Below are 72089 nucleotides of genomic sequence, written 5' to 3' on the forward strand. Positions count from 1 at the left end.
GTAGATCAAATAAATACCTTCATCAAAAATAAACAGTAAATGTTGCTGGAAATAATTTAATTTATACGGGAATTTCCACCCGCAATAATTTCATTAAGGAAAGGCCAAAGTTTGTACAAAAATTTCCAACGCTTAAGCGTAGGAGTTTAACTTTAAAGTTAAACTTTTGTCCTACTTATGTTCGCACTAAATTGCTGGTTGATGCCTTTTTAGGGTTCCGTAGACAACTAAATATAGAAACTTGTAGTTTCGCTATGTCCGTTTGTCAGCTTAGCTCAAAAGTAATAGAAAGTTGAACTTAGCCTATTTTGTACATAAAACACACATAAAATAAAATCTTAAGAAAATATTTCTTTCAGGGTACCTACCTCCCCTACATACCTATAGCTAAAGTTAAATTTTGAAGTGAAACTTCTTTAGGCACATGAGGGTAAAATTTTTACAGATATAACGTCGTCGTCGAACGTCGTATCATGCACAGTGCTATGGAGTGAGAGGTGGGAGAAAGCTCTAGTGAGAAAGATTGAACGAGAGAGAAATCGCGAAATGTAAATATTAAAGAAATAAATTGAAAAAAATAAACTTATAATTTACATTAATTTCAACCCTTTTTATATTAGGGGTTAAAGTATGAAATTGCCGATTTGTACTGAAAATCTAAATTGTTTATTTTTTAATTTTTAACAAATTTATTTAATCAAAATAGTTGCCGTTATTATCTATACATTGCTACCATCTAATGGGAAGGTCATTAATGCCTTTGCGATAGAACTCCGACGATCTAGACTGCACAAACTGTGTGAAAGCATTTTGTACTGCCTCCTGGGAAAAAAACTTCTTGTCACGTAGATTATTGTCTAAATCACGAAAAAAATGGTAGTCCGTTGGAGCAAGGTCTGGTGAATACGGAGGATGACGAATAGTTTCTATCTGCAGTTCCTGAAGGGTTAAAATGGTTTCTCGTGCTGTGTGAGGTCTCGCGTTGTCGTGGAGCAATAATGGTGAAGATCGATTCATTCGATATGAGTCGGGGCTGTTTAACTGCTAGTTTTGTCAACATGGTTCGGAGTTCGGCACAATAGACATCTGCCGTTATTGCTTGACCAGATCGGAGAAAACTATAGTGAATAACACCATGCTGAGACCACCAAACAGTTACCATTACCTTTTTATTGGTAAGTTTTGCTTTAGGACACTGTTGTGGCATTTGACCTGGGGTCAGCCATTGCATTTTTCTTTTCCGGTTATCATAAAGAATCCACTTTTCATCACATGTTACAATTCGATCCAATATTCCTTCATTTCTGTACCGGGTCAACAAGGCAACACAAGTTTCAACACGCGTTTCTTTCTGCAGATCAGTCAAATCATGAGGCACCCATTTTTCGTATTTTTTTATTTTATTGATTTGACGCAAGTAAGTCAATATTGTAGGTAAGGTAACGTTAAACCATGCCGCTAATTCCTGGGTAGTTTGACTAGGATCGGCTTCCACTAACCCTCTTAATTCATCGTTATTCACCTGTGTGGGCGGTCTTCCTCGTGGCTCATTCTTTAAGTCGAAATTTCCATCACGAAAGCGTTTAAACCAAAATCACACGGTGCGTTCATTAGTAGACCCCTCTCCAAACGCAGCATTGATATTGCGGGCTGTTTCTGCCGCGTTCCGCGTCGGAACTCGTATTCAAAAATCACTCGAATTTTCGCAGTATCCATCTTTCTCGTCTAAATTGAATAACAAAAACAATTGAAAGCCGATATTCAAATGTTTCACATTTTTTAAAAAAAGAACACCATAGAAACCATTTGAAAAAAGTTTCATTCGAAAACCTCAAACCATGAAGATTCTATGTCAATTCAAAAAACCTATTGCAATAAAACGGCAATTTCATACTTTAACCCCTATTATTTCAATGACAATTAAATTCCTAACCTATCTTCCTTTTTCTCTTCCTCTTAGTCACGGAAATCTAAAGTTTTAGATTTGTATAAATATAAACAAGATTTATAAATTAGTTCGCCAAAGAAGTTTCACTTCTGACATGTGTACTTTGTACGCACGCATTTTTTTTATTTTAATTTTATAGTGTGATCAGGAGAAAATCATTGCTAGTTCCGTAGAAAAAATAGAGAGCAATGCGTTAGCATTTAACGTTCGAGTAACTGAACCCTAAAGGACAACGTTCATCAATCGATGGCAGTAAAAAATCTTGTATATTAACGATTCATTTGGCTATTTGTAAAATTCGATTAAACGCCACTAAACTTTTTGTTGGAACTAATAAAAAAAAAATTGAACCGCGTTTCGGTAGTTGGCTGTCACGTATCTGCATTGATATTGTAAAATTAAGTACAATAGTACGAACTATGAAGTGGAATTAGATGTCTTCCTTTTTAAAAAGTGGTTGTAAATCTATTATAACCAGTTCCACCGTTTTTGTGTTACTAAAAACTTCCTTCTAGTACCTTTAAAAGGTAGATTGCAAATGTATTTTCGTCTAAATACATATAGATAGGTACATAACATTAATTACATTTAATCTGTGCCTCAAACGGTGAAGGACAAACATCGTGAGGAAACCTGCATGCCTGAAAATTTTCTTACTTCTCTGCGTATGTGAAGTCTGCCAATTCGCATTCGGTCAGCGTCGAGAGGACTCTGAGAGGAGACTCGACCTCAGCAGTGTGCCGAATACGGGTTGAATGATGATAATTACTTTTAATATAAACCATAATAATACTAATATTGCTTACGAGAATAATTGCTGCGTTATTTAGTAAGAAATTGCGCAACTGTGTTTTTTTTCTATTCATACTTCCATATGAATTTTTAGTCTCTCATTAGTTGTTTTTTTTTTAATTTTTAACAATGTTGATATAAAAATAAAATACAAAACACTATTAAAAATTAATAAAAAATGCAATTATAAATATACTATTACTAGCTGACGCCGCGCGGTTTCATCTACGTGGTTCCCATTCCTGTAGGAATACGGAGATAATAAGTAGCTTATAGCCTTCTTCGATAAATGGGCTATCTAACACTGAAAAAAAATTTTCAAATCAGACCAGTAGTTCCTGAGATTAGCGCGTTCAAACAAACAAACAAACTCTTCAGCTTTATAATATTAGTATAGATTAGTATAGATAAATGTAAGTCTCTCTGCATGTTTGTATATTTCTCTGTCTGTTACCTTTCCTAAGCCACTGAACTGATTTTGATAGGTATCTAAAGATGAATTGGATCTGATGATTCTGATTTCCGGGATGCATTTATCCCGGATGGATAAATTCATTGTTCTCGATAAATTCTTATAAAAACAGATTTTACGTGAATGGAGTTGCAGGCATCTGCTAGTTATTTATGTTTAATATTGGCTAGCAGAAGAATAGAATGCCTGGTAAACATGGATAAAATACACGGTGGAATGAGCTTGCCTTGAAGGTGCCTACTCACTTGAAAATACACACGATATAGGTGGGAGAGAAAACGGAAGCTGGAAGGGCATTCCATACCATCTCAGTGGTTAAATAAATATTCCGTTTAGGAATCAGTTATCTGCAAGATAAAAAGTCCGTGATAGCCCAGTGGATATGTCTCTGCCTCCGATTCCGGGGGGTATGGGTTCGAATTCAGTCCGGGGCATGCACCTCCAACTTTTCAGTTGTGTGCATTTTAAGAAATTAAATATCACTTGTCTCAAACGGTGAAGGAAAAATCGTGAGGAAACCTGCATACCAGAGATTTTTTTAATTCTCTGCGTGTATGAAGTCTGCCAATCCGCATTGGGGCATTGGACAAAGTGTGGGGGATTATTGGCCGAACCCTTCTCATTCTGAGAGGAGACTCGAGCTCAGCAGTGATCGGAATATGGGTTGATAATGAAACTACAAGATCCTGCTAGTACTGCCCCGCAAACTACTCCCTAGGGACCCGCTTCTTGAATGATTGAATGAAAATTCTTTACTGTACATTAAAAAATAAATTATGAAACTAGTAGCAAACCTACTTATCGCTAGAGCGATCTCTTTGATCACCATCAGAAAAGAGAAAATAAATACACGGAACAGGCTCAGAAGACACAATGTCGATCACTAGCGTTGACTCAAATATCGCTCTATCTTACGTTCCAACACAATGAAAAAGAGAACGATATTTTACATAGCTCTAATAGTCTAAGATCCGGCATTAGAAGTATATATTCTCATATGTTATTTCTTTAGTGATAAGAAACAAATGATAGTTAATATTATTCACAGTTACCTAGTTAAATTGCTGCAGATACATTTTTCATACAAAATCTAGGAAACCATGAATTTATTATAGTTAAATTCGGCATAAAATAAGCTTTCATATTTTTGACATATTAGACGACTAAATTACTGATGAGGGTATTTATATAACATTAATTAACTTTCTATATATGGCAACCCTACAGTTGCAGTTGCAGAGTAAAAGCAGGCAACTTTTACGTTTTCAATTCTGTTGGGTATATTCTTTTAATTAGTGTACAATTTTTTATTGTTTAAGCAAATAGGGAAGTAGGCAATATACATTTACTAAAAAAAACCATGTGTCAATGTGAATATTTTCTGTCATTTATTTCTTATCCCAAATTAATAACAGATGAGGGTATATATTCCTCACGCGGGATCTTGTACTATAATTACAAACCTCAATAAACGGTAAAGGGGCCGGAGTCATCACGAAAATTATCTTCTGAGCGTTGTGGCGTACAATGAAAAAAAAAATATTGCAACGCATGCCGAGCAACAACTATTTATTATTATAAACTTTGAGTCAAGAATTACTAATAATAATACTAATAATGAGTAATAATTCATTTTCGCATTTTTACATCTAGGTATAAGATAGGTGTTGTTATTATACAGGACAGGACAACAGTCAAACTAATATGGATACATAGTTTGTCTGTTTGTTACCTTTGTATACGCCTAAGCCGCTTAACAGAATTTGATATAGTAATAAATTGAACCTTGGACACTTTGGAACAGATGACTAATGTCGTAAAGAAGAAAGATTTGTATTTTAGTACAAATAAACTTAAAAACCGACAGAATTGAATTTTTTTTTCATCTATAGCAAGCATTACCTATCAGGGAGTAGGCTATATATTATTCCCGTATTTCCACGCAAATGGCAACTATGCCGGCGCCGCAGTGTATGGGTAAGTCCTTCATTTTTAAAATATAATTATGTAAAATGGTGCTAAAATCATTCGATAAAATATAAAATGTAACATGATTCAAGATTTTCTTAATTTAATCGCTAAAGGGTTGAAAATGTTTTTAAATTAATATAAAACAGGCATTTTTAAATTTACATAATTATAAAATGTGATGGGGTAAAAACGAGGATGTAAGTACACTGATTTCTCGCAGACAAAGTCACCTGACGTCTGCTAGTTGGTTAAGGTCGCCATTGACGGTCAATTATTCTCACGTTTATGAAAAGCAAACGGCAGTACCCACGCGGCATACTATACAAGTCATGTACGCAGTGACCAACACACGATCAATTATAGTCGTGGGTGCTACAGAAACGTGAGAATAACTGACCGTTTGTGGCTAGCATTACAAAGTATTGTTAATTGTTTAACTATTGGAATTTGTTGCACTTATTAAACAATGTCTAAGGGCACTGTAATTGGCCAATTATACAAAAAAATGTTTATAAGTATTGAGACGCGTATATATGATCGGTATTATGTATACCTATTGTACATAAGTACATATTTACATAGTCATGTTTCCTCTTGAGTATCCGGCGTACATTGTAGATAATTAATTATTTAATTTGAAACTATACTAATATTATAAAGCTGAAGTGTTCGCTTATACAAATCGCTAAAAGTTCTATATAAAAGTCACAGTGTACGTCTCTTTTGTCAAGGGCTAAACAAAGCCTACTAGTCAAGGATCCGTGGAACATTTTTTACAACTGAATACTATCAAGTTAATTTTTCGTCATCTCGATGAGACGATCAACTTTTTTAGTTACGAATGAAAATTTGAAAATGAAAATTTCTGAGCGTCAGTACGAGATAATGTAAGACATTTAAGCAACAGTAAAGTAAACAGCTGATTAGTAACAACTTTTATTATAATAGCTGATTAGTAATAACCTCGTTATTGATACAAGTTGGGAGGAGGGTAGTTAACCAAAAGTATATAATGAACGTCCTTTTGTAGGGACTTCCAAACATCACGATACTGAACCACCTGCATCCAGCGAATCCTTACGACTCGCTTGATGTCGCCAGTCCACCTGGTGGGGACTTCTCTTCTCTTCGACTCTTCAGGGATTTAGGAATTTCGGACGAAAAGATGTCGCGAAGTTTCCCGAATGCAGCCCAGCCGAGTTGGATTCGACGGTTCACCTCTTTCTCGAAATTGGACCTACCTAACTGGATCATATGTCCTAGGTATATGTATTCATTTTCAATTTCGAGTACAGCGTTCTCAACTATAATTAGGCATTACACATTATTTTTGTTTTAGCCATGTTCATTTTCAGGCCCACCTGTTGAGAAACTCTGCTGAGGTAATTTAAAATGCAAGTCAAGTAGCAATTATATGTAATTAATTAGTAGTAAAGTATCTATCGTGGACAGATACAAAGGTATCTACGATCTATAAACTCTGCGTTTACGCATTTTGATGAGATCAGAGATGGCGGTGTTCTAGCAAAAACAAAGCTGTCGTCAATGAAAAATGCTCTACATAACATTGTTTCAGTAAACAACCTTAATATTTTTTTTAATTAAATAAGTAGGTTACATTAACATAGAGTCTTGATCATTATGGTTGTCGTGGTGAATTAATTCATATTAACTATAAAACTTATTCAAAGCTATAAAGTAATTGTTTATCATGACCGTTAATCACTTGATGGCGGCATGATGATTGTTTTATTTGCAACGATGAATTTATATCTTAGGGTGCTAACACACGACTCGACCACAACATCCGACCAGTGGCCACAACGTCCAGCTGGCCTATTCACTACTTGGTCTATATATTAACAACCAAATATAATTGACATCAACAATCAATAACATTTTCCGTAATTCATAGTTTAGGAAAATTACGCCATCACAACTGGGCAATAATCACTCAGCTGCCATTGTGATTTTCACTAACGACGGGCTCTACGGAATACGAAAAAATTCGGTTGTTATTGATTTGATGATATTTTTTTTAGATCGTTAATATTGACCACGCTAGAAAGACTTAGTTCATCAAGTAACGTCACGACGTCACAAAATGGACGGCATCGTTTTTGACGTTTGGAATATTTGAAATATACATAATTTTTAAAAATAAGTTTTATAAGAAATCCTTAACTTTTATTACCTAATTAATATATTTCGGACCCTTATTCTATGTACTACACAAAATTAATATTTTTTATATTAAATTGAATATGAGTCAACTACCATATTGAATAAAAAAGCCGAAGCCTTTACGACCACACACTAGTTTTGGTCGAGGTCGCGTAGTGCACGAGGACCCTTAGATATCAATATAACTTAGGCATACGTTGTCAATATGATTCCTACCAAGGTTGCAGCAGGAACTGAATACGTACTATAGGTATCGCTTTGTATTTAAATAGTAGTAGAGCGTTTTGTGCTCCGGGGAAGTACTACCATAATTCACCATGCTTATTTCTGCAGTCAAGCTACATCGCTCTGAAGAACGTGGTTGCCAAATGCCAATCTATTTATTTACAAGCAAATATTTTCTCTGACTGTGTAAGTGCCAAAGACATCGGGGACCTCGTCTTCGCCGGCGAAGACGCTATGTGCTTGTGTTTGCGTTGCCTGGGGCGTTGTCAGTCGTTATGTCATCGTCAGGATCACATAGTACGTTTTTCAGACGTTAAGATCTACAATGGGCGTAGGGATAGAGGGTGGACCATAAGACAGCTAAAACTACATAATCTCAGGATAATGGATACAGGGCGGCACTTTGTGTGTGTGCGTGCAGCAAGTTCTGCATACTTTAATAGATGTTTTTCCTAATATTTATTATATAAAAATGTTCCCATTTTCTCTAATTTTTCTTACTAGTGCATACCCTGATCAACAACCCTGTGCACGCCACTGAGCATACCCTACGAAACGTTGTTTTGTTTTTAGGCAATAATTTTCTCTTACCTACTGATTGGTCAATCAATTCCCTATTACTATAAAAAAAATCGTAAAAGCCATTATTGAAAAATTTGTGGTGACATTTAAGTTCAGTAGTTTGTATCATAAAATATGAATCCTTATAAATATAAAAAATTTGCTGATTTTTTTTTGGATTAATAATGAAGAATTTCAGTAAATAGAGAATAAGAGTTAATACTTAATAGTTTTGTCTCATACAGATGTAAGTATAATATAGTTATTATTAACATTTGACAGCCTCCGTGGCGCAGTGGTATGTGCGGTGGATATACAAGACGGACCACGGAGGTTCTGGGTTCGATCCTGCTGGGCTGATTGAGAAAGAAAGAAAAAATCTTTATTTCAGCATTGAGGTGGATTTTCATCCTCCTCTTAATAAGTTAACCCGCTTCCATCTTAGATTGCATCATCACTTACCATCAGGTGAGATCGTAGTCAAGGGCTAACTTGTAAAAAATAAAAATAACAAATTATTATATGAATTATACACATAAAATGTTTTATTTCTTCAGCGACCAAATGAAGCGTTAAAGAGAAAACACAATCACTTTTTTGGATGGCGATGGATTTAGAACTTCAAGGCGAGGCGCTGTGAAAAAACCCGCTCAGCAATTTACAACCTCTGTTCCCAGAAAAAATGTGTATGGGGGATTGAATAAATTTCTTCGTCACCAGACCTAATTAAACTCGATGAAGGCAAATTGAAACCTTCAAGGTTTGCAAGACCAACCCGTAAGTTAGTAGTCTACGCGCGGCTGAACTTATTGCACGCGCCAACAACCTAGTAGATACTATTTTAGTATTTTAGAGGTTGTTTATTAAGGGACAATTTATCGACTAAGTTGTCCGCTTTTCTAAATCGAAGTTCGAATTAATCGAAGTCGAGACGCGACATATTTTGAATTCCGCGCGCTTTTTCGGCGGTATTTAGTTGTGTTGCTAGAGTTGGTGATTTTATTGTGACTGGCAATCCTTGGGTAAGTTTATTTTTTTATTTCAGGATCGTTGTATAGATATTGAGAATCTGTGTTAGCCAGATCTTTGTGATTTTATAAAAGTCGAAAGTTTCATCATAGTACCATAATAAAGGTTGTAACTATGTATGGAGTTAGAACAATGGTGGTTTACTGAGGTTTTGATTCCATCACGGTCCATGAGGAAAGTATGGCTATCACAGGCTGTCTTATGAATAGGTACAGTATGATTCAAATATTAATTGAACTTTTTATTGTCACAATTAAATTGTTTTTAAGAAATTAATGGCATCATCTTTACTGCTATTCTTAATGATATTGTTATAACAAAATTACAGGCACATAATGCTTTGTTGCCTCAGGTTAATAAATTTTCGACTTAAGACTATAATAGTAATTATTTTATTAACATAAAGTTATAATTTTAAAATTAAATCAAAAAGAGTTACACACATTGCTGTATAGTAATTTTATAAGAGCTAATATTTCTGATAGCTATATGAATATAGCTACTATATCACCTGTACACTCACATAGAATAGTTGCGAGAATACTGATTTGACTAGATAGATAGATATGAGCCAGCCCTACAGCCGAGGGAAGTAACCGTGAAATACTTCGGTAAATTAAAAATTTGTTTACTCTGCGACTCCAAGACCCAAAAGTGTCCACCGTCCACGGAAAAAGCAGAGTAAAAAAAAACAAAAGTGTAACTCTCGTTGCATACTTGTGCCACACCGGTTTCAGCTGTTTCTGCTGCGTATCCCTTGAAGTTTTAAATTTTTAAACAAGTAGGATTAAGAATAACTATTGAATTTTTAGTTGCCACAGACGTCATCGTTATAAGCCTATATTAATAGAGAATGGTACCATTCGTTACCAGGACTCCTCTTATAAATTTGGAGTCTAGAACCACGACGCCGCTCTTATGTATGTTAGTGGGTTTAAGGTATACATAATTAACCGATGAGAAGAAACAATCTTATCAATGTTGATATTTTTTCTCATTTGTTTATTTACACTTTTTTTACTTTTAACAATGCTATAAGCATAAAATACAAAAAAATAATACAGAACAATAGTAACTAATAGTCTAGAGTAGAATACAGTGTATTGTTTTCATGACAATAATTAAACAATATGTAAAATGATAATATGATTGTATTTACTTAGGCATGCGTTGTGTTGTACGTAGGCATCTAATTAGACATAAAACTAAATTAACAGCAACTACTAAATATGCATAGAGACCTTGGTAAATAATACGTTAGCTTTAATATAATTAAACATACACATAATATTATTATAAAATACCTAAAGGCTGATTATTACGAAACAGAAAGTAGTTTGATAATAGCGTGAGAATAAATCACATAAGCACAAGTATAGCATAAGTTATGCATAAGTTTTGGCTGGTGGGAGGCTTCGGCCGTGGCTAGTTACCACCCTACCGACAAAGGGCTACCCCCAAGCGATTTAGCGTTCCGGTACGATGTCGTGTAGAAACCGAAAGGAGTGTGGATTTTCATCCTCCTCCCAACAAGTTCCATTCGCTTCCATCTTAGACTGCATCATCATTTACCATCAGATGAGATTGTAGTCAAGGGCTAACTTGTAAAGAATATAAAAAAAGCATATTTAAGACTAGCGGACGCCCGCGACATTTTCAAAATATCACATTTTGAAAAATCCAGCCAATCCATGGATTTTTTCTGGAGAAAACGTAGCATATATACGAGTATATTTTAGTTGTCAATAGCTTTTAGCGTCTATCTTCCAGTGAAAGTTCTGTTTAAATCGTTACGGCGAATTAGCCCGAACAGAGAGCCAAACAGCCAGGCAAAAAGTTTGAAAACGTTTGTTTATGTTTGCCATGCTATCGTGTAAATAACTATAACCGCATACTGTATTCGCATGAAAAAACACAGTTATTTTTAAATTACAAACATAAAACTTCAATTTTATTTATATGTAGTGAGTATTTAATATAGATAGTATATCTTATTGAAGACTAGCGGACACCTAGATATGTTCCTATTCCTATTAAAATTGGTTCAGTGATTCCAGAGCTAATCTCTGGACAAACAGAAACACACGCCAAACCAGGCAGAGTTACACGTAGGATTTAATATTCTCTATATTAGCTCTAAATTACCTATTATCTGTCTCGGTGTACCATTCAATTAATGAGTCACTAAATCGTTTTTCAGCGTACTTTCGTTTTAGTGATCATCTAAAATAGTTATTTCAACGAAATAACCTTAACTGCACAATTTAACATCAAATCATAATGTTTTTTAGGTTCTAGGATCATATAACATGGTTATTTCAACGGAATTACGTAAATACAATTTTCGTTAAAATAACATTACTATCGGCTATACTAATTGTACTTTATGTAAAATGAAAAAAATTATGGAATTTCGTTGAAAACACAATGTTAGATGATTGCAGAAACGAAAATACGACGAAAAGTAAAAAGTAATTAAACTTCAGGAAGTAAATAGCTCTAATAGAGCTGCCAACAATCCAAAAAAAATTTAATGTCTCATAATATATTATGAGTATTATAATAATTCATATTCTTGTTGCAGTATACATTCATCTCAGCATTGCTCGTAATAGTATATCTAAGTATCGTAACTGTCGACAGGTCGAAGGTCGAAGCCGGTTTTTTACGTGTCACGTATAATATCAGAAGCTATTCTAAGCACCGGAACAAATGACAATAGTAGGAAGTTACAATGACTCGTGCGTATAAGAAATTGTACGCCGCGCACGATAATTACAGAATAATTGCTAATCGCCTTAAAAGCAAAGTGTCATATCAATAAAACTGAAGTATCTGTCTGCGATTTCAAAATAAATGTGTTTTCTCAAATGCTTATTGTTTACATTATCATCATCATCAACCTCAGACCAATTATAGAAGGACCAGTACCGCACACAAATTCATGAACTGAATTGTCTGTCACTTTCTGAGGAAAACGAACTGAGATTTGGTATATGTCTTATACTAAACTAGAAGTTTTTGCCCGTTTTTTACACCACTCAACTACACATAAAGGTATTTTTACGGAGCTCTTTAATAGACGAACACGATTACAATTATAAAACATCGATACTATAGAAACAGTTTTTTATAATCGCATTAGATCGATGATCATATACATTGACAGAAAAGTAACGTCTAGCTAGGCAGGTCCTGTACAATAATTGGTCTGTTTTATCAACATATCAGACGATGGACGTCCACTGCAGGACATAGTCCTTTTATCATCAACAGCCTGTATTCGTCCACTGCTGGACATAGGCCTTTCCGAGAGCGCGCCACCACACACGATCCTCCGCCTTCCTCATCCAGCCACTTCCCACTACCTTCTTGATGTCGTCGGACCATCTAGCTGGAGGGCGTCCTACACTGCGTTTGCTAGTACGCGGTCTCCACTCCAGAACACGTCTGCCCCAGCGGCCATCTGTTCTACGACAGATATGGCCCGCCCACTGCCACTTCAGTTTGCTAATTCTTTGGGCTACATCAATTATTTAAGTCCTTTTATAGGGACTTCCAAACATCACGATTCTGAGCCGCCTGCATCCAGCGAATCGCTTGATGTCGTCAGTCCACCTGGTGGAGGGTCGACAAATACTTCGCTTTCTAGATTTACATTATACTACACACAAACAAACATGTCTGTCTGTCCGATTGCCCTAGCTAATGTTAGAAACAGCTGAACCGATTTTAATGGTATTTTCACTAAAACATAGAGGACCTCCTCTACTCACTACTTATTTACTTATTTGTAGTCTACTTTTTATCTAGGAAAATCCCTGGTACCAGCGGGATCTTTGAAAAACTGAATTTAAGTCAGACGAAATCGCGGAAGTCTGCTAATCTGTCTATATGTTAATGTTTACCTATAAACGAACAAAATGAATGATTATTCAGTCAAATCCTTTTTGTAGTTACAGCGAGAAATATTCCTACTATTTTTCTGAACAAATTTCATTAAAATTGGTTCTCCAAGGATTTGTAAAGCTAACTTTGCTATAAATTGACTTAATATGAGTTTATCTCGAGTAGAGTTATTTTCAATAATCAGATAAAAAAGAACAGAAATTAAAAACGTCGCTCGAAGCAATATTAAGTAGAGGTCTTTTAAAATTGCGTAATTTATTTTTTCGAAAAAACCCAGCGAGGCCGGCTGCCTTGCCACCTCGTTTACCCTGTTCTAATAGGATTTTTGAATTAAAAATAAATTAATCAAAAATTAAAGCAATCAACATACCTTGGCAATTAAAGTCATGTTTGCGGAAATGCCTCGCCCAAAAATATATATTATCGTTAATTTCACCAAAATATATTAAAACAAAATGTAAGAACTACATATCTATCCATACTTAATATAATAAATTTCGAAAATAAATCTCTCTGTTAAAGTAATAAACCTACTTAGATGAGTTTTGGTACAATAATAAATGGGACCTTTGAGCAGAAAATTGGCTACATTGGAACAGAAAATTCCACGTAGGCATGAAAATAGGTCGTAAACTATTTTTCATCCGCCCCTATTAAGTAATTTCTATAGTAATTTCAGTACTTTTGTATGATTGCTCTCTTAAAACTTCTATAAATTTAATAAACTAATAGCCGCAATCGTGGATGCCCGGGATAAGAAGCTTGCTCCAAGGTCCAATTTATCTATATAAAAAATTTCATCCAATTCGGTACAGAGGTTTAACCACAAAAAGCTAACAGACAGAGAAAATTACTTTCGCATTTATAACATTAGTATAGATAAGCTTGGCGTTTATGCACAGTGCATTCTATCTAAACAGGAAATAATTCAGGATCATATATACGCATTATATGCAAATCAAAACGATAAGGAAATTAGGTAATTGTGATATATTAAAGTATTTCAGCATTAGATGTTTCAATTTCCCTAATATTATACGGAAACAGGACACGAGATACTAAACAACCAAATTACACATTGTCACACTGTAGTAAATTAAAAAATAAAATATAAATCAAGTTATTAACACACAACACATATTCAATGACTTATAATAGTTTACCTTAATAAATACATACTAACTCAACGAGTTTAAACAATTATTTATTTATTTAAAAAATGCCAACAATGACAGCAGAAAAACATTAAACATAAATCAGTTACAAAATTCTTAGACTACTGTAGTCATCTTTTACAGCACTGGAGAGTCCGGTTAAAAACTTAAAATATAAGATTAAACTATACTTAAATCTAAGAAAATTTACGAAGAATTAACAATAAAGACTAAAATGTCAAAATCAAGAAAATTTACCAAACATTTACTACAATAATAATAAAAGTTAAAAAGTCAAAATCAAGAACATTTACAATTAAATTTTTGAGGTGATTTTGTAAATAACCGCAAAGCACACACACACATACATGAACACAAAACACCATCGCTCTATTATTTGTACCTGGCTGGTTATATAGGTATTTAATAAGGCATAAAAAAATAAATAAATTATGTCTGGCTGAATGCCGCGCACCCTTTGCTCCAGTGGAGGGAAAAAACCAATGAGCGTAGTCATGTGCACAAAGGACCTTGGCTTTTAAAAAATAATAGAGATGGTTTTTTCCTAGTCAGTTCTGGACTATAGTTTTTTTCTTTTAAATTGTCAGGCGATGATTGTGCTTTTTGTTATGAACGGCAGGCTGGTTTCAAGTTTATTATCAATCTTTGAACAGTATGCAATACATACAGTAGCTATTAGGTATGAGTATGACGATATATTTTATTTATAATCATACCTTTTTCTTTTTATGGTGTGGAAACAAGTTCGAGTACATATTATTACTATTACAACTTTTTGAATAGTTATCTCAAAAACGAAGACTCGTAAGAAAAAAAGTACAGATACATCTTTTGTAAATAATTTTTTCACTACTCTTGCTCAAAAACACTGTCATATTACCACTCCACAGCGGGGCTAAACAGCATTTTAGCCTCTAGGGGCTAAAGTAATTTTGTTTTTTTAATTCTTTTCTGTTACGAGTACTAGCCAAGTACTAGCCTACTATAAAACGGAGGAGGCTTTATTCGAAAATAGAAACATTATAGGTAAGGCCCTGATTGTTTTGAAAATTAAATAAAAAACTTTAAATTGGAATGAAATGCAGCGTTCTTGTTTGTGGAATGCGTTTATTTTTTTATTTAATTTATATTGAGTTGCGAATAGAGCGAGATTTGAAGACATGGGACATCCTTTACGGCGTAATACCTTTGCCTTTTTCTCATGTGAAAAAATAAAATTAAAAAGCGAGAATTTAAAAAACAATTGGCGTGAATAATACACACTTGATTTTTTTCAGAAATTCATTGTAAATTTGTGACCGTAACTTACGTATTTTTCAACAATAATTGTTATTGTTGTCTTCGTCTAGTGAGAATGGTGATCCTAATTTGGAGATGGATGAAATTTTCAATCTGTTATCATCAAAGTCGAGACGCATTTACTTAAATACTTACCTACGATACCTACGAATACCTACGAAAAAGTGGAGAAAACAACAACGAATGGATTCACTTACGAAAGGAGTTTTTAAAACTATTATCTCCCACGTTTACCTCACATACTCATTGTTCATCTTCAAATTATGTTACCGGGTAAAAACACCTCCCTTAATATCCAAAATTGTAGACTTTGAACATTTAATTTTCAATTCAAATAAATCATTGAATATTGTACTTATTTTCTCGCAATCGTAGTGAAAAACAGAGTGTAACACGTGGGGCTAAACCCATTATAAACTCGGTTTCTATTTAGGCGCATTTTTCTAAAATTACCTCGTATATAATGGGTCTTTTTAGCCCCTTGTATAACAATCTACTATATAATCTACAATTTTGTCAGTATTTTTACTTAAAATAAAACTTACCGTTTGCTGAAAATCGCGATAAACTCATATTTTGACCTTTGATGATGAATATTTTTTTTTCCTTAAAGGGGAAAAATGGCGAATTTTCAAATTTTATTTTTAATCATATTTTAATCAATCTTACTGTTTTATGTGGCTTTACTCTTATTTTTTGACCGGGTTATTAATAAAATTAAAAGAATAACACGCTGTAAAAAAAACAACATTGGCCTCACAAATCAGTGACAATAGTATCTACATCTGTCTACGATATCTACAATTTATCTACGATAATAATAATAATAATTGAAACATTAAACCTGCCCAATCTGACAACTTAGGTACATCCGGCCTGTCAAAAAAACCCGTTTATAAAACCTTATAAATAATCAATAAACAATAAAACACTTTCGTACTAAAACAAAGGGTTTTCTCAGTGTTATCTACATCTAAATATTATATCTATTGACTGGCATTGACGGGGTGAGAGGCGATTTGTTCGACTCGAGTAGGGTCAATATCCGTAACAATATTTGTACTGAATGACTGTATTATGCAACGTGGAATCAATCATACAAAATAATAAATAAACTATTCAAATTATTAATATGTGGAATATTAATAATTTGAATAGTTTCGTAACTTTCACATTCCTCGTAGCACTCTCGTAGCGTTGCGTAGCGTGTGCACAGTTATACTTCACTAGTAGACGTCCGCGACTTCGTACGCGTTTCCCACGAGTACGTGTTTCCATAAAACTGGGATATGAACGATGTGTTTTTGTTTCTAATGCTTTATTGTGTAGTTATTTATCACGGCCGTGGGATCGATTGCTACAATTGTAAAATATCTGTGTGATGAGCATTGATGTTTTCTAGTGTTTTTTTTTTATTTTATTATTGGGTTACCAAACGGAATTACGACCAGTATTACACAAGAATATTAGGCTAAATATTTTAGATCTTCGTATCCAACACCGTTAACCACAACTTACCATTAAATTATACATATATCAAGTGTACAATCGAATGTGTGATTTCTATTTTATTAAAATGCATAAAAAAGTTATTTTATGCATTTTAGATTATGTAACAATTGTTTTTTGAATTTACTAGGGCGGACATCAATAAAATCTAAATTAACAAAATTATCATTGTAGTTACGCGTTGACCTACATAATGGCGAACGCTTACCTGCATTAGTGCGACGTGAAACTCTGTAATACAGTTGATTGACAATTGGTATGCAATCATATCTCCCATGGCAAATGTCATAGAGAAACAAAGCCCTGGGCTGAAAGCGTCTTGTGTGTGTGTGTGTGTGTAATATATGATAAAATCCGCTAACTTAATACCAGCTATACACACAGGCTAGTAGTGATGTGTCTATTGTGTAAATATATTTATTTATATCATAATTATTACTACAATTTCACTTTATATCTAAATTATTACTACAGTTACACAAGGAAATCTCTAATGTTCAAACTACGTTCACACTGAACATTTTTTCCATGAGAACCTCACAGGTCAAGATCCATAGTATTAACAAACATCACGCAATCTTACAACACAATTACTTCTTCAAGTGATTCAATAGTTAGTTAATTATAGTAATCAATGTCATATTTTTATGTAATTATGATTATAAAATCAAAGCGTTGTTGTTTTACGGGCAGGAACTATGTCATGGCTTTCTCTTGTATACCTAGTGTTATAAATGAATATTTTTTATTCAGTTACCACCAAACATACTATTTAGAATGTTTTGCATTATAGTTTATGTATGTTATGTTGTTAAGAATATACGATTTTATAAGTAAAAAGTTTCAAAAAAATCTGTTAAAACACTCAAAACTTTCTTCAACTTTCAATGTCGAGTTTAATAAAGAACTTTTTTAAGAACAAAAAAACATGAAAGCTCTCGGCATTGCCTTCTTCTACACATAAGATTTGTTCACTAACAAACCATATTCGGCTCACTATTGAGCACGATTCTTCTCTCAGAATAAGAGGGGTTAGGCTAATAGTCTACCACGCTGGCCCATTGCGGAATAGCAGACTCTATTGACGTAGATAATTAATTTTCAGGTACGAAGATTTTGTCATTATGTTTTACCTTCACCGTTTGAGACACGTGATGTTTAATTTCTTAAAAATGCACACAACTGACAAGTTGGAGATGCGTGCCTCGGATTCAAACCTAACCCTCCGAATCGAAGGCAGAGGTCTTATCCATTAGGTTATTATTTATTTTTATTGACAAGACTTATTATTATTTTTTTTTATTTAACTGTTACGAGTTTTTAGAAACTTTAAAATAATCGCGTTTGCATACCGCCATCCATACCATTCACTTATTGGACCAGTCGTTGAAGTTCAGGGTCGCACGCAATAATATACTAGTTCGTGTATTGACCGCATATGTCTGGCGAGCTAAATTAAACATATGTATATCAGATTAATAATATGAATTATCATATACGGAATTCCGCCCACATAAAGTTAAATTATTCAGTAGCTATTCTCGAATCACCCGCGCTAAGTTTAAGAGTTTATAAATATATTTGCTAAAGCGATAGATATTTTTCGTATGTTAATTAAACGGGCTATCTAAAGAAAAAAGAAATTAAAAAATTTCATTTGCATTAGATGTTTGGGTTTCCACTAAGTGTATACCTATATTTTTTGCATTGCATTTTTTATGATTTATGAACAAATTTTTAAAACTGCAACTCTAAAAACGAAGGACTTTCCATACAAACTTTCAACCTTTATTTCACCCCCTTGTAATTAATTTTAGTTTAAGGTCAAAAAGTACCCTATGTTTTGCTCCAAGGTCCTGTTTACTATTATACCAAAATTCATGTTGATCGGTTCAGAAATGAAAAGGTAACAGACAGACAGACAAACTTACTTTCGCATTTATAATAATTATACAAATAATATGAAAAATGGTAACTACACGGAAGTCTTAGGCTAATCTATGTAGAGCGCGATCCGGTTTACTGCGACAACTGCTGAGTAAATTATCATAAATCTTTGTCTTAACTCATGCAAGGTCAAAACGGTGTGGGTACACTTAATTGGTGTCAAGTCTATGTCAAGCCGAACCCCATAAAAGCTTCCGTTCATACAGGTAAAACCTTAGACCCACTACCTGTGGACTTGTATCGCACTCAAATTCACCAACAAAGTTGTCAGTCGTTTTTGTAGGGGGACGAAGTAAACTCACACTTCGAAAATATTAAACACCAATTTCTTATTTCTTAGCTGTAGGTGTACTTTAATTAAATTAAATTAATTTCCAAACCATAAATACACAGTAGTTATATAATTACAGAGACAAGATAACTAAATATAAAAATAGGATAAAACAAAACAATGCGATATTACAAATTACATAGAATAAAATCTTACAGTAATAAATTAAATATTTAACAGTTTACATTTAAATATTTATATATTTATTTTTAATTAAAAGTTACAATATTATTACGTCAAACTAAGTGAAATATTAGATCTGAGGGGTGCTTTGACACCTACTCTAGGCTCTCTCTTTTCTAGACTCTACTCTACCAATAAATATTATTATATCCTGTGTTCTTACATAACTATAAATTTAAATCATAATACACACACGTGTACTTTTAACACAATAAAAAATTGATTATATAGACGCAATGTGTACGTTAAATCTAGGTCAAATACTTTTGACAAAGCGGTAACTTAGCGAGACAGGTCCTATGGTAGTTTGTCTGAGTTTAAAACAGATAGAAAATGTGACTTATCTACGTGTAATTTTTTAATTAAAATTAAATTTTAAAATCAAAGTAAATTGTTATTAATTGTAGATTACATGCATACATAAATGCGCACTTAGAAAAAGTGTAGTTTATACATATAACTACATTAATATTTTCGAATTGGATTTTTTTATATTTTACATATTTTTTAATTAAGTTACCACAAATTGTTCAATGTATTAGATATAAGTATATCATTTGGGAAATGCATTTTGGAATACTCTAATAGCTACTGTGAATAATCCTTTTATAAATAAGCCTTTTTGAATATTATATCTATGGAAGATTATTGCATATCTATATACTACTTACTTAATAAAATTGTTCTAGGTAGGTTGCATGTTCACAAATAAAACGTTTGTTAGTAACAAACCCAAGGCCATTTTTAAGTACAACTTATCCGCTCTTGTACTACAAATAAGGAACAGAACGTAGGTACATAAACGTACGTAATAAAATGTTTCAAAGTCTTTGTCAAAGCTCAAATTTTTTAAATTGAAGGTGCCTTGAATGTCGCATATCGATGTCTCAGATCAAAAATTACAAAGAACCCTTATCGATTTTATCAATAGATATCCTGTATTCGCAAAATTACGAGAACCAATCGTGAAACAATCGTGATTCAGCAATTAACGTATTTGTTAATTATTAATATAATGGCGGGCATTCATCCGTGATTTTGTAACAAAGCGCAAGAACCTTCGCACGTGGCTAACAATTTCGCAGATGTTTATCAACAGTTCAGATTGTTGACCTCGCGACGCGGAAGTAGTGCAGCGGGAAGTGTCATAGACGAAACTATAATTTTTAATTTAACTATTAAATGCATTTTATTATACTACGTCAACAAATATGCGTAGTTTCTATGTAATATATTTAGTCTTTTTTGCCAATTTTACTTGAAAATTGTACTAGCTTATTAGTGATGCGTGGGTCTTCACCGGCCCGTGTGAACGAGGAGGGGGTACGGGCCTCGAGGCAATGCCACCTTGCCCGGGCGTGTCGCGGGAGACCTTGCTCCCCCGGTGTTTTCTTCCAACCCCTCCCGGGGTTGAGGCTTTTCAGCCTAGGGGTTTGTTTTCTGGTTCTAAAATCCGATGGCCCCCTGCGGATCGCTATCCTGCGTCGGGGCAGAATCGGGTTCAGTTTGAAACGTGCCGAAGGAGGGCCTTCCCTGCTTGGATGGTTCTTGGCCCTGTAGATATATTGTGAGCCCGGCCATCAGCGCTTCCACGATCACCCAGACGACGACTGTCAAGTCCATGGTCCATATTAAACTTCGTAATAATTATTAATTTAAGCCGTCGGAGGGCAGTATAATGGAGTGGGTAGAATAAACTTGTACCTCTTCCAAGTAATCCTTCTTCCATCTTGGACTATATCGTCACTTAACATGAGATTTCAAATTCAAGGGCAAATTTGTCATAGAATAAAATAACCATAATACCACCTTAAATATAATAATACCAGGAGAAAGAAGAAAACCACATTTTCTTGTTCTTTGAAAATCAATTTGCCTCTCTCAACAGAGAGTTAAATATTTGTTCCTTTAGTAGTGACCTTTCAACCATGGAGTCGCAGTGCCACAAAAATGTCTCAATTGTTTCATCGCCTACAGTTGCGCAAAGATTCAGTCTGGGTGTCCAACCCGGAAATGCAGCCAGTATTCTTGCCACCATTCCACGTGGGCATGATTTATATATTTTTTGTATTAATAAAAATGTACTTAAGCAACAATAAAATTGATGGAGTGCTATTTAATATTTTTTGTAGTGCTTGGCATCTTACTCGTAAAGATATATATTTCTACATTAAAACCGAATTTTAATGATATACCCAGAAACAAAAGGCCGTTTAGATATTAGATACGACAGTCAGATTATAAATTCCTATGCACCGCCGCCCCGTCATGATATCACGATGTTGTTCAGGACTAGTGCGACCACATCACTGAGTGTTTTATACACTAACTTCTTCTACTGTACTTCTCCCACGAAGATCTCATTCCCGTAATAATTGTAGAATTCAAATGCAAGGATATTCCAGAGCAAAATCAATATCTGCCAATGCTTTTCTACGAGTATATGCGGTTAGCAATTCCGTAGTAAATGGTAAAATCGCGACCTTTTTTGTATTTTTGGGAAAAGAATATATGCCAGGCTTAACCAGATATTTCCATTTCTATATTAGCAAAAGGCTTGTACGGACAAATAATAAATAACACAATTTTTAATTCTCCTCAATTTGAAGACTATTTCTTGAACGACAGGCTTTAGTAGTATCAATGTTAACAAATCAAATTACAGTAATGTTTGTAATACTTTTTATTTGTTACTCATTTACTCGTTACCAAGAGACTAAAAAGTATAAAATGTATCATCCGCAGCTGTTATAAACATTTAAATAAATTTTGGTGAATGATGTTGATTGGCATTTGGTCGATATACACACTGGCCAGTTACCATCTTGCTCCATTTTATACTAAGTCTACTCCTTCTTCGCTCTCTATAATCTAATACAAAGGGAAAGAATTCAGGTTTAGTACCGTCAACTATGCAATCCTAGGAAACATAAAGATGTTAACACCTTTCCATTTCCAGCTGGTCTATTCACCAATTTGATCGTATAACAACCTATTAAAATGGACATAAAATCTACTGAGAAATTTTATTTAGCTACTATATGATATCCACGAAGGGATCCAGTCTTAGCGGTAGACGTTGTCACCATAGTGGTAAGCGTGACATAATCCGCTAACACTAGGAAACTAAAATATTTAAATTGCTATGACTATTTATGTTTTATATATGTAGTAAACAAAAGGTTTAAAATATTCATACGAATATAAGATTTAACTTATGAAAAACTTATTATATTGAACGTTGATCACTTTGATTACCTGTATGAGTAATGATTCTACAACGGAAGTATTGTGTATGATTAAAAACATGACATAAGCTAGTTTATGATTTTTGACAAATCGCTGTATAAAAATACGCATTAAACTTCATAGGCCGGAAATACTCGATTTTATTTTATTTTTATTTTTACCATATAAATAAATATACTTACAATACACATTTTACAGTTCGTTTCATGTAGGACGATACGGGTGACAGTTCGTTTCACTCTTGAAAGTTTGCCGCGATTCACGATAATAGTACGTATTATGAACGTCTTATAGGCGACTGTCACCGTATTCATGCTATCCGAAATACACTTTACTTAATATATATATAAATACATGCTTTTAATATTTTGTTCAAATATTTTCATCTATATCAACTCGGCTCACTGCTAAGCTCGAATCCCCTCTCAGAATGGGGTTAGGCCAATAGTCCCCCACGCTGGCCCAAAGCGTGACATTGACTTCATATACGCAGAGAATTAAGAAAATTCTCTGGTATGCAGGTTTCCTGACGATGTTTTTCCTTCATCGTTTGAGACACGTTATATTTAATTTCTTAAAATGCACACAATTGAAAAGTTGGAGGTGCATGCCCCGGACCGAATTCGAACACACACCCTCCGGAATCGGAGGCAGAGGCATATCCACGGGGCTATCAAATAAAATATTTTACCATAAACCACTTTTCAAACATAGTTATTGTATGTCACTAACGTCCAAAAATGTGTGACTGTGCATAATTCTACTTATAAACCTATAATATTGCTACTAGGTAGATACTATGTACGTATGTATATCGATTGCAAAGGTTTTCAGATGGCCAGCGACCATGGCCCACATTTCTGACACGTGAGTTATCTGCGTGATTATCTAATAATATTGTCATTGTCCGGTGACCGACAGACATGCCCCGCATTCATAATATAATTATACATTTACCTATTGACATGAACAAGCTGTACATTAACTGTAACTATGAATCACTTAAAGCGGGAGCACACGAGCGGTGCGGCGCCGCAACTTTGCTATGTCGCAGCGGTACCGTAGCAGAGTTGGACAGTCTGTTAATAAAATTGTGACGCATAAACAATTGAGCGGTGCCACTCCGATGTCGCAACGCATTCGCCCCTCCCCGCCTCGTCTCGGCGGATGCAAGTCCGGTGCGACGCTGGAGCGCATCGTGTGACATGTCACAGATAATTCAATGTAAGACGACGCAGCGACACCGCTCCGTCGCCGCACCTCAGCCGCAACGCCGCCGCAACGCATCGTGTGCCCCCGCTCTTAGGAACCAACATATTTGGTGCAGCGGTGAATGCATTGTCTCGTTATAACCGTCAAGGACTGGTTTTCAGAATACAAATTTGTCTAGATTTTGTATTCTCAGCCTTTTTAACGGCCAGCCCTCGCGACTTACGTGTGTTTATGAACATAATAGAATACCAACTAACTGTTGTTAGTAATTCTTATCGGTTGCTCGCGTAAAATTCAGTTTTTTTACAAATCCTGCGGATTACATGCGGATACCATGGATTTTGACGGGGTTAAAGTAACCTATGTTCTGCTCCAAGGGCCAAATTAGCATACTAAATTTCATCCAAATCTCTAAGTCATGAAAATGTGACAGGCAGACAGACATACTTCAGCATTTATAATATAGATTTCATAGCTCTCTCGAAATAGGTAGGGACTTACTAAGCTCGCTCTGAATGGCTGAAGTGTGCAACTTAGCGAATGACCTATTTGTGCCTGTTTACAGTGAAACGCTTGTCAGCTTTCCCGGTAGATAGCCACGCTAGGTAGTACGAACAAAACTAAAAACGGTTTTTATGTATACTTGTTTTTGATGTGCTTTATGACATGTTATTTCCGATTCAAATTTTTCCAAAGCTACCACATCTCCATAATTGGCTACTGTACCTATAATTTTAGGTTTTTTTATTCTTTACAACTTAGCCCTTGATTACAATCTCACCTGATGGTAAGTGAAGATGCACTCTAAGATGGAAGAGGGCTAATTTGTTAGGACTTGGATGTATATTATATCTACACTTCGGTTTCTACACGACATCGTAGCGGAACGCTAAATCGCTTGGCGGTACGTTTTTGTCGCTAGGGTGGTAACCAACCGAAATATGTTTGGAGCTTTTATTTTAAAACTACGATCTAATCCAGTTATGTGACTAATTAGTAATTTGTCTTTAACATAAAGTTAAGAATATATTGTTATTACACTAAGATAACGTTCAATAACTTAATGTTAGTCTTTTACTAGCTATCACTTTAAGCCACTTTGTTCACGTATCTTCAATATCACTTGATACATTAAAAAAAAATTCAACCGACTTCAAAAACATATTCACTAAACTAAAAAGCGATTAATAACATCATATTATGTTCTAATTGCTGACCAATTTGAAGGTGATGCCTCCTGTATATTGGAGAAGGATTTTTCCATTTAGAACTATAATTTCTACTTTCCTTCCTTTGTTAGGCATCTAAATGCGCTGCGTTTTCCGTTTTCCATTTGCGTTCTGTTGTGGGGGTCACCATTGCAACACCTTGGGGACCTCGTACTTCCAATGCTATGGAAATTATAAAAATTAATAATCTATCGGTTGTATAGAGAAGACAATTTGCATACCTGCCTATTGTATTAATTTACATTTTAGATCTCGTAATGCAGTAAAGCTTGTCCAAGTAACAACATACAAGGTCATGTTTGAACGTATAACATTTTATAAGTATGGAACAAGAGCCTGAGATAGTTAGACCTACCTACCTCATTTTCATTATCATCATCATCATCATCACATCAGCCGACGTCCACTCCAGGCCTTCTGTAGGGACTTCTAAACATCACGATCCTGAGCCTCCTGCATCCAGCGAACCCCCGCGACTCGTTTGATCTTGTCAGTCCACCTGGTGAGGGTCGACCAACACTGCGATTTCTAGTATAGTGTCATCATTCCAGCACCTTGGGACCCCTACGTCCATCGGCTCTCTGGCAAACCTTCCCTAAACATCCCTAAAGTTCTTTAGAAAAAAAGAATAAGTGTGTTTTTCGAAGGGTTGGGTTGGGTTGGTTGGGAGACATGATTCATCACACTGTGCCAAGCAAAATATTGAGAAAAATACGCTTTATACTTACAAAGTTGAGGGTGGACCCTGGTCATGGTCTTTTGAAACCTTCTACTTAAGCCACTACAGTCCAAACTTCATAATTGGCTACTATGGAGCATGGACAATGGACATACGTCACATAGCCGGCTCTAAATGAGGTATATCTAACTATTGCAGGCTCTCCGTGTATAAGAAACTGCAGGTATAATCACGGAGTGATTATTGTCTCCTGGATTTCGACCTTTAACAATAAACCTGTTAACACGTGCCACGGTCGACTGACTGGCGTGACACTTACATAGAGTAGTTACTTGGTTCCTTTAAAAAAACTATACAGAATAACAGATACGATCGACAACTTAATCACATGACCTGTCGATAGCAATGTCATTCCCATACATATTTAAATTTTCGAAGCGTCAGCTTTTGTAGAAAGAGAATCGACTAAGTACGTATAACCCGTGTCCATGAATTTGACACCTGGTTTCCAAACACATCCATACAAACACAGTACAAACATCATTTGAGCCGGGTGTCAAGTTAATTCGCTCGAGCTGTACTAACACAATGTAAATAGGCAGTTTATTGAACTCTTCATTGACTTACCTACTTTGGTGTAACCGGAAAAAGGAACTGTGCCATAAAAAGATCAACTACAAAATCTGTGAACACTTTTATTGCTATCCTACGACCGTAACCTCCGTACCATTACGTACAGACGTCGTATTATTTTAATTCAGGAAATACTAAATTTTTTTTGAGGTTAAATAAATAATTGTTCTACTTTTTGCCACAAACTTCGCCTAACAAGAAGGAAGAATGCACTGGTTTAATGGCATAGCGTGCGTGGACGTAATAGCCAGGTGGATATGATCTCTGCCTTCGATTCAGAGGGCGTAGGTTCGAAACCGGTCCGAGGCATGCACCTCCAATCATAAGGAAGGCAAGAATTTTTTTAAGTGTGTAAAGTCTGCCAATCCACATTTGGCCAGCGTGGTAGATAAATGCCCAACTCATTCTGACCACTGACTGACTGACTGACTGAAAAAAACATCTCAAAACAACACCATTGTGATGACAGTCATCGTATTTAAAGGGTGAATGCCCACCAACCCATACAACGTCGGCACAGGGAACCCAGTTATACCCCCTTATAAAAGTATATGGAGATGATAATATGATGTATAAATAAGGATCTGATTAAATAATTGGCTTAATAAAAGTATGTTTCTTGAAGAAAATCACAGTTTTTTATCACTCTTCTAGGGCAAAAATGTTCGCTGGTGTACCAAAGCGGCGAAGCAACGTTTTAAGCTGTATTGTTTTTTTTTTGCATTATTTTTGCCTGTTTCCAACAAGCTGCAACAACTGTTTTCTGTTAACAAACAAGAAACCGAGAAAAAAACCAATCATAAGTCTTATGATTGGCAGACTTTACACACTTAAAAAATTCTTGCCTTCCTTATGATTGGAGGTGCATGCCTCGGACCGGATTCAAACCTACGTCCTCCGAATCGAAGGCAGAGGTCCACTGGGCTATCACGTCCACGCACTTTGCCATTAAACCAGTGCATTCTTCCTTCTTGTTAGGCGAACTTTGTGGCAAAAAGTAGAACAATTATTTATTTAACCTCAAAAAAAATTTAGTATTTCCTGAATTAAAACAATACGACGTCTGTACGTAATGGTACGGAGGTTACGGTCGTAGGATAGCAATAAAAGTGTTCACAGATTTGTAGTAGATCTTTTGGTTCAGTTCCTTTTTCCGGTTACACCAAAGTAGGTAAGTCAATGAAGAGTTCAATAAACTGCCTATTTACGTTGTGTTAGTACAGCTCGAGCGAATTAACTTGACACCCGGCTCAAATGATGTTTATACTGTGTTTGTATGGATATGTTTGGAAACCAGGTGTCAAATTCATGGACACGGGTTATACGTACGTAGTCGATTCTCTTTGTACAAAAGCTGACGCTTCGAAAATTTAAAAAATATCGTAAAACCTAGGCTGTATGGTCAAAGATCTTCTTAGCTTGTTTCCATTGTGGACACATTAAAGATGAATTAAAAATGTCGTAAAACGATGTAGCAAACTTTTTTTGCCAAAGTAATGATTTTATTATTAAAGTAGATTTATCAAGATATTTTTAGATATAAATAAATTGCTGGGTGGTTAAGGTAGGCCTGTGCCGGGGTTGGCCATTCCCCTTTATATCAGCGATGTTTAAAGTTATATAACTGGTGCAAATTATCCAGTGCCTGGCGAGTTTATAAAAATAAACTTTACTAAAGCACCAAGGTCAAGGCATTCGAGGTGAAAGGAGGGTCTTGTGGCCGGCCACTTTCAAAACACGTCACTCTCGCTTACGTTTTAATTCGTATTTTTATAACCTCTAAAATTTCTTTACGATACAATCTCAAAATCATTATTATTATGTTTAAATCATCAAAATTGAAACCAACTAGGTAAATATTCATAGCCATTTAAATTATTATAATACGGATGCTTAGGCTATATGTATAGGTAGGTATATTTTGATAGTGATTTTGTATCCGAACGAATTACATTCTTTCTGATGGTAAAATAAAATAACCTTTTATAGGACACAATTTCTTTACTATTATTATTTTTTTAATTCTTTACAAGTTAGCCCTTGACTACAATCTCACCTGATGGTAAGTGGTGATGCAATCTAAGTTGGAAACGGGCTAACTTGTCAGAGGATGAAAATTCACATCCCTTTCGGTTTCTACACGACATCGTACTGGAACGCTAAATCGCTTGTCGGTACTTCTTTGCCGGTAGGGTGGTGACTAGCCAAGGTCAAAGCCTCCCACCAGCCACACCTGGACCAATTAAGAAAACCTCAATCGGCCAAGCTGGGGATCGAACCCAGGACCTCCGTCTTGTAAATCTACCGCACATACCACTGCGCCACAGAGGCCGTCAAGATCTTTAATTTTTTAAACATCGTCTTTAATTTTTTAAGTATTACATTTTGCATTTAAAGCTAATAATACCTAAGCTGCACCTAAACTCAATTATAGTTGCCTTAAGTTATAAAAGCTGGCGCATTTTTCTCGCAAAGGATCCTGGCTGTCCAGCGCGGAAATGCAGCCAGTATTCTTGCCACCATTCCACGTGGACATTATTTATATAGCTATTAAGTAAAATTAGCTAAGTTTACTATTGAATTCTACATCAAATCCGTATTCGATGACGTTAGAATATTTTTTACCCAAATCAACAAATACGAATACGATTTAACGAAAAATAATAAACGCGGAGAAAAACACGATCGCTAAAATACTATAAAAAGTAATAAACACCCGCTAGTAAACTGACTAAACGCATTCTACCCAACAATAGCACAAAACAGTACAGTAATAACAACAGTATGCAGTAATAGTACTTACAATACTATCAATTATGTCTAAGCTGGAAAACCGCCTTCAAAAACGGATTTAATAATATGCAAATTAGCAGCACAGCAAGTCTAATAACTATGCCCAAGGTAAAATCAATCAACAGTTTCCGCATTAGTCTATAAATATGTCATAAGAATAAATTATAGTGACCCTTTTAATGCAGTAATTCAAGTTTACCTACAGTTGCTGACCAAAAAACGTCATATTATACGATTTGACGAGTAAATTCATTGTAGATGTAACTACCTTTTTTTTTTATTCTCTACAAGTTAGCCCTTGACTACAATCACACCTGATGGTAAGTGATGATGCAGTCTAAGATGGAAGCGGGCTAACTTGTTAGGAGGAGGATGAAAATCCACACCCCTTTCGGTTTCTACACGACATCGTACCGGAACGCTAAATCGCTTGGCGGTACGTCTTTGTCGGTAGGGTGGTAACTAGCCACGGCCGAAGCCTCACACCAGCCAGCCTCATCATCATCAGCCATTATGTATCCACTGCTGGACATATGCCTCTTTTAAGTATCGTCAGCCGCCTCTATCTTTGGCTTTTTGCATCCAATCGATGCCAGCCTTCCGGAGGTCGTCGCTCCACCTAGTGGGGGGCGCCCCACACTTCGCTTACCGAGACGCGGTCTCCACTCCAGCACCTTACGACTCTAGCGACCATCGATCGTCCGACAGACATGACCAGCCCACTGCTATTTCAATGTATGCCCTGAGAGTTATGTCGGTAACTTTCGTTCTTTTTCAAATCACTTCGTTCGGGATTTTATCCCTCAAAGAGATTCCAAGCGTATCTCCATAGCACACTGAGCGACTTGGAGTTTGTGGACTAGCCTCGCTGTCAGTGTCCATGTTTCGGCACCGTAAGTATTGACAGGCAGAACGCACTGGTCGAAGACTTTCGTCTTTAAACATATAGGTACCAATTTAAAAAAAAACTTGTTATTTTAAGAGATAATTAAAATGAGATGCACAAGTGTGCCACTCTAACTGAGAGTTACATATTTGTTCCACCGTGAGACTCTTCGGGCCATGGAGTCGCAGTGCCAAAAAAATTCTAAGAATCATTTCACCGCTATAGTTGTTCTACTGGTAACAGAAGGGCTGGCTCATTTTTTGCGCAAAGGATCAGCCTGACTGAGAAAATGCAGCCAATATTTTTGGCACCATTCCTAGTAGGCATAATTATTAGATTAGAAAAATAAAAAATAAATTGACTATTTTAATCAATTTTTGATGATGATTATACAAAATACAGAATACGTACGAGAGGTACAATATGGTACTGCCAGCGGTGAATGCAAGTACAATACCGCCTACCGGATGCGAAAACGGATTTTAAAAGCAATGTGCTTCAATAAACATGAACGGTGTCATAGATTTATAAAATAAGCAGACGGTATCTCGACCATAATGGCGCCGAGTATCTATGTGTGAGTGTTAAGTACACAGCCCCTGTAGCCAAGTGGCACGTCGATTCTCTTTCTACGATCGCAAACGCTTCAGAAACTAGAAAAATGTATGGGAATGACATTTGCTATCGATCACGTCATCAAGATCTGTAATCGACGTGCCACTTAGCTACAGTGGCAGAACACAGGACGCTACAGCTGACGCTTTAGTAATAGTAGAGACTATGGAGGCGGGCCTGCGTATCCTAATAATATGGCCGATTTGACTGAAATTTGAAATGAAAATAGATTTTACTCTAGATTAACATATAGGCTTTTCTTTTTTTCAAAAAATCCATGGTTCCCGAGGGATTTGTGAGAAACTAAATTTTACGCGGACGAAGTCGCGGGCGTCCGCTAGTGCTTATATATGCAGACGTACGGTACTGTGTTTTCTTTTATAAGAAAAAAAACTTTAATAACGGCTTCATATAGTACAAGCATCAGCAAGCTTACACTTAAAGAAAAACTTAAACAAAAATTATTTAGTTACTACTCCATAGAAGAGTACTTTGCTTGAGATACTTCAAAAAAATGGTTGTAATTCTGTTTCTATTTAACTTATTGGCATTTAATTTTATTTTGAAATATCTGTATACCTTAATAGGTCTTAATAGGTAAACGGTGAAACATTGTTACCAATGATAAATTAAATAATACAAGAACATCTTTGTATAACTAAATGTAATGTTTCTTGCAAAGAATTAAATATTTCTTATTTTTAGAAATTCTTTCACAAGTTTTTTTTTTATTTTTAACAAAAAATATGGAGTGCTAATAATCAAAATTAGTTAACATTCTTCATTTACAATTTAGTAAGGAGTTCATTAGTGTGCTATATTTTGACACTATAGGTGTGTTCGTTTAAAACGACAGAAGCGAATTTCAAAGAATTCATTATTCCGTGGTTAAGTGTATTGCCAGATAGCGGAAATTAATGGCGATTTGTCTTCTTAAGTGCATATATATGCGTGTTGGCGTGTACATACGAGTAATTATACGAACTGGCGGAATTGGAATGGTGCGTCACTTATATGAACGACATAAAAAACGACTTAAAGTTAAACTTAAAAGTTTTCAAAGCTAATTGAGTTTATATAACAAACCAATTGCATTTATATAACAAATATGATTACGAGTTTATTCGATTGTGAATTATGTAATATTGATTACAAAGCTGACATTGCAATGAAACTGTACACAATGTCAAGGCGAGCATATTAACCTTTGCAAACTATACCTTCGTATAGTATATCTAGGTAGATATGAATCGCTTCGTCTGGTTCAACCAGCTTTACACTTCGCAAGGATTTTTAAACGCTTTATTGCCAATCCGGTTAAGGCACCGAAGCTTATACGTACTATATTCTTTGTTCACTCACTGAACAGAGGCTAACCGATTTTACTACATAGTTACGAGTAGGTACATATACCTGTATGGTTTGTCATTGTTATTTTACAAACTTCATACTTTAGTTTTGTACATATAGAAATAAACTCCTGATAGAGATTTACGATAAAGTTATTGTTTTTTAAGTAGGTACGCATTTTAAAACTATTCAAGAACCTCAACTCAAAGGTACCTAATATAAGTGGAAGCTAATTCTTAAACGATCACTCTCAATCGCAATAGGCTAGTTGACTCATATCAAATATAAACAATACTAGCAGACGCCCGCAACTTTGTCCACGTGAAATTTAGTTTTTCAGAAATCCCTCGGGAACTCGGGATTTTTGAGGAATGAAAAGTAGCCTATGTGTTAATCCATTGTGAAATCTATTTAAATTTAAGACCATTAAAAAAAAGTATCAACTAGGCTATTAGAATTTAATAAAGAATGTCATGGACTTCATACTACAAAGCCTTATTACTACTTTCTGCATTTACAAATGACCTAAACTAAACGTCTGCTGAAATTATCTTTGCCATGAACCTATCAATTATACCTGAATATTAATCATTTTATTGCTAGGAACGCGATAGCTATTTATTATCATAGATTGATTGTTCGAAACACAGAAATAAGGAAGGAGTTCGTATATACGTTTATTTTTATGGCTAAATAATTAAACCTGACCTTTGAGGCCGACGATCCGCGACGGACAAATTAAGTGTGAACTAAACATAAACATTCACTGGTGAATTTGTAATATTACTTCTCCAAATAGGTTCAAGGCTACATTTACCCGCCATTTTCCTATAAGGGACTCGATCAAGCGCGAAGTTATTTTCGTTTTTTATTAAGCTCCCGGCTAGTTTAATGACTTGCAAATGATGAATCTATTTACCGACAATGAGACTCACAAGTAATTTTAAAACGTCTAGCAATCACTGAAAAAATGTAGATGTACAATTAAAATGGATGCTTTGTCAAGACAACTTTAGCTATAGTACATACTTTTTTGGTAGGTTTATTTTAGTTTTTAATGATTTCCTAGACTTTTGTTGTCTGACTGAATTGATAACTTGGAAAAACTTGGCCATAATATTTATATAACTATTAAGAATGCTTCGATGCCCATATTTGCCCAATCATCTCAATGGTATAGACACCACAATCTAATTGTTTTATAATGTTTTGCAAAACAATGCAATCAATAAATAATCAATCATATGCATGATATTATACATGGTGGTCGGTAGATGTAGATGGTAAATGTATCTTGCCAATTTGGCATGCAAATTATTTATTAAGTTTATTAATTGCAAAGTTAATTGCAACAAGACGATGTTATATCTGTCAATGATCAAACGAATAGCAGATAATGAAATACTTCGAAGTTCGAAGTGACCCAAAAGTGAAACTTTTGAACCAAACTTAGCTACTCTAGGTAAAGGTGACATATGCACAGTTAAATAGATTCATAGAAAATTCTGTAGAATACCTTTAAGTAGGTAAATATCCTACAGAAATGATAAATACGTTGAATTATACGCATAACATAATACTTATCTAAAGATGTCTTCTGCGAGTTTTATTCGTAGCATATTTAGAGATATAATTGGTTTATAAACACGCCACTTGTACAAGTTGATTTTAATTAACTCATAAAAATATAAATTCACTATTTATTTTCAAGCTTAAACCTACTTTAGTAAAACTATTATTTAATTAAGGAACTGGTAAGTTCGTAGCAGGATTTAAAAGTCAACATGAATGTTATCCAGACGAGCTACAAGTCTCTGCTTACTCGTTTAGGTTCACCCACAGGATGTAAAACCAGTTTCAGTTTTAAAATAGTAACAAAGAACCTTGAATACCTGGAGCAAGTTACCGCAAAATAAAAAGGTCTACTCGATCACACACTACGTATTCAGTAAATTAAAATGGTGTTGTGTTTTGTGTTTTTATTTGACACTATTTTCCTCATGACAACTATTAGACACAATGCAGATTTCGATTTTTCGCATTCCTTTCTTCATCTTCTTTTTGAACAGAAGCTCTATTCTATAACGTTTTTAGAACTCTATAGTGTAAGTCGCGCATTCGTCTATCTCTCTACGTCTAACACAATACTATCGAAAGAGAAAAATAGGGACAACTAACCACTGGTAAAACTTAAGAAATTAAATATCACGGGTCTCAAATGGTGAAGAAAAAACATCGTGAGGAAACCTGCATACCAGAGAATTTTCTTACTTGTGTATGAAGTCGACCAATCCGCATTGGGCCAGCGTGGTGGACTATTGGCCTAACCCTCTCATTCTGAGAGGAGCAGTGAGCCGAATATGAAGAAATAAGAAAGTAGTAACGTTATTTTAACGAAAAATCGTTAGATATTTAGGTAATTTAATTGAAATAATCATGTTACATGGTCGTAAAAACATAAAATCATTTCGTTGAAATTACTAAGTTAGATGATCACAAAAACGAAAATACGACGAAAAACGATGTATGGCCCAATTATTTGAATGTTACACCGAGATACATAATAGGGCCGCAGTTAAGTTGAAAACGAGACAACAAACAAACTCAGTCCACACACCGGAACCGCCTTCAAAACGATCAGTAGATAGGACGTACGTTACGTTTATCGGTGTTTAGCGTCTATACATTTGTTATTTATGAAGTTGATTGATTTCTTATCTAATAAAATGAAAAAAATCTAATAAAAAACGCTACTTTGATAAAAAAAAAACTTTGTCTCTAAATTTTAGGTGGTAACACGACCACAAGCTTCTCTAATTTATAATATTCGTTAGGTTGTGTTTACTGATGTTATATTATACCTGCCTAGTGCCTGTTTATAACAAAAAGTTAAGTATTAAATAACTCATTGTTTAACCAAGCGTTGTGTTAAGGCGGTCAACTCTCAGACCAATTATTGTATAGGACCTGCCTCGCTAGACGTTACTTTTCTGTCAAAGTATATGATCAACGATCTAATGCGATTATAAAAACTGTCTCTATACTATCGATGTTAAATAGTTGTAATCGTGTTCGTCGGTTAAAGACCTCCGTAAAAATACCTTTTTGTGTAATTAAATTGTGTAAAAAATGGGCAATAACTTCTAGTTTAGTATAAGATATGTATCAAATCTAAGCTCGTTTTCTTCAGAAAATGACAGACAATTGTGTTCGTGACTATGAGTGCGATACAGGTCCTTCTATAATTGGTCTGAGGGTCAACTAGACGACAGCTCGACAGACACGCGATCTATAGTGCCACGTAATTTTATCATTATTTTCAAGTAGGTCAGTGCTGCAGTAACATGTCAAAAACTAACTAATGTTTATTGTTGAACGGGTTTAACCTATACACTTAGAATACAGTCTATGTTTATTAATCTAAGCCTATACAATAATAAATATTTAAGTGCGAAAGGAAAAAGCCAAATTATCAAAACATTTTGCGGCCTACTAGAAGGCCAGGCCTCCCCTGTAAGAGAAGGAATGTGGAGCTTTGACCCACCACGCTGTTCTTATGCGGGTTGGAGTGATTAGGGTGAAAATGTCCAAATAGTTGCCTGTCACGGACCGACGGCTTAACGTGCACTCCGAGGCAGAGGTATTTTAATGGGGGTGTATTTCTACTAAGATATTTTGAGTAATAATTCTCAACCCGAATTTAGGAAATTGGTGGTGGTGGCTCGGAGAGTACGTTAACCTGTCGGTATCGAGTAAAACCCACATTCGAGCAGCTCATCATCAGCAGCGGGTCCAAGTTTCATATCCCCTCTCCTATATGGATCGAGGCCTGGTCCTGCTGGACAATTCAATAATTTGGTCTTTATTAATAAGTAACCTATTAATAATATAAACATCAAATCAATAACCACCGCATTTTTTGTATTTCGAAATGCCCATTGTTAACAAACATCACAATGTCAACTGAGAAATGTCATCTACCTACTTTATGATATCCATGAAGGGTTGTCAGTAGGCACCGGCTGACATTTTACATACCTGTAAATTGTAATCTCAATTTAGATCAATAACTAGTGTTAATTAAATAGTGGATACGAAATCACGTAACTGGAAATTTACTGAGAATAGTTAATTGGTAAATAATAAAAATAATATTAAATTTATTACACCTTTTTTTTTATTCTTCACAAGTTAGCCCTTAACTACAATCTCACCTGATGGTAAGTGATGATGCAGTCTAAGATGGAAGCGGGCTAACTTCTTAGGAGGAGGATGAAAATCCACACTCCTGTCGGTTTCTACACGACATCGTACCGGAACGCTAAATCGCATGGCGGTACGTCTTTGCCGGTAGGGTGGTAACCGCCGAAGCCTCCCACCAGCCTAAAACCAAAACCAAATTGTACAAAACAAATGATGTGTAAAAAAAGCAAGACGTATTGTGTGTGGCTCCTCTTATCTTCCAGGCAACCGTTAATCTTATGGAGTCAATTTCGAATAATATGTCAATTATCATAATTGTAAGCTGCTGGGCCGTAAAAATAACTGATATTTTATATTCGTATTGTGTATAGTGGAAAAGTTCAATTTAATTTGCAATACCACGAATTGGTAACTTGTCAACAAAGCACTCGCCTACGTGCGTAATAGAAAAAACCCAGACTTACGAGTACTTAGGTAGTAGTACCTACTAGTAGGTATAGCCAGACTTAAGTTACTCGTATCTACTACCAATTAATAGTATTAGTATGAGCAATGTTTTTAATCTATACACTTCTATAACTATACTAATCCATACATAATAATAATAGGTAAAGTTTGTGAGGTTGTAGGGGGTAATCTTATTATTATCTACTGAATACTGAACCTATTTTTATAAAATTCTTTTAGCAATAGAGAGCCACGTTACTTGTGAGTATTATTGACTATGTTGTATTATCTAACGTACTCCCACGGAAACGTATTATTAATTTTACTTCATCAATAAACTAAAAAAAAACTTTTGTTATAAACAAATCAAATAGGCAAATAAATAAGTAAAAGCTTTCAAAATTCCATAAAAGCGGAAATCACTTTGCAGAAGCATGTACCTACATTATGTACAATACATGCTTTTGCAAAGTGACGTATGTACATTATGTAGCTACATGCTTCAGTGCATATACAGTAAATAATAATTAGTTGACTTTCCATTTTCCGTGAAATATAACCATATCAATTCTTTTTCACGGAGAATAACTAAATAAACTAATTAGGTGGGTATTAGTTAGTAGTAATACTTAATAGTAGTTAGTACTTATCTACGTCTTTTACTTGCGCATTTTTCTCTTCAATAATTTCTAAAACTAAATTCTAACGTATATCTCCACTACGTTTATAAATTCACGATGACGATGCTACGAAAAACATCGCACTTTATTATTGGATAAGCTGCTTAAGCGGACTTACCTTTTTGTAAACCCTTACACAAACAACCCCTTTTATGACACGTATTTCAGAAATGTAATTCCTAACCACGTGCCCATAAACGTGACGAGGGGTTTAAACGGCTTAATGTTGTTTGTTTCAGAATAAGCAAACATGTTCCACGGAGGCATTTTGAGCAAATTGAAGAACTTCTACAAGTGGTACGTGTTGGGTTTGGTGTCTGTTGGCTACATTCTTGGAGAGCTCGGACATTATCTCATAGGTAAGAATATTTTCATCCTAGAGATAAAACCTAACTAGCTTTTAGTGTCAAATTCACCCAGGGCAGGAGCCTGTGTCTATTCTCTATTCTATCAGGCTATTTTAAGCTACCAACAATCAGGCCTTCCTCCTTATTGGAGAAGGTATATGAAACTTAGACCCGCCACGCGGCTACGATGCGGGTTGGCGGGTGATGACATTAAATTCATTAACGACTCATCAGATGTTGATGATAGTGACTTTGTGCTCTCCGAAACACAGTGTAACACCACCAATTATGTATTGCAACAAGTAATTGATTCTCCGGGCTGAAATTTTTTTAAAAGAAAGAAAACTCAATATCTCATATAGCTCGACCCAAGAATCGAACCCAGGACCTCGTGATCCGAAACCACATAGGCTGAGCACAGGCCAACGAGGCATGCTTATTTATTGGTACTCATAGCTAGTGTAGCCAGGCTTTCATCAAATAATTTGCCCTATTATGGCGAAAATAGTCTTTGTTTTTTATTTATTCTCTACAATTTAGCCCTTTCATTTTCTCACCTGATGGTAAGTGATAAGGCAATCTAAGATGGAAGCGGGCTAACTTGTTAGGAGGAGGATGAAAATCCAGACTCCTTTCGGTTTCTACACGACATCGTACCGGAACGCTAAATCGCTTGGCGGTACGTCTTTGCCGGTAGGGTGGTAACTAGCCACGGCCGAAGCCTCCCACCAGCCAGACCTGGACCAATTAAGAAAATCTCAATCTGCCCAGCCGGGGATCGAACCCAGGACCTCCGTTTTGTAAATCCACCGTGCATACCACTGCGCCACGGAGGTCGTCGAAATTTACTATACATGTGATTGTCCAGCCAAACTCCCAAAGCCATGATTCCTGCAATCGGTAAAATAGTAAAAATCGGTATATATTCCAGGCACCACATCGAAGGTGACAGCGGAAGACCTTCACTATGGCGACAAGGCGTGTATGCTCAACGCGACGTATCTACATCTCAACGACCTACCCGTCATCTGTGAGAAAGTCAACTCCAGCGAAATGTAAGTTATTTGCCTATAACATGTACATGATTACTACTTAAGAGCGCGCAGCGCGTCGGTACGATGTGGATAAAATTCGAAGCGCAAACGAGACGCCGAATTATGACTTTCACGTGAGTGAAAAGCACGGAGCGATTGACGTGCGATGCAAATTTTATGACGTGCGCCAAAACCATTTTTACCTAATTGCAAGTAAATTAAACAACATACCGAAAAACAAAATGGCCATGTTCAAGATATATACCTTATTCTCTATACAAAACAAAAATTTAAGAAAATAAGTTTGCTTTTCCTGAGATTGAAAGCAAAACGTGAGCAAAACATGTATTTAAAAAAAAAATAAACTATCGAGAAAAGTTTTACAAATTGTGTATTTTGTATAGTCATGACGAAGCTAACACATTGAAATATCATTTACCCAAATATCAGGCTCCTAACTTTTCCAGAATCTGAGATCCAGAACCATTTGTAACCACCAAATTACATATTGCACACTCTTAATAAGTTAATACAATTTGTCTCTGAGTCTAATATAATAATAGCAGAGGATTTCTTAACAGACGACAATAGTTTGGAAATATTTGGGAATCCAAATGTACCTTTTAAAAACCATTAAAAAAAATTTAGCACAACAATAATCTTTCCTCTTCAAAGCCATACAGGCTTTGAAGTTGGACTCACGAAAGCAGTGGTAGTTTATTTTGATTTTTTAATAACTCGTAGTTGTACGATGTAAATTATGACATATTGTGAGTATATATATTTTGTTTATTTACACGAAGGATGTGTAAAAAATAAAAATGTAATAATCTACACATTTTAACTATAGAAGTACGTATATTATGTATTTACAGTTCGTTTCATGTAGGATGCTGCGGGTGACAGTTCGTTTCACTCTTGAAAGTTTGCCGCGATTCACGATAATAGTACGTATTATGAAATGAACGTCATACAGGCGACTGTCACCGTACCCATGCTATCTGAAAAACACTTTAATTACAAAATCCTGTCTAGTATCCTGTCAGTTAGTATGTTATTGACTCATTTATTGCGCAGTAAATATAATTAAAGTCATAATAATATTCCTATTATGCAAAGCGGTTTACCTATAAGTAGATATTTCCTGATGATGTAAAGTTTAATTGAAATTCAGGCGTCCATTAAAGGTGCTGTTATGCTTTTTATATATTGTATTATAATTAACAGTAATTAACTGAAGCAATAAATATTTAATAGTCACAATAAAGTTATTTTTCTACAACCGTCATAGTGATTCAAATAACTAATAAAAGAGAGCCGTGATAGTCCAGTAGATATGCCTCTGCCTTACAGAGGTCCATTCTAGCCCGCCCCCCCCCCCCCCTCTATATAGGCCTATGTTCAAGCAGAAAGATCAAAAGATTCGATACTATTACCTATCCCCGGTTTCTTTCTTTACGCTAATCTCTAAAACTACTTTAGACAACGCTCGTGTAGTTTTCAAGGCTAGATTATACTTAGCTTTCTACGAGATTGGACGCAAGGCTTATTTAAAAGCTTTCCCTGGACTACAATCATGAACAGAAATAAATGACAAGAAGTCTAGAAGAAACTCACTCTTGCTTTTAAGATAGGTACTTGAATTATACGAGGCAGGTAAATATTATAAAACGATTAAAACAAAATGTTGAAACGTAAAAAATCCTGAATTTTACGTTTTTTACCTGCTCGTAGTATGTGTGTATGTATTCTTCACGCGAAAGTTTCTTAAGAGATTTAGCTGAAATAATGATATTAAATAAAAAAATCCATCTAAATTACCTATAACCTGGATTCACTCTGTAGTGTTATTAATTAACTCTGTTACTTTCTATACCGGAAAGTCCATGGTTCCCGCGAGATAGAACGCAGTTCTACGAGTAGGTAAATATTATATATAATAAATAATAAAAATTTTAATAAAAAAAATACAACCGACTTCAAAACCTAAAAACGTACGCACTAAACTAAAAAGTGAAAAATAACATCATAATATGTTCTACCTGCTGATCAGTACGAAGGCGGTGCTAAGCCGGTGATGTATTAATTCAAGCCATGTGAGAATATCTTATAGATTTAGATTTTGCAGACAGTGTTTTTCCATGTGGTCCTGTCAGAAATGGCCTAAATTAAGACAACACTGGCTAAGCACCGCCTTCATACTGATCAGCAGGTAGAACATATTATGATGTTATTTTTCACTTTTTAGTTTAGTGCGTACGTTTTTAGGTTTTGAAGTCGGTTGTATTTTTTTTATTAAAATTTTTATTATTTTTCCATTTTTAGTGTAAAATTTCATCTCAAACGAATACATCAGACCCCTACTGACAGTCACAACCCATCTTGGTACAAAATTCTCAGCAATACAAATTAATCAAGCCCAAGCACAAGGTAGCTACCGTAAACCGTTAAGGGGTTCCCTTAATTGACCTTGGTCTTCATCATCAGACCCCTAATAACAGACACAACTCATCTAGGTCGAAAGTTCTCAGCAATACGAATAAATCAAGGCCAAACACAAGGTAGTTACTGTAAACTGTTAAGGAGTTCCCTTAATTGTCCTTGGTCTTCATCACAAATGACAGTCACAACCTATCTATGTGGAAAGTTCTCATTAATACAAATTAATCAAGCCCAAACACAAGGTAACTGCTGTAAATCGCCGAGGAGTTCCCTCGTCTGTTTTATGGCTCCATCATCAGATCGATTTTAAACCTTCATGAAATTGTAGTGCTTATAAGTAGGTACTAAATGGAAAAGTATACAAACACACTAGACACCCATATAATTTTCGAAAGTTCCCCTCAATTTCTCCAGGATTCCATCATCAGATCTTCACATGATGGCAATGGGACCAAATGGGGACTATACCGTTTCAAACAAAAAAATAATTTTTGAAATCGGTCCAGGCGTCTTTGAGTAATCGGTGTACATACATAAAAAAAAAAAAAATACCGACCGAATTGGGAACCTCCTCCTTTTTGAAGTCGGTTAATAAATAAATACGTGAGCGAAGTCGCTAGCATCAGACAGTAAGTAATAAATTAGTGTACTAGTAATAAATTAAACACAATGACTGGACTATTCATCCTTGTTAAAGCATCTTGATTACAAAATAGATTGCTGCGACGATAGTGTATAGCATCGTTTGAAACAATTAAAAGAAGCTCAAAAGGGCTGCCGACTTTGATAAATTGGAGATTGGGAATGGGATTCAACATTACATTAATATTGATATACTAGTAGGACTTCATTATGATATTTATTAGAATTAATGGAATCACATAAATTGGATTTAGGGATCATTTGTATACCGAACTTCACTGTTTAAAGCAATGACATAATAATATATTCTAAATTATGTAAAATAAATCATCATCATCATCACTGCAGGAAATAGGCCTTTTGTAGAGACTTCCTAACATCACGATCCTGAGCCGCCTGCAACCAGCGAATCCCTGCGACTCGCTTGATGTCGTCAGTCTACCTGGTGGGGGTTGACCAACACTGGATTAGTCTAAAACTTTCTATAGCGGGGTCACCATTCCAGGACGTTGGGACCCCAACGTCCATCGGCTCTTCGAACTATGTGCCCTGCCCATTGCCTACATATTTTAAACTTTTTGAGGTTGTAGGCTTGTTGTAGGGTGTAATCTCTGGTTTTAACCGATTTGGACTTGAGAATCTTTTACCAATAGAAAACCACGTTATTTGTGAGTGTCTTAAGCTTATCTATATACGAGTATATTTATTAATTGTTGTATATTATCCCCATATTCAGACGGGAACAGAACTACACGGGTGAAACCGCGAGGCATCAGGTAGTCGGTATAATTATACAATAAGGAAGCTTTGTAATCCCACATTAACGTTTTTTCTACATTTTTCGACATCCTTCACAAGAATAACAAGTCTTATGAAATTGATTTGTTAACCCAGGTATTAAACAAAGAATTATTGAAGTAGGTACTAGGTAGGTACCTAGTACAATAATTCTTTGTTTAATACCTAAGTTAACAAGTCGATTTCATCGAGTTATTGCAGTAGGTATTTATGCGGTAATTTTTGACCTTGGGACAATTCATGGTCAAGATCGTTGCAGGCTGCGTATCACTGTATGACTAAGCTTTTCAATATCTTATTTAATTACTTGATCCAAGCGTGTAACAGGCGTCTAAATAGACCTTGAGCTTTTTATTTTTAGTATTGTCGCCAAAAAGTAATCGACGACGGAAAATTTCGGTTTCAGGGTTACTATTGTTTTCATTTTTGTGTTGATCTATGGATACAATTAGTGTAAATTTTATAAAAATCGGTTTATTTTCAGTTCAGTTTTTGTGATATTTGAGAGTTGAATATGTTTGAAGGCGGCCTAACTGTTTTTCTTGGTTTAGGTAGGTAAGAGTTATCATCACCTACCTAAGAGAAATATTTTTTTGTAAAATTTTAAATAAGTAGGTACTGTTAACATTTTTTGCCTTTTGACCTTTCCCTTCCGTCTATAGTTCTTATACAGTGTCGTGCACTTCATAGATCCAAAATTGCACTGCCTACCCTAAAGAATCATTATTGATTGAGGAAGGAATTTTCTATTTTGTATTATTTGTACGAATATTGCATACCCTAGTTAAAATACTTGTGCACGCCATTGCTTATAGTCCTGCTCTCTTTATAAATAACAATATGTGCCTGCAGGACATTCTGTTTCTTAATTATATAAGTAGGTACCTACTTACTGTTATAACAAAATTTTGCTTTTAGGACAACTACATACTTTACCTAAGCGTAAATATAGAAATAAATTAAATCTTTATTGAATAGATACGATATAAATAAAAATAAACGATTCAATCGTATCTCGTAATCAAAATGTCCGAGAGCATGATAAACACGGCAAATAATCACTTGGCCCATTTGAGAACCTTTGTGAACAATTTACATGATCACTATCTACGTAATAGAGATATCATTTATAGTTAACTTTACACAAGGCTAAAGCAGTCAGTGAACCCATTTTAATTAAGTAAGTAGGTAAAAAAGTCAACACAAACGATAGTGATATTAATAAGAAGTCTGAGATTCGATATTAGATATTACATTTTGTGGGGCGGAATTTACTTTTAGGTATGTCAGGACCCACCAACCAAAATCACATATTTGGAATAGTAGGTATTACATTAATAAGAATAGGACGCATAATAATAATGTATTTTTCGTAACGAAGTACGTTACAGTTTATTATGTAACTATTGATTCATGTTACACATATGGCCTATGTAATTTGTACTAATAATAATAGATTGTCAAATTTTAATTAATACTCAAGGCTTTGAAAAGTTGATGCCGGCATGATGCCGACAATAATTATTATTGTATGGACAAAAACGTCACATTTGCCATTTCGTAAGGGCTACCAACATTATTGTAGGAGTTCCCTATATTATATAAGTTATAACTATGAACAATTGAACATACTTGTTCAAAATGTGAAGGCTTTGAGGTAATGGAATGCCTAATAAATATTCATGCGGTTTGAAGCGATTTGTTGATCGATCAATTTAAAGCTGACGAACTAACTTTTAAAAAAAACCTTTTGCTCGATCAGTGGACAAAGTTTGACTGAAAGTGGTAGGGTCAAAGTTTAAATCACTACGGACGGACAGCCATGACGTTTCAAAACTGCTTGAAAAGCCCACTTGAAATAAATGAATTTTGAATTTGAATATAACAGACTTTTAATAATTTATGTTTCGTAAAGTTTATTTAGACGTTTTTAATAAAGTAGAGCATTTTTAAAACATATAAATATTTATTACCTATGAATTTACAAAATAAAGCTTTCTGCACTGAATTTTTAGACAAACCTTGACGTTCGACATGTCCACACCATTTGTTGGATAATCCTTTATATATTATTTTGGGATGGATGGGGAGAATGATTTGAATGGTGCAGGGGAGTGTTAACAAGTTTTAAAAGACGTCTTTAAACCTACATCCATCGGTCACAAGTCGGAACTTCACTCTAGGGTATCCTCTGCCACTCGAGGGTTTATTGGTAACATTCTTAGTGGGAATTGTTAGACCTGATAGGTTTCCATTAAATAATAGTGTTTTCTCTTTAAATCTGCTTCTGATGTCAATACATGCACGCATACACTAAGAGATGTTTATCTTAATGCTTATTAAATGCATATTTTTCCAGTTTGGTTATTTTTTCTTACTAGCGCATACCCTGATCCTACTAACAAATACACCTTACAATTATATTCCTTTCTATCACGTCCATAAGCAAAAAGTTCAATAACAGAGCCGAGTAGCTCTATTTCCAACAGGAGCTATTCAAATCAAGATACAAAATGATTTGCACTTTGCTTTTTGTATGGAGTTTTTATTTGCAGATACAATGTCCGATAGGTTTCGTGTCCTATGTTCGTGGCATTATAATAATAGGTAATACACACTGTAGGTGCACTAAAATAGTACACTCAATTATATAATGAACTGCGGTAAGTTGAAAATTACAGCCGAGGCGATATTGCAGCTCGAGCCAAAGGCGAAAGCTATAGTAAGGAAGCAGAGGCTGTAATTATCAAAGCGCACGTATGTCATACTACGTTTTATAACACATTTTCAAGGAAACATACTTTCTGAAAATTAATTTACATCTATGCCTGTTTTCCATTTGATGAAATTTTGATACAGATAATATTTTTGTGTCTCTGTTACAGATATATTTTATCTAACAAAGTTAATTTTATTCATAAAATGTTGAGCGTTTTTCTGATATAAAAACTTTTTGCTAAGGTTTAAAAAAGTACCGTTCGTTTTTAGATGGATGATGAAGTGATGACGACGTTTTATAGTACATTACAGTACATGTGCATTTTACTTTACATTACGGCACATGTGCGTAATGAGATACAAGTGTAAGTTGGTACTAGATACTTACTTACCTGATAGGTACTTACTTACATTACAAGTGTACCTATCAGGTATAAACTAATTTTTCGTTTTATCTGATTTGGTGTACTTATGCATCATGAGTAAATATCAAATACCCACCTACATAATTATGATACTAAACTAAAGTCAAACTCGATGTGAAATGTTTATCAACAAACAAATTACAAATGAAGGTAGAAAACGCCTGTCATTACATGCATGTATAAGGTGTTTACATTAATGAAATTTAATTCATTTAAATATAATTACTAGACAAGTAAAAATAATGAAAAATCAAAAGCGTATTAGAAGTGCTTTTAAAGCTTATACTGATTTTTTTTAATTTTCATCTGTCTGGCTGCCTATTCGTCGACTTTTCTGCAACTATTACTAAACGGATAAGAATACAGTTTTCTCAGATGACAAAAGAGTTAGAAGTGATAATGTTATAATGAACGAAGCTTTACGGGCAACTTTCCATAGTTTTCCTCGACACAGACAAACACACGAGCGTGCTACGAGTAGTATTAGCGGACGCCCTTCAGTGGATTAACATTAATTAATGTAGATATATCATATTTTAATTCAAGGTCCAACTATCAGCCTCTAGGTGTGTATTTGAACTTGATCTATATTAGACAAGTAATAATAAATAATAAATTTAAATATCTAGTTGTGACTACACTGTTTCCTAGTCGTCAATAACCAATATGTCGAACTTTCAAAGATGGCAGCCCACTTATTTTATGCCGAGTAAGAAGAGCAGTTATTTCTCCTGAAAACATGCGAAAAATAACATTACGCCACTTTGAAAGCTTGTTTCTTAAAAACGGCCAAGAGTATATTGGGCTACGAGTAGTGTAGGGTTCCGTAGTTTTACGTCTTCAATGACGACTTACGAATACAGTGATGGTTTTTAGTTTGGTTTACACATAGACGAACATGGCGAAACTATAAGGGTTCCTTGTTGACTACGGATCTCTAAAAACAATAGGCGTAGTACGATGTAAAATGAATGACGTCTCGGAAATAGGCTGCGGATGTCGCTACTCGCAGATCGTACTTCGTTAGTACGCTGAAATCAAGACCCTTGCGGCGATTACGTGGTGATGCCCCGCCGCCGCGCCCTTACCGTACCGCTTATACCTAAAATCTTGTATTTAAAAAAAATATATTTATTTAAGCAATCTTTTGGCAAAAAGTATAATCAGACATTTTGTTTCAGATGCGAATCGCTCACGCTCAATGGCACCAGATACTGCGAATGGGGCTACAACGGGCTGGGGATCGACTACCAGGTGCTCGCTGGACCTGCCTTCATGGCTGTGTTCACAGTCGTTGGAGTTATTTTGGGCGTAGCTGCGGATAAGTAAGTATATATTTTATTTATAATATGTGGCGCTCACATGCAACCAATGAGATAATCTCGTAAAAAGAAATAGACAATCTTTTTTTTTTTAATTTATTACAACTTACTACAATCTCACCTGATGGTATTTTATCTATTTTTCTTCACTATGTCATGCTAGCACCACTGGTGTCCATTATTAAGACCTATGCCGTTTATGCTACCCTCTATCTCCCATTAAAATTATAGTATCTATTGAAGACCTGTTTTCAAATCTATACTAATATTTTAGAGGTGGAGGTGAGCACTGAACCGATTTTGAAAATTCTTGTACCACTAGAAGCCACGTTATTTTTGAGTGTCTTAGGCTATATTTTATCCCCGTATACCCACGGGAAGCTACTAAGCTGGTGAAACCGCGTTGCGTCGACTAGTTAGAAATATAATTGTAAAATATCTCATTTTGTTTCAGATACAACAGAGCACGTATTCTCAGCATATGCACAGCGATATTCGTGATAGCGATCCTTTTGATGGGCACTGTGACCGAGTACTGGCATCTGGTGCTTCTTCGGATGCTGATGGCAGCAGGCGAGTCGGGTTGCAACCCGCTGGCGACCGGCATTCTGACAGATCTCTTCCCGGAGCACCAGAGAGCGTTGGTGCTGTCGATATTCAACTGGGGGATATATGGGGGATACGGTATCGCTTTCCCCGTGGGACGATATGTCCCAGATTTGAACGTTTGGGGACTGGTAAGTGTTATACTTATAAATTGTTAGTGATCTTAGTTACCACTGCGATCTTTCGTAGGAAGTTTAACTTGGCGTCATTTGAGAAACGGATAAAGAAATCCTCAGTAGTTTAACAGTAAAGGGGTCGGTCTAATTACCGAGAGGTTCTGGTTCGATTGGACTATTGTCGTACCCACTCCTAACACAGTCTTTACCAACTAGTTGAAAGGGATTGAAAACATTGGTCATATTTAAAAGATATGGCAAATATGCCGTCAAACTTCAAAGGCCCACAGTTAATAGCAATGCCTCTGGTACCTTTGAGGCAGTATCACGTAACATCAGGTGACCCGCATGTTTAATTGCCTGCTATTATAGCAAAAATAAATACTGGCCATTTCATAAAACATGAGCTAATACGTATTGCTAGGAATGGGAATGTTAGTAGCTCATTAGTAGGTACTTATGTTCCTAAGTTATTAGCAGGTACGAGGTGGATCGACGCTATATACCTCTCGAATTAAGTTCGGCCCTAGAACATAGTTTTGTATTATTCATTATCAACCTATTTTGAAAGTCATAAATTGCAAGGATTCTTTATACTGTGAAGGTTCCTTTCGTTAAACAACGTTCCTTCACCAACACAGCACCGCGTGTCTTCCAAGAGTACCTACTATCAAATGCTTTCTGAAACGTCTGTACCTACACCTTAGTTCTAACCACTATTATCTACCTACCTATATCCCACTTGAATACCTATCGCATATTCTTTTTTAGAGCTGGCGCCTTTGCTACTACGCAGCCGGCATTGTAGGAATCGTCATCGCCATTCTGACTTTCCTGACTCTTCGCGAACCACCCAGAACTACCATCGGCGAAGAAGGTTAATTTTAATTCAATTTAAAAATGAGTTATTTTAAATAGAGTTACAGGTAAATTAACTTCGCAAATAATAGAAATCTTGACTTTCATTGTGTGTTGTACTTTACAATAATTTTCAATAATTAGGTACAATTCTTTGAACACTACATTTGATATACAAATAGATACGTTGAATAAATGATTAAAACAGTTTAATTTTTTCAAAAAAAAATATTTTACATTAGGTGCTGGCAACACCAAAGGTGGAGATTCAACGTTGGAGTCTGGCAAGAAGATGCCGCAAGTGACCATCTGGCACGTGATCGCTCAGCCTAGAATTATTCTGTTATGCATTGCCGCCTCAATTAGACATTGTGGTAAGATATTATCTACATACTTAATAACAAACTTTTTTTTACGCCTCACGTAGTTCCCGTTCCCGTAGGAACATTGGGATAAAGTATAGCCTATGACACTCTCAAGTAACGTGGCTTTATATTGGTAAAAGAATTTTCAAAACAACCTCACAAATTACGTACGTATAAATATTCGAACTGGTACAGCTCGTGCGCTGTAGCATAATGCGGGTGACAGTTCGTTTCACTCTTTAAAGTTTGCCGCGATTCACGATAATAATTACGCACACATAGTATAGAGTTATGGTGCGTCACTATTTAGTTCAGGAGATGGTGTCTGGACTTTTTAATACGTCTATGATTAGAGATAAAGTCTCGTCTCATATTTCAGGTGGTATGTGTTTCGCGTACAACGCTGACTTGTATTACCGCGACTACTTCCCCGACGTGGACCTCGGCTGGTGGCTGTTCGCTGTCACTGTCGGCATCGGTTCCGTAGGCGTGGTCGTTGGAGGAGTCATCTCAGACAAGTGAGTGATCAAATCAATTATTTTTTGGGACTTTCATTTGTACCAAATAGGCAGTCTTTTCTAAAGTAAACCTTCTTTACGCGCGTTTGACTAGGGGGGTAACCTGGTGAATGTGTTACGAAAAATGTAATCGGGCGAGGCGAATGAACATTCACAGAAGTTTTACGTCAGTCTAAACTCTAAAGCATACAGTAGAGTTTAGACTGAAGTAAAACTTCTCCTTTTTTAAAGATTTTTTGCCACATATATTAAATATGACTAAAATTGCATTATATGCATCGATCTCGTAATAAAAAGTGAATGCACAATCGGCGACCAAAAAACGTCTCCACTCAATGAGTGCCAAACACAACTTCTTGGCAATCAATTCAAGTAGTCGCATTTGCAAATTCAACCTTAAATTCAATCCTGAAGGTCAAATTTGCTCTGAATTTGGGATTTTATTGAATATTGGACTATATTTAAAGGCCTTTTGGTATAATTTTCTTTACCAATAATTCTATAACTGTCAAAGCTAAATTGGCCAGTTTTTAAGTGAACTTTTCTACTTGATTGTGCGTTCTTTTATTAGAAAGGCAATGATTATTTATGTTAAAGACTGTATTAAGAGTGGTGTGGGTATATAAGATAAAATAGTTATCCTAGTACCTATAACACAGCCTTTACTCTTACATTGATGCTAAGTAGCGATATGTGTATTGTGTAACACGTTCGCTGCGGCACTGATTTTTCCTCTAGTGCGTTACGAGGTTTTTTGACCTCATAATAAAACTGTATGTGGTGCGGTACGAGGTCCATCGACCTCGTAACTCTAGAATACGTTAGGCGTGCGAGGTCAATTGACCTCGTAGGTACCGTAGCGAAAGTGCTAAGTATATTTATTAATTTTACCTTTTCAGAATCGTAGCTAAAATGGGTGTACGATCGAGAGTACTGGTGCTCGCGATATCGCAGCTGATCTCCACTCTACCAGCCTTTGGCTCAGTCGTCTTTGGTCCACTGTGGGCTATGATCACCCTGGCGTTTTCATACTTCTTCGGTAAGTACGCGTATTAGATACTAGCAGACGCCCGTGACTTCGTGCGCATGAATCCAGTAGTTCATAAATCCCTTGGGAACCATGGGTTTTCTCTGAGTGTTCCGTAGGTACGGAATTTCGCAGTTTTTGCCGAGCTTTTCCCGAAATTCAGCTTCAAGCATTTCCCCCTGTTTTTAAGATTTAATTACAAGTGTATAAAGTATTGAGATTTTTTCTTGAACTTTGGTCTATAATATATTCCAGTGAAAGTCCATATAATGAGATCTTCACTGAAAGATAAATACCTACCTATACGCTACTTTTTATCCCAAAAAAAATTATGGTTCCCGCAGGATTTGAGTACAATTCTGAATTTCACGCGTAGTGGGCGTCATTTACATGACAGTACATAACTAATGCATTGTCATCTAAATCAAACTTGTATTGTATTTCAACTTTTACGTTGCTAATAACTGGTAAATCAAATTTACCTGGCTTTGGTTTTTTGATACGTGATAGCCTAGTGGATATGACCTCTGCCTCTAATTCCGGAGGGTGGTGGGTTCGAATCCAGTCCGGGGCATGCACCTCTAACTTTTCAATTGTGTGCAGAAAATTAAATATCACGTGTCTCAATCGGTGAAGGTAAACATCGTGAGGAAACCTGCATACCAGAGAATTTTCTCAGTTCTCTGCGTGTCTGAAGTCTGCCAATCCGCATTGGGCCAGCGTGGTGAACTATTAGCCTAACCCCTCTCATTCTGAGAAGAGAGCTCTGCAATGAGCCGAATATGGGTTGATAAAAACAACAAGATTAACCTACTAAACAATCAAACGTAGCATAAATATATGCTTTTAAAAAACCACAATGTATAAATAAATATATAAATCATCCATTTTCTTTCCAGCGGAGATGTGGTTCGGAATAGTATTCGCTATCCTGGTAGAAATAGTGCCACTATCTGTCCGCTCCACCACTGTGGGTGTGTTCCTCTTCGTGATGAACAACGTCGGTGGAAACCTGCCTATCCTGGTGGACCCCGTCTCCAAAGCTATCGGATACAGAGAATCCATTATGATCTTTTACGCTGGCTTCTATGGAATCAGTAAGTCTTTGTAACGGATTAAAATTTTTGAAAGTTCTCCTCATTTTCTCCAGGATTCCATCATCAGATCTTGACATGATGGCAATGAGACCAAATGGGGAGTATACCGTTTAAAACACAAAAATAATTTTTGAAATCGGTCCAGGCGTCTGCGAGTAATCGGAATACATACATAAAAAAAAAGTACCGAGCAAATTGAGAACCTCCTGCTTTTTGAAGTCGGTTAAAAAGAAGGATAGATGAATATGACCTCTGCCTTCGATACCCAGATCATAGGTTCGACTCCGGTTCGAGTCATGAACCTCCAACTTTTCAGCTATGCATTTTAACAAATTAAATATCACGTGTCTCACACGGTGAAGAAAAAACATCGTGAGGAAACCTCCATACCTGAAAATATTGTCAATTCTCTACGTGTGTGAAGCCTAATGTCAACCACTGACGAGTAATCTCACATGTCTGCAGTCTGATCCGTCCGATAAAACTGATCGTGTGTTGGCCGTGATGTGCATGACCATGCCGTCAAGCCATGCATGTGAGATTACTTGATCGTCAGTGTCTGACATAACCCCTCTCGACCATACCCAATCCTATCACTTTATAGCTGAGTGACCCATGTTCGCGCTGGTAAGATGAGAGTTACTAGGTAAGGACATTAAATGAAGCAGACCTGACGAATTTCACCATAGGGGATAATGTTAGGTTCATGAAGGCTATAGGGAGGTTTGAAGGGGGAATACTGCTCTACTGCTGCAATTCTCTACAAGTTAGCCCTTGACTGCAAACTCACCTGATGGTCAGTGATGATCCAATCTAAGATGAAAACGGGCTAACTTGTTAGGAGTAGGATGAAAATCATCACTCCCCTTTCGGTTTTTACACGACATCGTACCGGAACGCTAAATCGCTTGGCGGTACGTCTTTGCTGGTAGAGTGGTAACTAGCCACGCCCGAAACCTCCCACCAGCCAGACCTGGACCAATAATTAAGAAAACCCCAATCGCCACAGTTTAGAATCGAATCCGGGACCTCCGTTTTGTAAATCCACCACGTATACCACTGCGTCACGGAGGCCGTCGATTTAGGACTGATCACCCGTTTGGCCTCGTCAGATGTCATCTCTATAAATAATAAATAAACCCCTCTCATCCTGAGAGGAGACTCGTGCTCTACAGCGTGCCGTATATGGGTTGTCATTGATGATGATGATGTCTTTTCACAGGTAGCATCCTGTTCTTCCTCACAATGTTCCTCATGGACGGTCAGATTGAGAAGCAACCCGAAACGACCGACAAGCCGAGCGGGCTGGACAACTGCGCGTTCACGCAAGACGAGGTCACCGTCCGGACGGGACGAGCCAATGACAGTAACAGCAGACTATAGACTAGTAGCCTGGATATATGAACTATGGACCAAAGTGAATGAATGATTGAGTGAATGATTACTTCTAGCTTTCGTAGCACCTACTGGAAATGGAAATTGTAGATTTTTCATACTTCTGTAGGATAGACTGCTATAGGTGTCTTTACACACACCCAGGACGGGCTTAATACACGAGTAAATACATAGCAGATGCCTGTGACGTCATTAATGTAATCTTTAGAAAAAGAAGGAAGGAGAGGTGTTAATATTGACAAAGGATTGATTTGATTGTTATCGAGACTTTGGCGTATTTATCTTATAACGCCAAAGTTGAAACTGTCATCTGCTGTAATAATTGTATGCGTACTTGTCGTATTTTACTATTCTTACGTATTTTCTAAGAATCTGTTATTTTAGTTTTACTGCACAAATGAGAGCCACAGTAAATAGTTTTATTGATTTTTGGAGTTTACTCCCTATGAATCGATTTTTAATATATAGCCCCCGGTATGAAAAAAATATGGGCAGTAAAATTCGATAAACGAATAACAGCGTTAGCATTTTGTGCGCACCTTTCACCGCGACCTGCTGCTCCTCGGTTGCGCACCTTTCACTTATCAGGCGTAGGTATTGAGACGTACATAGTGTATGCTACGGGGCAACATACACCTATTTAGACACTCGATCTGAAAGAGTAAACTCCATTCGTACGTTGAAGCTGACACATATTTTTTTTAATTACAAAACAAAAGGATATTTACATATTTTCCTAAGCGAAAAATTCTGTAAAGTAAGATTTCTGGATGCGATAACTCTGCATTGACCAGTGAAAGATGAAGCGTTGGACCATTGGGTTTACGAGCCCTGATACTCACACATTGGAACAATTACTATTAACTTCTATTAATATAGATGTATGCGGAATGCCATGCGCCATTTTGTTATTCGTTAATTTTAAATTTCGAATAAGTTGAATCTCATGCACTGTTAGTAGTTGTTTTATTTTTGACTAAAATATTTAATTTTATATGTTTTAGGACTAATCTAAAATTAATTTTGGACTACGTTACAGTTTGCACGCTTCTAATATAAATTACAATCGTCATTAATACTCGTATCTACGTAATTAAATAATACAACATTCAAATCAAGCAATGAGCTTAATTTACTTTTTTTTTTGCCTTTTTGAGCCTATACATAATAAGATTTGACATTTCGACAGGTAACATTGGAATTATTTTCAAACATTGCACAAAAACAAAGGAAGGCGATTTTTTTTTTCAAAAAAAATTACTTAACGGGTTTTATTTATTTTGTAAAGCCCAGAATATTTTTATTATGAATCTTATTATTACTGTTCCGATCTCATTATGACAAACATGCTCAAAAATAACTTTACTACTTTTCAAAAACGCTACATGACATCTTATTTCAGTACTTTCAGTTTCCCAACAAGTAATTCCTCAAATTCAACTAAGTAGCCTAAACACTACAGTTTCTAGATAGTTCCTGATTTGTTCTAGTTCTTTATTAATTAAGTCCACAATACAGGAGCTCTACTGTTTTATTTATATATTTATTTTATTTATTACATTATGTAACAGTTCAAGATTTAATTTAAATTTTTACTTGTTAATGTTTAATTTCGGCACATCTATCCCCAATAATTCCAACGTTAAAACTAAGTTGAACCCACTATATATTTATTTTCCCAACTAACAGCTATTTTTTCTTGCCACTAAGTAAACCTATCGAATCTCGAATATATTTTTAAAGCTATTACGGCTCCTTGATAAGTTATTTAATAAGGTTGTTTTAATTTAATTTAGTTGAGTTTTATATTTATTTTAAGTAACTTTAGACATAAGTTTGAAATTTCAATTCGCCACAAATTACATTAGTTCAAAAATTTCAAATTTTTTCAAGCATCTAATAAATTATTTTTTACGCAATACTAAATTACTTACTATTAGATTTAATTTGTCAAAACTTAAATGCTTCATATTCAGATTCTGTTCCGAAATATTGAATATTTATAAAATTATGTGAGAAGTTTATAACATTCTCAAAATACAATAAACTTCTTGTACCAACTTTAATGATACAAGAAGTTTATTTATACAAAACTTTAAAAATTTTGTTCTCAGAAACGTAAAATCGTTTGATGATTGTACGTTAAATCATGATAATACACTCGTATTAACGAAAAGCAGTTAATTGTGATATTGATATATTTTGTAAATATTTATAATGTAAATAAAGTTCTCTTTATGTTACAACATTTGTTTTATTTATATTTAACTAGCTGTGCCCATCAGTTTCAGTCCATTTCTGTTCAAGTTATTCCTTAAGACATCAGCTAACAATATAAATGATAAAATGAATTGTAATGTCAGCAAGCTGCAAGTGAAAGTCACGTCAAAATCGGCCCAGCGGTCATAAAGACTTGCCGGGATAAACACAGACAGACGTACAAAAATTATTAAAAATGTTTTTTTTTTAAATAGTACTTATATACGTTCAAATGCATTCATTGCATGTTGCATGCCATAATCAACCAAAGTTATAAGTAAAAAATTGCCATCAAAGTTATAAGATATTTAAAACATCTAGTTAGAAAAGACATTTTAAATTTTGTTAATATTTATTTAAATAAATTTTCTACAGTGCTATAAATACTCGTACCATCTATCTATTTTTTACCCCTATTAATACATTTTTGTTTTTTCCAACCGCTTTATACTTGAAAAGTTTTTCTTTTCTCCTTGACAACCAATGTTGAGTTTCCTTTTTTGACAGTACAAAATCACCAGTAACTACAGCTGCTTCAATTTTAACTGCAATAAAATGAGAATATTTTGATTAAACACAAACTAAAACAATTTAGTATTTATTTTTTATTTCCCTGATGGTAAGTGATCATGTAATCTAACATGGAAGCGGGCTAACTTGTTAGGAGGATGAAACTTCACACACCTTTCGGTTTCTACACATCGTACTGGAACGCTAAATCGCTTGGCTAGAAACAGCTAATTATTAAAATCAAAATTGTATTCATCAAAATCATACAGGAAATATGATAACTCACCACTTTCATCAGCCTCTTGGACATCTTCATCCAGCAGTCGCTTTCTGGATGACTTGTTAACATTTTTCGAATTCCTATTATGTGCTTCTGTGTATGTATCTTTTACCTCTTCGCAGGATAAATAGCCTTCAGAGTCATTGAACAGTTTGACACCACCTTTGATTTTGTGTTTTCTAGAAACAGTAAAAACTTATTATTTATCATAATTATAGTAAAATCATAATTATAGTACTACCTGTAGGTCTAGCATACTTTGATAACAATGTGAAGAGAAAAGAACATAATGTCGACCAGTAGCAGCATAAATGAAATAATTTCATCCTAATGCAATGAAAGAGAGTGATTTTTTCAACTGATTTTAATGCAGTTTTAACAATAGATAGATTGACACAGCAGTCAGCACCTAGGTGTTTGGATAATCCATGTAGATGATTTTGTTAGCTTTATCTAGTAATATATACATACACATAGAAAAGGACTTTAGTAGCTCTGTGTGATGTTTACCAGCATAACATCCAATTTGATCAATGTTCAAATGTATAAATTGTCACAATAAAAGAGATTGCAATCAATAGGCCTAATGAGTCAACTACACATCTTGTGAAAAGAAAGACATTGTTGACCAATAGCGAGTGAATTGAATATATACTCTCTTTTGTAGAGATTAGTCGACAATATGTAATTTGCTCTTCACAAGATATCACATTGAGCTCTTAGGCCTACTATTAACTATATTTAACTATGCTGTTGAATATATTTCTTTCTTTTAAATATCTCTATATAAATAAAAGCATTAAATATGATCTCTGTCACACAATGGATGCATGAAGACAGATAAACTCACCATCCACATGGTGAATGTTATGATATTCATCTCTCTGGAAGTAGGTACTTACTTTACATTATGTTCAGTATCCACAAATTCCACCAGATTGTTGATTATAGCTGATATTTTATCACCGATGCATTTTTGCATTTCTTTGGGCACTTTAACATCATTGTAATGGGAAGATATTTTTAAATACCTCTCTGAGCGAGGTTGTTCTGAAATGAAAATAATTGATTTAAGAAAAAAGTAATCTGTAGAGTACCTATCCATAGTGAACACAAATGGTGAGGTTACTACACAATTGATTAATTCCATAATGGTAAGAGCCCTGATAGCCTAGTGGATATGACCTCTGCCTTCGTTTCGGAGAGCGTAGGTTCAAATTCGGCCCGAGCATGCACCTCCAACATTTCAGATAAGTGCATTTATAAATCAAACGTCGAAGTAAAATATTGTGCGGAAACCTGCATACCTGAGAATTTCAAAAAGGCTTATAAATCAGCTTAACAATGAAACAAATGATGTTTTAAAATAAAAGTAGTAAATAATATACCTGTTTTATTATACTGCAAAGTTTTGCCTTTACTTTCATTAATTAACTTCACAAACGATGTATCTACTGCCTCTTTGAACTTAGAAAGATCCTCATCTTCTGATGAATCAGACATACTTACTTGATTCCTTGATAAATATAAATAAATTAGCGGTTTTATAGGTGTTTTAAAGATTGGTGTAATTTTAATTTGTTGTTTAAAGGTTATGATGTACCGGAATAAAGCTTTATATTTTATTTCCCTGAAAACCTGATAAACCTGTAAAGCATTTCCATTTAGCATCAACTAAAAGTAAGATTGTAATATATTTTAATTATACGGTACCAATGGAAAAGAAAATAAAAAGTAAAAAATCTCTCAAAAACAACAACAACACACCTACAGAAACAGATTAAACTTACTCTACTCCACAGAGTATAAGTGTATTATCTATGTCCACAGCACAGAGTACTTTTTATATATGCTCTACTCTTTTGCACAGATTCCTCGGAGTATAACATAACTATTAATATGTTCTTTGATACCTTAGACCATTTAAATAACAGGAACTGCCTCGCTAACCGTTACCCCTCTGGCAAAGATCAAAAATCTATGATCTAAGACGTTAATAAAAACTGTTGCTACAAAATCGATGAAACATTGTTGTAATCGTTTTTGTCGTGTAAAGAGCTCCCTAAAAAAGCCGGCTTGTGTAGTTAAATGGCATAAAACTAACAAACACATTGCTTAGACTATCCACAGATCAAATACATAGAATATTCGATTACTGATTGATGTTTGGCTGTTTCGTCAAAAAAAATATATTCTTTTATTATACATTGTTTTTATTACAAATTTGATAAAATTAAGGTTTAAATACTTTTAAATGATACATTACTCCATCTTTTACTAAACTACAAGTCTTTTGCCGTTTTTATGCCATTTAACTACACAAAACGATTACAACAATGGAACATCGATTTTATAGCAACAGTTTTTATAAACGCGTTAGATCATAGATTTTTGATCTTTGCCAGATGGGTAACGGTTAGCGAGGCAGGTCCTGTTATTTAAATGGTCTAAGTTAGACAAGCAAGCAGCGACATTATTTCCACAAAATATTTTTGAATGAAAGTTAGCAGCAATTATAAATGTATAGTTCTGACTTCTGTGGTCAAAGTCAAACTTAAACTGTCAAACAAACAAAAGTCAGTCAAGAATCAAGAACAAGAATGGATAAGAAACCGATCAATCGAAATATCGAATAAATTATAGTTATTAGTTCGGGTGCACGGTTCGGATCGGCTTCGGGCCTCGGGGACGGGTTCATGTTCATGTTCAGTAACAGTATTCAATTATTCATAATTCTATAACGTTCTGACATGGTTCTGACTTTCGAACATACTCGCCCCAATAGATTCTCGTCCTTTTCATTTTCAACTTCATAGCCAAATCCAGTCAGTGTTACATTTTTTTTTAATTTTTATAGAGAAACTTGAAGTGAATGCTCAGAGAATACTATTACGGCACGAAATAGTTGTGGTGTTAAAAGAACTGACACTTTGCTTTCTTCATTTAGTGAGTTTTCCTACTTAGTTTAATATAAGTGGGAATCAAGGCTGAAGAGAATATTTTTTTATTGTGCCTGCCAAAGATTGTTCCAATTTTTATATAAAAAAAATATATTTTACGATGGTTTATCTTCTTAATATGAATTTTGCAAGACTGTAAGTGAATTGGTGCCAATACGTTTATTAAAAGTGCCTTGTAAGTTTTGCTTTCAATATGTATTCCAACAGACGTTTAGTTGCGACCTGTGGAGTGATTTTTTGCTGTAACATGGCATTGCTAGCTGTATTTATAAAGTATAATATCGGAGAAAAATGCTACATTACTATCAATGACGACCACGAAGTTGCTTCAATTTTACCTGACGACTTTTTGAGTATTGGTATCGACGCGTCCGAAATACAAACTTATGACAGATTGGATTTTACGAAGAGTAGATTTAAGGAGTTGGCGGCAGCACTGGCTCCCGCTCGACTGCGCCTCGGGGGAACCATGTCCGATCGCTTGGTCTTCAGTAAAGATGACGTACCCACAGTATCGTGTGACCAGTGCCCAGTAACACCACAAACTGAAATTGTGTGTGAAGCTGTTCAGGAACTATGCAGGCAAAAATTCCTACCATTCTTTATTATGACTGGACAGAAATGGACCCAAATAAATGAATTCTGCAAGGCTACCAAGATAAAGCTGTTATTCCCTTTGAATGTACTTATCCGCAACAATAAAGAGTGGAATGACCGAAATGCTATTGAACTTTTAGAATATTCTAAACATAAGAATTACGATATTGATTGGCAGCTTGGCAACGAGCCTAATTCATTTCGCCATGTGTTCAACATCAGCATTAGTCCTAAAGATCTAGCTCACGACTTCAAAAAGCTTCGTAGGCTTTTAAACCATCATGGCTACAAGAAATCTCTGCTGGTCGGCCCTGACACCACTAGACCGCAAGATCACAACAAATATTGCCTTGAATACATGGTAGAGTTCCTTGGCAATATTTCTCATCATGTGAACATTAGATCCTGGCACCAATATTATTTAAACAGCAGAACTGCCAAATTGGAAGACTTCTGGAACCCAGAAATCTTTGATTACCTTAAAGAACAAATTGAAACTATGAAAAATCACACACATAATTATAACAACATTCCAATGTGGCTGACTGAAACAAGTAGTTCATATGGTGGTGGAGCCCCAGGTTTGTCTAACTCATATGCAGGGTCGCCACTGTGGGTAGACAAGTTGGGACTGTCAGCAAAATACAACATTACAACTGTGATACGACAAAGCTTTATTGGGGGTAACTACAGCATGATCGACGATCAACTAGAGCCACTACCGGATTGGTGGATTAGTGTGTTATACAAGCGACTGGTTGGCAACAAAGTTTTGTTCCTCAGTTGCAAATGTTCCAAATATCAAAGAATTTACGCTCATTGTGCCAACAGAAAGTACACAAATGACACAACAGCTATAACTATTTATGCTGTAAATTTACAAATGGAGAAAGCAAAGTTTCTTCTCAACGGTACTGCTTTTCATGGTGGCGATTTAAACATTGACGAATATATAATAAGCGCACCCTCTAACAATAGAAGATCAAAAACTGTGCTGCTTAACGGGTGGCCTTTGTATTACGATGCTTCATACCCTGAGTTGCAGCCCTATCATATGAAATATGGTAACCATATATCCATGCCACCATACTCTATCGGATTTTGGGTAGTGAAAAATACATCCATAACAATTTGTTAGTAAATGTCAGTAAATTGAAGACAGGTGTTAGATTTAAATTTATAATGATTTTTAGCAGCATTGTGCACTTTTGTTTTAGGTAAAAAATGTTTAAAATTTTATCAAAAATTCACAAGAAGGATAAATCGTCCAGTTTGTGTATCATAGCACATATAATTTCATTTATATTCTTTTAATACATTTGCAATTTGTAAATGCATTCCAGTGATACGATGATGCCTTTTATTAAAATGTTACAATAGAGCAAAAATAGTGAAAAGTTGACAGTTTTTGAAATATTTATTTGAGAACTCTGTTTATGTTAGAAAAATTTGTATTGTATGTTATACCTATTCATATTTCTGATTCAAATTTATGATATTGAAAAGCGACTACTTAATGATAGAATCTCAATAATGAAAAGCCATTTATACATCTCAATATAACTTTAATGTCTACTTCTTACTAGGGCGTGCACAAAGGTTGTGATCAGGGTGTGAACTAGGCCAATTAATCAGATAGCACAAAACTGGAAAATATGTGCACAATTGTAGAGTTCTGTCACTTCTGTCCTAAAAGGACAAAGCAACAAAGATAACACAAATTGAGTAGCTTATAAACCGACTTCAAAAAAAAGGAGGAGGTTATTAATTTGTTGGAATCTTTTTTCTTGTCATTGTTTCCTGATTGTTAAGCCCATTGGCCTCTGAAAATTTAAAGATGGTCCTGGCTATACAGGAAATGAAATTTTTAGGGTAAGCTGTGTTTTTGTATTTATATGATGTGCACACCCTCAGTAAAAGCTACTTTCCTCTGCTCAATAACTTATACCTTTGTTACTGCTGGTCTCAAGATATTTAATTTTAGTAAAACTAGGTAAAAATGTTAGATTTGTAAGAATAAAATAAGTGAAGCTACGATTCTCAGTAATAGCTACTTTTATATAACTAACTACTATTACTGCTTGCTGGTCTCGAGTTTTTTTTTTAAATATATCAGAACTAAGTAGTTAAAAATGTTAGAACTGTATAAGAACAATGTAAACTAAGTGCAAACCATGAGCATTTACTGAAAATCATTTACAGTAAATGAAGGACAGACATTATACCTACAATCTATGGACTCAATGATTAGTGTAATTTTCTCAGCATACTGAAGATTATATGAAAAATTGTCAAATAGTTTCTCCCTGCTCAGCATTTGGAATAACTTTTGTGTGACATTTTTTATTTATGAAGTGTAAATATGCAGTCTATACAGTATATGTCACTGCAGTAACTGCTAATTTATTCTTCTTAACAAATTGGTACCTTTCTTACTGCTTGCTTTTCTCAAGGAATTTAATTTTAGCAGAACTAGTTAAAAAATGTTAGAACTTTATGAATAGTATAGATCTTACTTCATGTATTGTTTTGGAAGACTTTATATTATTACGCAGCAAACATTGTGTTTGATCATTTTATACCAATTGCCATCACATTTTTTACATTTTTATCATAAAAGTTGGTTCCTAATTTCTCACTTATCTATAATCTCGTGTGATTAAAATGTTCTTATGCTAATGCAATGTACAAACAACGTGTATTTTAGACTTTTTTTTATAAAAAAATTATACATTTATTTATTGTTTTTGATATTTTTTGTAAGCAGAAATACAAGAACACAATTAAAATGAATTTTATTAAATTTTGAAACTATTTAAGTTTCAAGGTTTGCATTTTTGTAAATGAAATCACAGTTATTTATAACATAAATACATAGTTAATAAGTAGAATAGCATATATTACGTATATTGTATTGATACATCATTATTATTATTTAAGTTACTTTTTAAGTATAGAACCTCACTAATTTATGAGATCTTATATCATACCTCATTCTTTATTAATCCAATTAATTATTTTTTAAAATAAATGCTGTCATATTTAAATATAATGAGGTAATAAAGGAAACGAACAGAAACTGAAATATGTAATTGTAAAAATGATATAAGTTTGTATAGCAAAGGCAGCCTTATTGCTCCAAACGATATCTTACATGCTGTTGCCTGATGAAATGATTTGTGGAAGCTCTTGTGATTTATGAATGAACTAATATTAACTTTTCTCCATAAAATATGTAAAATTGGTCTTAATAATTCAAAGTAAACATATTATATATAGTAGTATATTTTCAACAAATTTATTTTTGTTTACGCTTTCACTTTAAATTATTTGAAATGTGTGTGTGTGTACTGTACAATGTTGTTGGGATCTTTTCCCCTTGCAATAAGCAAATACTGATGACCTTACAGTTTATTCGGTCATATGTAACGTTCTTGAGAATTAATATTATGTTTATATATTGTTGACTTTATTATTGTTCTTAATAGGCACTTGACAAGTCGACAATCAACTGCCTTGCCTGGAAAGCAGTTTGTACCTACTTTAAATGACATTGAACTTATATCTAGAGTCTAGACCTTATTATTGTTGATGAAAATCTATACTCATTACAATATGATAGCAGTAAACCAAGTAGGTACAAATTAAAATTTATTGCTGCTCGCTATTATTTATTTTATATACTCAGAGGCACAATTATCCACCCACTTTAATATGACGCGAGTATATTAAAGTGGGCGGATAATTGAGCCTCCGAGTATATTTTATTGACACTTCTATTATATTTTAGCTGATAGCTTTAATTGTATACATTTTGCCAATGAGAAGAGAAAACAACTTTGTCTAGATACCAATAAAGGCGGAGTTGCACCAGTAACAGCTCTATTGCTCCATCACAATGAAAGAGAGCAACATTTTAGATTCGGCCGCTATTGGTCAACATTTGCCTATTTCTCTTCACGAGATATGTCGTTTGTTGCATACTAGACCTACTTGTATTAATTTTAAGTTCTTGCTGTACTAAGATCTGGTAAAACTTTGCTGAAAATGCCTGCTTAAAAATGTCTGCCTCCAACAATAGTGGTTGTTATTGACTGTCAGGCTTTAATTTTATAGCCTGACCAGACAAATAAAAAAAACCTGAAGTGAGGGCGCCACAAATATTTTGAGCCATCTGTGCAAATGCTAAGAGGAAATTTTATTTATTTATTTACATGAAATATGCCCAGAGAAACATTACAGTTTCCCAATTCGTTCCCCGAGCAATCATAAATAGTATCTAACTACAACAATAAATATAATATTACAAAAATACTATTAAACAAACAAAATAAATTAAAAATAATCAATTAAAAATAAAAAAATAATCAAATCAAATATATTCAAATTAAAAAAATTAGTAGGTAGTCTCCAACATGGCGTTTTTTTTTAATTTTCTGGTCAGGTTTCAAGTGCCTCTTGTAGTAAGCCTATTTCTAGTTTAAAAGTATTTTATTATAGTTTTTAATAGTCTGAAGCCAATCACATAAACACATGTCAATTCACAAGACATTAGAAATAGATATTAAGCACCACAAAACAAGATTAAACCCAATTGATCTTTGACATATTGATTATGTAAGTTAGATATTGGGTGGACAGGTATTTGTCTAAGTTTATTTTTATTGAAATACTTACTCAACTCAAAATTCTACTTGGTACTGTACTCTTTCTATATTTTATTTACCTACTGTGTATAAATAATAATTATATTATGTAAGTATATTGCTTTTTGCTAATTGTGGGTGCCTACTGTAAGACTGACTAAAGTAATCTATACTTATAATAAATCTGTAGAGAGGTCAATTCTGTACATGAAATATATTTCCAAAATAACTATCAGGGGGTGATTAGTGATCGATACTGATGCCAAAAATGCAATCAGTAAAATTTTTGTCTGTCTGTCTGTCTGTCTGTCTGTCTGTCTGTCTGTCTGTCTGTCTGTATGTTCTTTATAGAAACAAAAACTACTGGACGGATTTTAATGAAACTTGGTACAAATATTCTACATACTCCTGGGCAGGTTATAGTATACTTTTCATTACGCTATGATCAATAGGAGCAGAGCAGTGAAGAGAAATGTTGAGAAAACGGGAGAAGTTACTCAATTTTTTAAGCTTCCGTCGCGTGTACAGCCTTAATGGTTAAAGCTACATGGAAATCATGTATCACGGAAATGTTCTCCTTAAAATTATCTATAAAAATATAGAGGGGGGGGAATAAATAAAGAACTGCAACCTTGATGAGTAGGGTAGGGGTAGGGTAGGGTAGGGTAGGGTAGGAGTAGTGTAGGATAGGGGTAGGGTAGGGTAGGGGTAGGGTAGTGGTAGGGTAGGGGTAGGGTTGGGATAGGGTAGAGTAGAGGTAGGGTAGGGTAGGATAGGGGTAGTTGAAAGTTTACAACGACTTTCACGCGGACGAAGTCGCGGGCGTCCGCTAGTGTGTGAATAAATTACTATTTTTATTTCCACTTTGTGCCTAATACTTACCTATATAAGTACGATAATGTAAAAATCTGTATACGTACATATAGTAAAACTGTAAAATGTCAAATTCTGTACATTGAAGATATTTTGAAAATTTTTGTTGGAGAGCATTATATGTATAATCGATACTGAAGCCAAAAATATATAATAAATACTTTTTTTATTTTTCGTCATACTGGCTGACCGTGCTTTTTTTGACTAGGCATCACGCTGAAACTACTGAATAAAGTCAAATGAAACTTGGCACGATTACAGCCTTAATATGAAGTAGGTTATAGGGTACTTTTTGTCGCGAAAATTAAATCAGAAAGGGATGAAACAGGGTTTGAAAGTTGTATATTAGTTACAAAATGCCCTCCAACAAAAATTTTCAAAATATCCTCAATGTACAAAATTTTACCTGTTACGGTTTTATTGTAAGTATAGATAGATAAAAGATAATCAAGTTTCTTAGTGCCCGCGCAGACAAAAAGTATACCGCCTTCTAAATCTTGCGTTTCGTGTTATCTGTAGTGAATTTACCTACATAGCACCGGGAAACTGTTGCTCTAAACACAGTCTAAATAATATATACGCAGAACTCAAAACGCTTTCCCGTTTCAGTCTGTGCGAGCCCTTAGATTACACTATTCTTAGGCCTAGGCCGCACTATACGGTTAAACCGCTGTGATTTTTAATAGCGTGAATTTGTGGCCCTACAAAACTAATACTAACGGCCGCACCTGCTACTTTTTCCCGCGACTGATTTTAAAACCAAGATTTGTAATCTATAGAACTTAGTTGACACGCATGTACTGGTGTTAAACGCGGGCGGTTTTTTGGTCAGAATTCGGTGAAATCATACATGTTGACAATTAATAAATTTAACTTTTTTTTTTATTCAATGAAAATTGCCGCCAGTTGTAGTTGTAGAATAACGTATTATATGTCGTTATAAGTCGCTAGGTCAAGTAAGAAATATTAAAATTATCATCAATATTAAAATCATCAAAATCATCAATATTAAAATCATCAAAATCATCAATATTGTCATCAATATTAAAATCATCAAAAATATTAAAGAGTCAAAAAATCCTTGACAATACCCCTAAAAAAATCCCATTTCATTTATTTGCCCCCGAAATCTGGGGAGAAAACCCCTGAGTTGGGAACCCTGTTTCGCGATTTTTAACCAACCGTCTCAAGCGGTTTCGCGGTTGTAGCGATTAATCGCTTGCTGAAAAAAATCGTAGTGCGGCCTCAGCCTTAATTGTAATTACTTACTCATACCTAATATTTTAATTATGCATTTACTTAAGTATATAAGTACCAATACTTTTATACAAATGTACAGAACGAAATACATAATATAACTTTGATTTGGTTAGAGTGAGATAATATACGAGTATGATATTATATATGTTTATGTTATTTATGTTTCTGCTTTTCTAAGAATTGTAAGATGGCCTGCCTTCTGACAACTATGACTTGTAAATTGTAAATATAGATTTTGTTAACTTTTCATGATTTATTTTATTTTTTTTTAATACCTACTAAGTAATAGTAATTTTAGCTATTAATTTTAGTTATACTTTCTGCTATGAAATCTATACTTCTACTAACATTATAAATAGGTAAAGTTTGTTGTGTTGTAGGAGGTAATCTCTAGATCTACTGAATTAGTTCTGAAAATTGTGAAGAATTCTGCATTCCTGATTTTTTTTTCAATTCTTTACATACCTATGTGAAGTCTGCCAATCCGCGTGGTGGACTATTGGCCTAGCCTCTCTCATTCTGAGAGGAGACTCGTGCTCAGCAGTGAGCCGAATAAGGGTTTATATCTATTTACTTATTACTAACTAGCAGAGCCCACTCGATTACACGCGATTTCATTCCCGTTGAAATACGTGGATAGAATATAACTTACTCCCTGGCAATGTAGCTTGTTGATATAAAATTTACAATGCTTTAATATCGAAATACATTTCGAAACAACATTTTCCGTAAAGATAATATTTAACAAGGACATTAGCATGACATTGACTAAAAGTCGTAAGCAAATATACGAGTATTATTAGGCTCATAATATATTTTTGTTTACCGACGGTTAAACTTCAATTTATATTATGTAAAATTGCTTTTCATATTTAAATCAGTTTAATTTGTTTACTCGATGTGTGTTACAGTCTAAATCAAAAACGCTGGCACTTTTAAACTTGCTTTAGACAATTTTAAAAAGACCATTTGGTGGAAGACTTCGACTGTGGCTAGTTACCACCCTGCCGACAAGACGTATCGCCAAGCGATTTAGCGTTCCGGTACGATGTTCTGTAGAAACTGAAAGAGGTGTAGATTTACATCCTACTCCTAACAAGCCCGCTTCCATCTTGGATTGCATCATCACTTACCATCAGGTGAGATTGTAGTCAAGGGCTTACTTGTAGAGGATAAAAAAAAACTGTCTTTGAATACGTATACAATATACTCGTAACAAAAAGTTACGACTCTACTAGCGCACGAAGGGTTCCGTATCTATAAAAAAAGTAACTAATGTTTGTTGTACGGTAGCTAGCCCCCTTAACTATTTATTTTATTTGAGTTTTTTAATATTTGATGTTATAGCGGCAACAGGAATACATGGTTTATGAAAATTTCAACTGTCTAACTATCATGGTTTATGAGATACATCTTGGTGACAGACGGACGGAAAGCGGAGCTAATAATAGAAATGTAATTTTTCTATTATTTTCCTAGACTTTAGGCCCTTCGAATAAAACTATGTGATTGACGCTCAGATCAATAAAAAATAGTCAAAGAATTGACGTGATATTTCCTAGGCAAACTTAAATGCGGTTAAGTTTCAACTTTTACTGTAACATAAGAATAAGACCTATGTAGACTAATCTCATGGTATAAATGCTTGAGGAAAAGCAGGATCGATCCCTCTTGTATAGGCATGTATTGTATTTCCTTTAGTCTATTAATAGTGATGATACATTTGAGAAGTACCTACCATTCATATTACACGCTTCTCACTTCTCTGGCTTTAGGCGAATTGTGTTTACGTATTATTTTATTATAGCTTGACAACTTCCCGATGCTCCGCGCAGACCGGGGGGCGTGTAGCGACGAATGAAAAACCCACGACTTATGCACCTCACTTCCCCGCACGCACGATTTCACAATCGCGCAGTCTTTCCCCCCGTCGTTCGCATATCATGGGAATATCATTAACGAACTTGTCAGACTATAAAAGGAGTTATTCAGCCGTGGATAGCCCAGTGGATATGACCTCTGCCGTCGATTCGGGAGGTGTAGGTTCGGATCCTATCCGGGGATGCACCTCCAACTTTTCAGTTATGTGCATTTAAGAAATTAAATATCACGCGTCTCAAGCAGGTGAAGAGAAAACATCGTGAGGAAGCCTGCAATCCTGCATACCTGAGAATTTTCTCAATTCTCTACGAGTGTGAAGTCAGTTAATCCGCATTTTGACATCGCGGTGGACTAAACTAAAGCCTAAACCATCTCTGAGGTCTACAAAGAGGTTCTTTAAAAATAATATCTTGTCTTTACTACATGTATAATTCATAATCACAAAATCTTATTCTGGTCAACACTAGATGTAGAGTAGACCATAAAGTTACTATTAGAATCTAGGTTATGAGACGTTGAACTCAAGAGAATAGAAAAATAGGTAGTGTAATCGAACTTTTGGCTCATCTTGGTATTTATAAATACAGACAAGTTTTTGGAACAGTTGGGGTTAATCAACTCTGCTTTCCGTGTTGCTAATTACTTAACCATCTTCATCACTAATATTTTTACTATTGAGTAGTAGCGATAGCGGGCTATGACCCTGGGCAGCGGCAAGTGTGTTTGTTTAGAAATAAAAAACGACTTTGTTGGTTGGAAATGAAAAAAACTGAAAAAATCTAGTTGTGGATGTCACATAAATAATTATTAATGTTTTTAGTTACTAACTAGCATGTATATTTTAGTACGAACAATTTTTGAATAGACCGCTCAAAAAGTGTTCGTACTCGACTAAAGTAGTCTATAATTCTAATTGGTCTGAGGTATAACATATTTAACTTCATCTGAGGTCATATTTATGGGTTGGTCCTGGTTGGTCTGAGATCGGAGGCTAAAGTTGAATCGTTTGTCAGTAACTCAGACGAATTGTAAAGGGACATATCTCACTATGCGTTACCCCTCTGTCAAGGATCAAGAATCAAAGATCTAACGCGTTTGTAAAATCGTTGTTTCGTTACTTGTTTTCGTCGTACTTAATTGTTTTCATATCATAGTAATCTATAATTAATTATTATAATCGTAAGAAATTCCTCAGTGCCTGAAGACGAAAGTCTTCGGACAGTGCGTGTTGCCAGTGACGACCTATGGACTTGGTCGCTAACCATGGGCCTTATTAGTATTCTCAAAGTGACTCAACGGGCGATGGAGCGAGCTATGCTTGGAGGTTTTCTGCGTGAAATGAGGAGATCCGTAGACGAACCAAAGTCACTAACATAGCGAGTCGCGAAGCTGAAGTGGCAATGGGCAGGCCACATAGTTCAAAGAGCCGATGGACGTTGGGGTCCCAAGGTGCTGGAATGGTGATCCCGCACCGGAAAGTGCAGTGTTGGTCGACCCTCTCCCCCCCCCCCCCCAAACTAGGTGGACCAAAGACATCAAGTGGGTTGCAGGGATCCATTGGATGCTGGCGGCTCGAGACCGTTTTGTTTGGAAGTCCATGCAAGAGGCCTATATCCAGCATTATACGTCCATCGGCTTATGATGATGAATTGTTATAATGTACTTAATTGTTTTCGTCGTATAACGAGCTCTCTGAAAATGCCGGTTAGTGTAATTCAATGGATTAGAAAATTATCAACAACTTCTAATTTACAAAAAGATGAAGTTACGTTTAATTTGTAAGTATGTATAATGTATTTGTAAGTTAATTTTATCAATCTTGTACTTATGATAATGTCTAAAAAGAATCGGTTCTTTAGCCAGAACAGCAAAACATCGATCAAGTAATCGAACATTTTGTCTATATATATGTTCTGTGGATAGTTGCGATATGTTTAATAGTCTGTGTAAAAATTACACGTGTGCAAAGAATTTATACTGCAGAGAAAAAGTGCACGTGTGTGTATGCGAATCAAAATAGTATTCAAATTGGACACAAAATATATTTATTGGTTTTAAATATTTTCGAGTGTGAGTTTATCTCCTCGTCCCCCTCAAAAAAATGAGCGATGGTGTTATTATGTGTGATACAAGTCCATATGTATTTGTCTGAGTTGGAATCGCATTTTGATATTAATAATCTGTGATGAATCAGCTGTTTGACCATGATTGACTATTGTCTTCGACGGATTTTGACATTCTCTGTCAAGCGTCAAGTGTCATATAAATATTAGATTTTGAGGTTAACTTTGTGTAAATTAAGATTTTGCGATATTTATTTTAAAATACTAATCGTTTATTTATTATTGATTAACTATAATTCAATTATTGATATATTTTGGCACTAGAATACAATATCAAAAACATGTCTGAATATAAAAAACCAGATATCGATCCTGATCTAGTGAAATTCTCTGAAGGAAATGACTATGATTCTCTTGCTAAATACCTATGCAAAGTTTACAGATACCGGGAAAATATAATTATACCGAGGGTGTTAGGCCCAGTGGTCATAAAAACAAATGACGAGAAGATGATTGAAGCTACGGTTGAAAGCTGCCCATTCAAATCTGTGACAAGTTGTATTATAGGTAAATAAAAATATTATTTGGATGTGTAGCTTAAATTTACTAACCCTGGATAATGTGAAAGGTGCATAATTAGATTTCAGTTATTGAAACAAGATGCAATACCTGCAAATATACAAATCAAATGACTAACAGTGTTAGTACACTACTAAGTGATTTATTTAATGTAAGGGTAATTATTGTATGTGGTAATTGCAATGTTATATTTGCCCCTGATTGCCTAACGCGAAAAATTATTCTTGCAAAACACCAAACTTATGTGCAACAAAAATTATGTAAATATATTTATGTATAACAAAAGAAATATTATGTTTCCACTAAATAATAAAATCTCCATCAGATACAAATCACCTGCTAGTGATTAACTAGCTCAGTTTCATTCGCATAGTTCTTGTTCAGATTCCTGTATACAGGGATAAAATATAGCTATGACACTCACAAATAATGTGCCTTATTAGTGGTAAAAGAATTTTCAAAATTGGTTCAGTAGTTCATACACTAGATTACTACTTCAGTAGGTTAGCTTTACAAAACCACAAACATCTCCTTGATATAATATTATTATAGATATAAATTATAACTCTATAATTCATTTGCAGGCTATGGTCTTGGTGCTGCAGTCGGTCTATTCACATCATCACTAATGCCAAACATGACTGACCCAATGGCACAACAAAATCAAACAGCAAGAGAAATATTGAGGGAAATGAAGAATTCAATGTTAAGCTATGCTAAAAATTTTGCTCTACTCGGCGCTGTGTTTTCTGGAGTTGAATGTTGTATAGAAAGCGCTAGAGGAAAGTCTGATTGGAAAAATGGCACATATGCGGGTGGTGTCACTGGTGGTCTTATAGGATTGCGAGGTAGATTTAATATCATTGAATGTACTATGACTTCAGATTATATTTACTACTCACTTTTTACTATCAGTCTAAAATGTTTATTACAAATACCCAGGGTTGATAGGAAAAAACA

At 35.1% G+C, this 72089-nt stretch overlaps 4 protein-coding genes across 5 annotated transcripts in view; 3 read left to right on the forward strand and 1 right to left on the reverse strand.

Moving 5' to 3' along the window:
• Positions 1-8935: 8935 nt before the first annotated feature.
• LOC112042803 (protein spinster homolog 1) lies at positions 8936-55467 on the forward strand. Its single transcript, XM_024077970.2, has 11 exons — positions 8936-9175; positions 37751-37870; positions 38790-38913; positions 47099-47242; positions 47694-47976; positions 48733-48838; positions 49062-49193; positions 49564-49702; positions 50602-50741; positions 51629-51826; positions 53049-55467. The coding sequence occupies exons 2-11, from the start codon at positions 37762-37764 to the stop codon at positions 53207-53209; spliced, it is 1536 nt and encodes a 511-aa protein (XP_023933738.1). The 5' UTR covers positions 8936-9175; positions 37751-37761; the 3' UTR covers positions 53210-55467.
• Positions 55468-55813: 346 nt separating this feature from the next.
• LOC112042809 (uncharacterized) lies at positions 55814-58058 on the reverse strand. 2 transcript variants are annotated; one of them, XM_024077980.2, is made up of 5 exons: positions 57874-58037; positions 57659-57786; positions 57173-57320; positions 56277-56449; positions 55814-56025 (listed from the first exon to the last, which is right to left on the reverse strand). In XM_024077980.2, the coding sequence occupies exons 1-5, from the start codon at positions 57939-57941 to the stop codon at positions 55877-55879; spliced, it is 666 nt and encodes a 221-aa protein (XP_023933748.2). In that variant the 5' UTR covers positions 57942-58037; the 3' UTR covers positions 55814-55876. The 2 variants fall into 2 exon arrangements, with proteins under 2 accessions (XP_023933748.2, XP_023933746.2); XM_024077978.2 differs by having other exon boundaries at positions 57659-58058.
• A 684-nt stretch (positions 58059-58742) lies between these two features.
• LOC112042805 (heparanase-like) lies at positions 58743-66853 on the forward strand. The gene has a single exon (XM_052883083.1). The coding sequence runs from the start codon at positions 59424-59426 to the stop codon at positions 60963-60965; it is 1542 nt and encodes a 513-aa protein (XP_052739043.1). The 5' UTR covers positions 58743-59423; the 3' UTR covers positions 60966-66853.
• Positions 66854-70724: 3871 nt separating this feature from the next.
• Positions 70725-72089, forward strand: part of LOC112042811 (mitochondrial import inner membrane translocase subunit Tim22) — a 1573-nt gene continuing 208 nt past the window's right edge. The window contains exons 1-2 of the mRNA XM_024077987.2: positions 70725-71117; positions 71714-71977. Of these exons, the coding sequence (XP_023933755.1) occupies positions 70892-71117; positions 71714-71977 (490 nt within the window). The 5' untranslated portion in view covers positions 70725-70891. The remainder of the gene's footprint in view (positions 71118-71713; positions 71978-72089) is intronic.

Source organism: Bicyclus anynana, chromosome 8 (assembly GCF_947172395.1).
Source record: "Bicyclus anynana chromosome 8, ilBicAnyn1.1, whole genome shotgun sequence".
NCBI classification, from domain to species: domain Eukaryota; kingdom Metazoa; phylum Arthropoda; class Insecta; order Lepidoptera; family Nymphalidae; genus Bicyclus; species Bicyclus anynana.

Excerpts from the sequence above, each read along its gene's own strand:
- LOC112042803 (XM_024077970.2), top strand. The coding sequence starts at position 37,762 with ATGTTCCACGGAGGCATTTTGAGCAAATTGAAGAACTTCTACAAGTGG. Across the intron at positions 48,839-49,061 it reads AACTACCATCGGCGAAGAAG|GTGCTGGCAACACCAAAGGT; the intron begins GTTAATTTTAAT and ends ATTTTACATTAG. Across the intron at positions 49,703-50,601 it reads GGAGGAGTCATCTCAGACAA|AATCGTAGCTAAAATGGGTG; the intron begins GTGAGTGATCAA and ends TTACCTTTTCAG.
- LOC112042809 (XM_024077978.2), bottom strand. The coding sequence starts at position 57,941 with ATGCTAAATGGAAATGCTTTACAGGTTTATCAGGTTTTCAGGGAAATA. Across the intron at positions 56,450-57,172 it reads GATACTGAACATAATGTAAA|AAAACACAAAATCAAAGGTG; the intron begins GTAAGTACCTAC and ends TACTGTTTCTAG. Across the intron at positions 56,026-56,276 it reads CCAAGAGGCTGATGAAAGTG|TTAAAATTGAAGCAGCTGTA; the intron begins GTGAGTTATCAT and ends ATTTTATTGCAG.
- LOC112042805 (XM_052883083.1), top strand. The coding sequence starts at position 59,424 with ATGTATTCCAACAGACGTTTAGTTGCGACCTGTGGAGTGATTTTTTGC.